Source organism: Neolamprologus brichardi, chromosome 13 (assembly GCF_056152115.1).
Source record: "Neolamprologus brichardi isolate AB-2024 chromosome 13, ASM5615211v1, whole genome shotgun sequence".
In the NCBI taxonomy this organism is placed as follows: Eukaryota; Metazoa; Chordata; class Actinopteri; order Cichliformes; family Cichlidae; genus Neolamprologus; species Neolamprologus brichardi.
The window spans coordinates 20662792-20733479 of record NC_142116.1 but is presented as its reverse complement, the minus strand read 5'-3'; the positions used below and the strand labels follow the sequence as shown (position 1 = coordinate 20733479).

At 42.0% G+C, this 70688-nt stretch overlaps 5 protein-coding genes across 5 annotated transcripts; 3 read left to right on the top strand and 2 right to left on the bottom strand.

Moving 5' to 3' along the window:
- Positions 1-7841: 7841 nt before the first annotated feature.
- On the bottom strand, positions 7842-10090 carry LOC148099971 (uncharacterized). Its single transcript, XM_087850510.1, has 3 exons — positions 8774-10090; positions 8038-8464; positions 7842-7942 (listed from the first exon to the last, which is right to left on the bottom strand). The coding sequence occupies exons 1-3, from the start codon at positions 10079-10081 to the stop codon at positions 7842-7844; spliced, it is 1836 nt and encodes a 611-aa protein (XP_087706636.1). The 5' UTR covers positions 10082-10090.
- Positions 10091-16155: 6065 nt separating this feature from the next.
- Positions 16156-17029, bottom strand: LOC148099970 (filamin-A-like). The gene is made up of 4 exons (XM_087849750.1): positions 16858-17029; positions 16656-16758; positions 16526-16621; positions 16156-16325 (listed from the first exon to the last, which is right to left on the bottom strand). Exons 1-4 carry the CDS (start codon positions 16900-16902, stop codon positions 16156-16158), a joined length of 414 nt encoding a protein of 137 aa, XP_087705876.1. The 5' UTR covers positions 16903-17029.
- Positions 17030-33981: 16952 nt separating this feature from the next.
- On the top strand, positions 33982-35682 carry LOC148099969 (collagen alpha-1(XX) chain-like). Its single transcript, XM_087849837.1, has 3 exons — positions 33982-34090; positions 35209-35354; positions 35500-35682. The coding sequence occupies exons 1-3, from the start codon at positions 33982-33984 to the stop codon at positions 35680-35682; spliced, it is 438 nt and encodes a 145-aa protein (XP_087705963.1).
- A 16333-nt stretch (positions 35683-52015) lies between these two features.
- Positions 52016-55531, top strand: LOC148099968 (tenascin-R-like). Its single transcript, XM_087849749.1, has 5 exons — positions 52016-52124; positions 53266-53411; positions 53557-53686; positions 54110-54233; positions 55276-55531. The coding sequence occupies exons 1-5, from the start codon at positions 52016-52018 to the stop codon at positions 55529-55531; spliced, it is 765 nt and encodes a 254-aa protein (XP_087705875.1).
- Positions 55532-67144: 11613 nt separating this feature from the next.
- LOC148099967 (collagen alpha-1(XII) chain-like) lies at positions 67145-68878 on the top strand. The gene is made up of 3 exons (XM_087850292.1): positions 67145-67253; positions 68405-68550; positions 68696-68878. The coding sequence occupies exons 1-3, from the start codon at positions 67145-67147 to the stop codon at positions 68876-68878; spliced, it is 438 nt and encodes a 145-aa protein (XP_087706418.1).
- The last annotated feature ends 1810 nt before the right edge of the window (positions 68879-70688 follow it).

The window sequence follows — 70688 nt, the reverse complement described above, 5'->3', positions numbered from 1 at the left end:
GAGCACTGGAAGGAGAGAGGCCCTAGATTGGAAGAGGAACGCATGAAGGCCAGGTGGAAAAGAGGGAGCCGCTGCGTGATCGTGGGGGGTGCGACGCCTCGTCTGGAGACCGGTCAGCGTGATGTGGTGACCCAGTCCCGACAGCAGGAACGGCGACAGTAGGAGACAACGTGTGTGATTGACATCAGGGCAGATGTATACCACTGCCTGCATTTGTCAGCAGCGTCTCACTGTTGTTCACTGGGTGCAGCCGTGTTGGGAGAGGGTCGCCATGGCTATAAGCCAGGGCAGCTTCCGGGATGATGGTTCTGGCTCCTATTTGTTTTTACTTACAGGTGATGACGTGAGGGGAGCCGCGGTGGAATCGAGTGACGGACTCCAATGCAGAATGCGAACTGGGCTGGGATGTGATGGGCCCAGTGGACGGACGAGACTGGGACAGGAGGCTCCTCCACCCCGCTCAGCAAGAGGAATTTCTGTCCAGCTCAAGAACACACAAGGAATATTCGTCCTGGGTTGTGGGACTGGGTGGGATTTCTGTGCATGAAGAGAATTGTATTTTGACCAGTTTTAGAATAATCTTATCCAGTCTCAGTGGGAATTTTAGCATATCGAGAAAGTTTCATTGTATACTTTATTTCTTAGTATCTGGTTTGTTTTATTCCTGCTGTCCACCTTGTGGAATAAACATGAATGAAACAATACTTTCCTGTCAAAAACAATATTTTAGTCAAGGCTAGCAGAAAGTTTCATATATATCATGAACATCTTTCCTCTTTGTCTTCCTATAGTTTAGTTTCATTTTCTTACCCCAACCGGTGGAGGCAGATGGCCCCTCCCTGATTCTGGTTCTGCCGAAAATGGAGTTTTTCCTTCCCACTGTTGCCAAGTTCTTACTCATAGGGGGTCATTTGATTGTTGGGGCTTTCTCTGTATTATTGCACAGCCTTTATCTTTGAAAGGAGAAAAACCTCTGGAAAGCAAAGAATCACGGGCCCAGAGTTAATTCATGTACATGGGCGAATCCTATGCAGGAAAGCGCGCCAGGCATTCACTCAGAGTTTATTATATACTGCCCTCTCACGTAACACTCATGGGTGGAGTACAAGTTAGGAAAAAACAACTTCTTATCTGCTGCTTGCATACGAGGCTGCACAGGATGCAAGCTTGCAAGACGAAGAGGAACAAGTTGATTAACGATCTTGTAGTGGGTTAGAACAATACATGTGGGTGTTTGTCTAAACTTGAGCAGACACTTTGTTTTTGCTGACACGCTATATACAGGCATTACTGTGCAATTCAAATATAGCTGAACATAAAGGTAATAAGGTAAAATCTTTTCACATTCCAGCCTGTGTTTAGCAATTTGAATTGTACGGCAAAACGCATATCATTTATCAGGACATAAATTCTTACAACATGTATTTTCAGTTAGTTTATCATAAAATGCATTTGCTGGTTTTTATGGGCAACTTAGACACTTGTATCATAGTCTACATCATAGTCATCAGTAAGTAACTACTTGTCTTTCACATTTTCAGTTACTACATAATTAGTTGCACTTCATCTTCATTTAACAAATAGGGAAAGAAGTCTTCATAATCTTCATCAGTTTGTGGTACATCTGTGTATGTTGTGAGTGATAAACTTATCATCTGTGAAATTACAGCCTTTAAACAAGGTATAACACAAGTAAAGAAAAGCAAAATAAAATAAAATATAATAAAGTAAAATAAAACCAGGAAAACTCCAACGCCGATCAACAGTCTCTTTAGAATCTGAAGCCATGTTTAAAGAATGTACATTATCTGGTATGTAGGTGCAGCACATGGTGTTGAATAAGACACACAATCCTCCTTTCTCAGCCAGGATCATGTCCAGTGCTACACGATATTGCATTACAGCAATTCAGAGAGCGTCCATTTCTTGGTTATGTCCCTCGTTGACCTTGCAGGATGCATTGAGGAACAAGCCGAATCTATAGTCCAGTGTCTCACTTCCGAGAGCATGTTTTCCAGTCCCTATCCATGGGGAAAGGGCGTGGAGAACTTTCTGTCCTGTGATAGGAATACTTATGACTCTTCTACTGCAGAAAAAACCCCTCTGTGGAAAGGGTGGTGGGTCCAGTTATCTTACTGCTGTTATGATCCCAGCAGTCTTCAGAGTGTCATCGTATGCACAGTACAGTGACACAGCATTAGGTGATGTTCATAGGAAACTGCTGTCATCACCACCATAGCTTCTGGTTCCTGTGCTTTTCACAGAATCATGATGTCATCCTCGGACTCCCCCTGCGCTGTCGATGGAGCTTGGCACGCTCCCCTCATCCTTCAGGTGCCCGTCTGTTGTCCAAAATCTCCTCTGTTGGCCTCTGGAAATCCCCCTTGGCACAGTTCTCATTCCAACGCAGCTTCGTGGTCCTTGCTGCGGCTCCAAAGTCCAATCTCATGATGGGCCCCAATCAGCTCGACCTTTGACCTCAACCACTGCCTGGGCTGTCAGCTATGCCTGGAATGGTTCTTGCTTCTCACCAGGCCTCTGAAGATTTCTCAGGAGATGACTGCTACACCTATATTTCCTTGCTAAGAGGAAAAACTTCTATTTGGAGAGCATGTCAGCAATCATCAAACCACATTCTTTAGTTCAGTGAACTTCACTTATAGGCCATCAAAGCCTCATCTGAACATGGATGCACCACTTGCATAGGTTTGATGCCCGTTGAATGAACTGTTAATCACACAAATCGCTGCAAAAATCATATAAAATATAGTTTAATGTTAATTCATTGTTTCATGTTAATCCTGGGCCCCTCCTCTTGACGCATGGACACTCCCATGAGTCAACTCATCAAAACCAGATTCCTGTCTTAAAGAAAAAGGTTAGCTAGATCATGTCCCAGGCAACATCAGGGCATCTCCCCCTCTGGAGCAGCACCACTTCGGACCTATAATCCTGCAATAAAAGATGTTAGTGTGTTTGCATATTAAGTTTGCTTAAAAACTGGCTCCGCCAGGAGCCTGCATACACACCATCATGGCCTGAAAAACAAGATCTGGAAGTGAAATCAAAATAACCTTCACATTTTCCCCAAAACACAGTGTAACAGCATCACCACTCATAACCTATAAACACAGTTTCTTCACACATAAACCCAGAAATCTTGTAGTAGAAAAACATTAACTAGTTGTTCTGGTATAAATCACATGATCAAATCACAAGAAGAATTGTAATGCTGTAGAAAAGAAATATAAATGTTAGCGCTGCGCAGGTGTATACACTCTTTCTCACAGTAATCTCTGTGAACAACACAAACCCATGAATAACACACCCCTGGTAGATTCACAAACACAGAAAGTGGCATTTAAAAGTTAAATCGGTATGCAACCTCGGATCTTTCTGCTCCTGTAAAAAGAAACACATAAATTCATCCACCCTTTTGGCCTGTCTAGGTGGAGGTTAACTTTGAGTCGTGGTCAAGTCTTGTCAGCTTTTATCAGTCAGTCAGTTTGTTTTTATTTCCATTTATTCATTCATTCATCCATTCTTTCTTTGCTGATAGTGGAAACTATCGCCGCATTTGATTTCCACCCTCAGCAAAATGACGTCATTTCAAAAGAAAAAAGAAGAATTTTAGATCGGATTACCTCGCTGAATCCTTTTTAGGCAGGGACTCTCATTTTCTAATCGTCCCAAATAAGTGGCTTTCTCCTGAGCCCATTTTAATGTGGAGAAACTCACTTGTAACAATTTTCTTGACGACGTATCGTATAGCGCTTCTAATCGTGCAGATCTGCTGAGAGAGATTATCGAACAAAACTTTCAGTGCACTGTAAAAGTATCAAAATAAAAAGGCCTTGTTACGTCATGACACAAGCTCCTCATCTCAGGAGGGTAAATCATACCATTAGCATGGTTTATCATACTATCATACTAATTGGCAGGCTCAACTTCACAACAAAAGAAAAATCATCAGCTAGATTCACTCCGAACCAACCATCAGCTGCACAACACACAACATAAGCCTAATATGTTATTAGCTATGAGTTTAATCCCCAGATCTGTGCTTCTCACTCATTTAGGCCACACACACCCATTTTATTCAGTTTTCCTTTTTTCCTGTCATCATAAAACATGTGACATGTTGTCATGCACTTCACAAAAGAAGTTTATTCTGACGTATTCAGAGTTGTGTATCTAAGTACAGGATACACTCACACATCAAAACAGGAAACTCAGTGTTTTAGAGTCTCCACTCTAACAAACTCCAACACATCTCATTCACTCGTGCTAAGAATTCAGTCACCTTTCCTCAATCTAAGAACGATCAACTAATTTGCATATCAGCTATTAACCCACTAAGATGACAGGACAACAGAAATGCATGTTCAAAATGTAATCACAAAAATAGAATTTCCCTCATACAGTAAATTACTTGTGCTGCATCAAACAAGCAGAAAACATCTCCCAATTTACTGTATTAACAACTAAATTTATTGTCTGATTACTGGTTGGTCAAACCAGAATCTTTTTTCCCACAAAAGTTAAACTGTTGTCCTGCAACCTAGAGAGTCAATTTTTTTTATTTTTGGATAAATTCAGCATTTGATAACAAGTGTCTGTTAAATTTATCCTATTTTAACACTGATGAGAGATAACAAGCTAATTTTCATTGCATGGGTGTTTGTGTTATTAGGCAGGTTTAATGCATGTCTGTGGAGCTGCATATCCAGCAGAACATGTTCTTAAAGCTGCCTGTCCTACACATTTCTCTGCTATTATTTAATCATTTTGTAACTAATGTGCTATGAGTCCATTGATCTTTGCATCACACTAAGTGACTTGGACAAGATAGTAAACAGACTCACATGCTTAAGATGTTGTCTAATCTTCATGAGCTCTCTTGTGTTTGGAAGTGTTAGTAGGGTTAATGCATGTTCTGCTTGTGTGTGTGTGATTTTGTATGTTTCTTTTTGCAATGTTTCAGACTCCTTCACAATTTTCCAACTTAAGCAGTCAGTTTTCTTTTCCCAGGTTTGCTAACCCAAATTTTGATTTCCCAGATTAAACAACAAAATTCCTATGTGTTCTCACCACTCCTCTCACTCTGTTGTCCTCTCCCACTTCAACAGTCCAATAGCAGGCAGTTCTCCTTCAGCTTCGTCCTGTGTTTCACTGTCTCTTCTTGCCATTTTCTCCAAAGGTGGCAAATGTCAAACTCCAACAGTCTCCTCAGTTCTCCTCAAACGTTCTTTTCACATGCACAGTGAATTTGCAGCTTGTTGGGAACACAGTGCCATTCATCCAATCAGGCAGGATGATGGGTTTGCTCTTCTTCTCTGATGCTGTTTGTCCACACTGCTGCTGCTTGCTGGGACTCTTTGCCCAGGACTTTGCTGCTGTCTCTTTATCTGCCATGTCATTGCTCTTTGGAGCTGCATTCCTTGTCTTCAGGGAGGAGTGAGAGCTCACTTGTGAGTTTGAGAGACACATGGTGCTGTAAATAAGTTAGCCAGAAACTTGGCCTGAATGTTTCTAATGATGTTAAACTATAACTTTCTTCCGACCGCTGCATGTGGAAAATTGATTCAGGTCTGCTTGTCACCTGAAAGTGACAAACTAAAACATTTTCATTATTATTATCACTGCTTAACCAACACACACAACTCTCTCTCTCTCTATTTTTGTGAATTGTCCTTTCTTAAAAGCAGAGATTGTAGTTGCTCTTGGCTGATCAACACAAAACCTTTTTCCTATGATTATTTTTCATCTACAATGTAAACTTTGTCTCTTTTTTACTGTCAGTATTTTACTGACTCACTAACTGACACTGGCACTATCGGGGGTTTAGAGGCGGCGTATGTACACAGATTGAGGAGGATCTAAGTATGACGTGGATGACAGAGGAAATCGGGCGTGGCCCTCCTGTCAAAGTTCCATAAAGCCTTTGAATGAAAACAAACGTCGTTGTGACAGTGATGTACACTGTCTTGTTGGTACATATGTATCAATCTAATAAACTTAAACCTACACCATCCTCCCTATTCTGCTATTCTAAACAGTACTTAGCCGAAACCCAAAGACTGGTTGAGTTAACTTCCTGAACGATCTACAACATATGGTGGAAACCTGAAATTAAGACAGAGAAGACTAGAGGTGAGACATGACCATTACTGAATATTAAAAATAATAAATGACAGATTTAGTGATATTTTCATAAACTATTTATTTACCACATCAATAAACAGCATGGCAGGGCAAAATATTTTTTCTAACATGGCAACCTTTGCCACCGTGGCAGCACGGTGGTTAGCACTGTTGCCGCACAGCAAGAAGCTCCTGACTTCAATTCCAACATCAGGCCGGGGTCTTTCTGTGTGGAGTTTGCATGTTCTCCCCGTGTTTGCGTGGGTTCTCTCCGGGTACTCCGGCTTCCTCCCACCGTCCAAAGACATGCAGCTTGTGGGGATAGGTTAATTGCATAATCCAAATTGTCACTAGGTGTGAGTGCGAATGGTTGTTTGTTCCTGTGTGTTGGCCCTGCGACAGACTGGCGACCTGTTCAGGGTGTACCCTGCCTCTCGCCCTATCATAGCTGGGATAGGCTCCAGCGCCCCCCGCGACCCTGGAAAGGATAAGCGGAAGTGAATGAATGGATGGCAACCTTTTAAAAGTGAAAGGAGACAGAAAGACAGGTGAGAAAGAATAAAACTTAACTGACTTTTTGATGGCATTTTACACAAAGTACTAGTACAGTATCTAGAAAATGTGGGAAAATACTGTCACGGTTTGGCGTGGCAAACCGTGGGGGGGTGTGGGGAAGGAGGACCCACACAAAGAAGCAAATGGGGTAAGAAATGACAAAGTGTCCTTATTACTCACCACAGCCGGCTCTTGAGATGTCCGGGAAGTCGGCTGCGGTGAGGAACGCCGGCGGCGCGCACGTCGTTTCCGGGTAGACGTCGGGGCCGGCGTGTCAGGCTGTGCATCCACCAGCTGACCGGGCTGGCGAGCAGCCTGAGTAGGAGAGTGAAGGTGGAGAGTTGAGAGCAGGAAGTCCAGGACTACTGAATTGAGGGAGTCCACCAGCCAGGGGAATTTGAACAGCGTCTCTTGCAGCCGCCTCTCCACGGCGTGACGCAAACCTTCCGCGGGCTTCTCCCCCCACAACTCGCATAGGCGGTAAACCTTGTCCATCACCTCCCTCCTGAGCCTCTCCTCAGAGACCGCTGGGTCCATGCCTGGCGGGATCATTCTGTCACGGTTTGGCGTGGCAAACCGTGGGGGGGTGTGGGGAAGGAGGACCCAGGCGCGGTGCTCTATGTACAAGCAGTGCGTTTATTTACAGTGAAAACTGTACACACAACAATACATCCCCGTGTGCTCCCGACTTCCACTCCGTGTCTTCTCCCAGTGTTTGTGCTCGTGTGTCCGCTCCCTCGTGCCAGTGCACTCTGTGTCTGCTGCCCTCTCGTCCAGCAATCCTTCCTGGGAAAATAGAGGCAGTAGTTAGTACCCTCAGTACCCTAGGTAAGCTCACACTCACAAACAGACCAACTGGAGAACTGACGGGAAGTCTCACGAAATGATCCCGCGTCGGTGGGAGCTCCAAGACTCTCTTAAGTAGCTCCCCCGACGAGGCCTGATCAGGAGCAGGTGTGTGGCTTCGGGTGTGGCCAGTCCACCAGCAGGGCCACACCCACCCGGCCTGAAGTGGAAACACACACATCCGCCAACAGGAAGAAGAGAGACAGCAACACCAAATATACATATAATACAACCAGTCCATAACTGCTCAGGGATCCTGGGTTGCTCAGACCCAGAACCCTGACAGTACCCCCCCTCTAAGGGTCGGCACCCGACGACCCCAAAACAAAAACAAAACCACAGCCCAACCAACCCAGGGCGGGTGGCGGGGGGTCCAGGACGGAGGGCCCCAAAACCTCTCCGCCAAATAGCCACCACAAAGCAACAAAAGAAAAACACAGTTCAGTCCAATCCCCCGGTCCAGTGGCAGCAAACATAGTTCTGGCGGCCGACCCGCAGGACGGCAAAACAAGTGGGACCTGCTGTGGGTTAGGCAGTGGCGGCAAAACAGTTCAGGTGGCCTACCTCTAACCCCTTGATGGAAACGCAGCAGCTCCGGCGGCCTGCCACGGGTCCGGTGGCGGCGGCGAAACGGTTCTGGTGGCCTGCCACGGATCTGGCGGCGGCGGCGCTGCAACTCCGGCGGGCGGCCACGGGTCCGGCGGTGGTGTTGCTGCTGCGGCGGGCGGCTATGCGTCCGGCAGCCGCTGTGACACGGTCTCGGCAGGCGGCCATGGGTCCGTTGACGACAGCGTGGCAGCTGCGGTGGGCTTCCACGGGTCCGGTAACGGCGGCGTGGCAGCAGCGACGGGCGGCCACGGGTCCGGTAACGGCAGCGTGGCAGCTGTGGCGGGCGGCCACAGGTCCGGTAACGGCGGCGGCGTGGTTCCGACGAGCAACCGCGATGTGTGGCACCTGATCTACGACGTGCTGGTTGCGGTCGTGCGGGTCGCGGACGTGCTGACCCCCCCGGCTCTCCAAGGTCTTGCGTGGGCAGCACGGGTTCCTCCTGCCCGCTGAGCTCCTCCGGTGGCGGCGCGGGCTCCACAGGCTTACTGAGCTCCAGCTCAGGCTGCGGCGCGGGTTGCTCCGGCTCATCCCACTCCGTCCGCTCGCTGAGCTCCAGCTCGGCCCCCTCCGGCTTGCCGCGCTCCTCAGCTAGCGGCGCTGGCACCACCGGCTCGCTGAGCTGCTCCTCCGGCGGCTTGCCCCGGGTCCGGCGGTGCTGCTCCGGTGAGCAACAGCGAGATGTGGTACATGGCTGATGACGCGCTGGTCGCTGACGTGGACGCGCTGGATGTGGACGGCGGGGAGGGCGCGCTAGACGTGGAGGTCCCTCCGGCAGCGGCGCTGGCTCCACCGGCTCGCTGAGCTGCACCTCGGCTGGGAGCGGCGCTGGCTCCACCGGCTCGCTGAGCTCCTCCGGCTCCTGCCCGCTGAGCTGCACCTCGGCTGGGAGCGGCGCTGGCTCCACCGGCTCGCTGAGCTCCTCCGGCTCCTGCCCGCTGAGCTGCTCCTCGGCTGGCAGCACGAGCTCCTCCGGCTCCTGCCCGCTGAGCTGCTCCTCGGCTGGCAGCACGAGCTCCTCCGGCTCCTGCCCGCTGAGCTGCTCCTCGGCTGGCAGCACGAGCTCCTCCGGCTCCTGCCCGCTGAGCTGCTCCTCGGCTGGCAGCGGCGCTGGCTCCACCGGCTCGCTGAGCTCCTCCGGCTCCTGCCCGCTGAGCTGCTCCTCGGCTGGCAGCGGCGCTGGCTCCACCGGCTCGCTGAGCTCCACCGGCTCGCTGAGCTCCACCGGCTCGCTGAGCTCCACCGGCTCGCTGAGCTCCACCGGCTCGCTGAGCTCCACCGGCTCGCTGAGCTCCACCGGCTCGCTGAGCTCCACCGGCTCGCTGAGCTCCACCGGCTGCGGCGCGGGCTCCTCCCGCTCGCTGAGCTCCACCGGCTGCGGCGTCGTAGCAGGTGGCACTGTTACAGATGGTGAAGAGCTGAGCGGTGTGGAGATCGCTGAACGAGGAGACGCTAGCTGCACTGTTGGCTGGCTTACAGCAGCGTCGGCGGTGTCACCATCCACTAAAAACAAAGAAGCAAATGGGGTAAGAAATGACAAAGTGTCCTTATTACTCACCACAGCCGGCTCTTGAGATGTCCGGGAAGTCGGCTGCGGTGAGGAACGCCGGCGGCGCGCACGTCGTTTCCGGGTAGACGTCGGGGCCGGCGTGTCAGGCTGTGCATCCACCAGCTGACCGGGCTGGCGAGCAGCCTGAGTAGGAGAGTGAAGGTGGAGAGTTGAGAGCAGGAAGTCCAGGACTACTGAATTGAGGGAGTCCACCAGCCAGGGGAATTTGAACAGCGTCTCTTGCAGCCGCCTCTCCACGGCGTGACGCAAACCTTCCGCGGGCTTCTCCCCCCACAACTCGCATAGGCGGTAAACCTTGTCCATCACCTCCCTCCTGAGCCTCTCCTCAGAGACCGCTGGGTCCATGCCTGGCGGGATCATTCTGTCACGGTTTGGCGTGGCAAACCGTGGGGGGGTGTGGGGAAGGAGGACCCAGGCGCGGTGCTCTATGTACAAGCAGTGCGTTTATTTACAGTGAAAACTGTACACACAACAATACATCCCCGTGTGCTCCCGACTTCCACTCCGTGTCTTCTCCCAGTGTTTGTGCTCGTGTGTCCGCTCCCTCGTGCCAGTGCACTCTGTGTCTGCTGCCCTCTCGTCCAGCAATCCTTCCTGGGAAAATAGAGGCAGTAGTTAGTACCCTCAGTACCCTAGGTAAGCTCACACTCACAAACAGACCAACTGGAGAACTGACGGGAAGTCTCACGAAATGATCCCGCGTCGGTGGGAGCTCCAAGACTCTCTTAAGTAGCTCCCCCGACGAGGCCTGATCAGGAGCAGGTGTGTGGCTTCGGGTGTGGCCAGTCCACCAGCAGGGCCACACCCACCCGGCCTGAAGTGGAAACACACACATCCGCAAACAGGAAGAAGAGAGACAGCAACACCAAATATACATATAATACAACCAGTCCATAACTGCTCAGGGATCCTGGGTTGCTCAGACCCAGAACCCTGACAAATACTGGCATCATGTACAGTACTTTCTTCTAAAGAAATTATGTTGGGACCCTGAAAAAACTTACTATGTACAATAATGGATTTCTATACATTTGACATCAGATGAAAACTTTGGTTGTAAGATTTGGATAATTATTTATTAAAAGCTAGAAATTTTAAATGAGAATAAGAAAGAAAAGTATTTCTTTGTGCCCCCCTTTCCCTGTTAATGCTCTACCTGGCCTTTTTATGTTTCCCTCTCACCAGATAACCAGCAGCTTTTATGGCTCCAACAAACACCAGCTGATACTAGAAAGTAATATTAAATCAATTCTAACAACAGCTTATCAAGTTTAAAGGCGCTTCTGCTGTTTAACACGACCTCCGCTAGTTTCCTCTTTCTGGCGCAAAGCGGGAGATAAACAAGCAAGAAAGACGGGACTTGCGGCAGAAACGCTGATCAGCTGATCATTGATCAGTTTCATGATTGAAGTAGCAGCAGGAGAGGGAGGGGGAGAATGAGAGAAGAAGAGGCAGCTGACAGCGTAAAGACACAGAATAACTCCAGCTTTTTGTCTTTTTTTAATTGTAGCTGAAGTATGGGACAAATCCGTGTATTTTCAGCTCAATACGAAACATGTAATATTAACTCTGAATACCAGAGGATTCCGTTTTTTACAGGATGGTAGGCAACTCTACTAACTAACCATATGAATAAAATAAAGTTCACCAGTAACATATAGCACCCACCCAACTGTATAGAAACTCCATCATGCTAGCTAGTACACAGTACGAGTTATTGTAACTGACTGTAAAAAGTTAGCACAACGAAAATAAACTACACCTAAACTTGGTTTGACCCAGATAGACTGCAGGTCATAACTTCTTACCTGAAGCTCATTTCACCTGACAGTCGGACCCGCGGCCGCCTTGGGTCTCTCCACCTCCGCCTCCCCTTTCCCCCATCCACCTGCTGGCTTCCACCACTTGCTAATTTTACTGAAGCTGTGAAAGCTCCACCACAGCCACTACCAAACAATTGAGTTATTTTTACACGTTTGCCAGCATCTGTCCAATCCGCCACCTTTCACTGTTTACACGGTTAAGAAAAAAAGACAACAACAACAAAACATCGGCCCATTTAAAACGAAAAATTACCATCGGCCCACCCGGCAAATACCCAGTATGCCCGATGGCCAGTCCAGCTATGCCCCACAGACAGACTGAGGCCCCGCAGCTATTTTTCGGTAAGTTAAATGTGTTTGTGGCCACTGTCCTTAGCTAGGTCCTGAAATCTAGGCAGCTAAGATGAGAAGTGGGCTCTTCGGGGAAACTTGTTTTGTAAAGTTGGTTTAGCTAATCCGTAGAGGCGAATGACTTGAGCGTGACTAAAGAAATGATGAGAAAAGCACTGTGTTGCTCTTTTGTCCAGTCATTGATGCTAGCTAAGAGGATGTAATAAATATGTAATAAAGGCAAGATAAGAGAGATGAAAAAGGAGTGGTTGTTGAGAAATAAGTGGTGTGCAGACAAAAAAACCAGGTGTGAGTGTGTAAAATTTGGTGAGTATTTGAGTGCAAAAATGTGTGGTCTCCAACTAATGGAAAAGGCTGGTCACGCGATGTGCACGTAGTGTTCTTTAAATAGAAGAATTTTCCCCGTTCTCATAGCCCGTCATGTGGTGACATGTGGCGGGCTAGCAGGTTAGTAACATACAGGCCCGGGTTCGAGCCCTCGGTTCACCTGGCTCTGTATGTTCACCTGCTAGGGAATTTTCACTCCAAGATCACCTGCCTGGTGATCTTGGAGTGAAAATTCTAAGGGATGAACCTTGTTCAGCCTGGGCTTCCCCTGACTTTTTTCTTTTCTTTCTTTTTTTTCTTTTACCTGCCAGCAACAAACAGACCTCCTTGTTGTCATGGCTACCAAGGACCACTCTTCTTGTGCCAACAAGTCATTGCCTCACAAAACATTATTTCCTATGTTTCCCTGTGTTTTTTTTTTTTTTATCTCTTGTGTTTTAGACAACAAAAATAAAAGAAAAAGATCTACAGATTCAGGCTTTTCTTTACCTGTGGTAGTCGCGTAGAATGACGTCACTGACACTGGTTTAATATGAAAACAAACTTTCTCAAACAAAAAAAAAAAAAAAGAAGAAGTGGGTCGGCGTGTCATCTTTACCGAGCACCATACATGTTTTGCCTCACATTAAAATGATTATTTTTCCTTTTCAAAAGTAATTCAGAGAGAAAAAAACAGAGAAGTCAAATATATCAAATTTGCACTAATTCGACAGCCCGGCAGGTGGCGCAGAGCACTTGCCGGCCCCTGGCAGGTTGAAGCACAGACAGGCGCCAGTTCGGTTCTTACTCAATCACTCCAAATTCTCTCTGTAGCTTCGGTCTGCTAGGGGGATTCCTGGTCTGCGCAGGGAATCTCGATGTTTTTTTTCTTTTTTGGGGTGTTGGGGCCTTTATTTATAAAGCTGGGACTATCTCCGTTGTCATGGCTACCAAGAACAACGCCAGCTTGGGGGAGAGCGGAGAGCGATAAGCACAGACTCATTCATCCTTTCTCCACTTTCTTTTCACAGCTGCTGCGGTGGGAAACGCTGGGACTTGTGTGGCTATGCAGTTTTTGCGTTGTTGGGAGCTTTTAAGGACCAGCCTTGAATTTTACACATTTGATAAGTGAAGACTGGATGTTTAGTGACGAGAGCTGGGATAATCTGGACAGAATCTGCAGGCTGCATCTCCAAATCAGAAATGGCTTTAGATCTGATGCTAGCAGACAGGCATGCATGTCTCAGGGTGATTACACACTAACACATTGTGATTAATCACACACATTTGTATACATTTTATTCACAAGATAAAAAAAAAAAAAACACTATACAAAATGTGTTTTTGTGACAGGCTGCTAGTAACAAAGTGCTTAAAGATTTAAAGTTGGTTCTTTCCCAAGTTTTCTGTTATGTGCACACACATTCCTCGACTTAGGTGCTTTTTAGTTCTCCAATAATGGTCAGTGCAAAGTGTTTACACAAACAAAAAACAAACAAACAAAAACATTACTCAGAAAATGGTCAGGTACAAGAACTGGACTAAAAAGGAGTGGAAAAACCAGATAATGTCCAAAGAAATAGTTCAGCGTGTGGCTCACGACTTTTGCACAGTACTGTAAATGTTATTAATAATGAAAGATGTCAAAATGTAGCTTTGTCATTTTGAAAAAATTCCCGTACACATTATTCTTTTCTTCTAGTGAAGGTGCCTCCTCCTTCTGACCTTAGGGTAACTAATTTCTCAGACAGTCAATGCTAATGTGCTAAGTCACATTAGCAGCAGTGTTCAGCCTAAAAAATACACAAGTTAAAAGTCATGCATTTGAGTCATGCATCCATATTATTTGTTTATTTATGAAATTATTTTTGAGACACTGTTAGTTGTTAGAAGCCAGTGTTTTAATGATAGGACATATATGACAGTAATGAGACAACCTAAGATATCCAAGATTACCACAAAAACACAAATAGAATCACAGAAAGCTTGTTTGTCTCCCGTTAGTCTTTAGGCCCAGTTAGCTTTTACTTTTCTGTGGTCAGTAGCCCTTCATGTCATATTCTGTCTCTATGTACAATATAGCATTACTAATACAATAACCTGTACGTAAATGAACTTCATTGTGTAATTGATGGCAGTTGTCAAAGTACTAGTCACTTAAAGGTTAAATTTCACATCTAAATTCTCATCTTTGAATAACTAGAACTCTGAGCTATGAAATAAATGTAGTGAGGTTAAAGTATCAAATCAAAGTATCAAATTCTCTGTTATACTTTACATTTATTTTCTAAAAAAACACTTTGCTCTGCTGCCAAAATAATTTCCTCCTTTAAAGGAACAAAGTGAGGGTTAAGTGTCATTAGCTGTGGTACTTTATCTCTTCTATGATGTTGCTGCAGTGTCTGGTGGAGGCCCAACCAGCCTCACGGTTTCTGATGAGACTGCCGTCAGCATGGTGATCAGCTGGGTACCTCCCAATGCTCATGTCCTCCAGTATCACATGTCCTACATGGCTTTAACTGGAGCTGATAGCCAGGATCACACTGTGAGTGGGTCGTAGTCATTCCATCTTCACCTCTTCTGGCCTTCAGCCGGCTGTCATGTGTCAGAATTCCAGAAATTCCATAAGTCCCAAAACTTTAAATGAGTTCTGACTGTGTTGGGATGATAGTGTTGTTTATTGTCTGCAGGTGCTGGTCCCTGGTGGAGAGAAGCAGGTGATGCTGGAGTCATTGCAGCCAGATACACGTTACAACATGTTAGTCACCGCTGAGTACCACAACAGAGAAGGAGGCAGCGATTCAGCTCAGGGCAAAACTGGTGAGTCAAACAAGGGAAGATGCCAAGACAGCTCAAGTGCAACTTCCAGTTAAGACCAACAGGCTTACATGCAAAAAGTGCAAATGTCCCATTACTTTAACCTTACAGGAGGACATGCATACTTGAAGGTTTCCACATATAGAAACATCAAGGTTTTTGGGCAGTATTGTTTCTACAGCACTACACGTACAGTCATTTTGGTCCAGAGACACAGATTCCTTTCTCTGCATAATGATGGGCTCTCTGAACAATGAGACAGCAGCCAGTACCGGTACAATGACAGTACTGCTCTTGATACTTGGTTGGAAGTTCAAAAATTACTGGGTGCACTGTGTCTGCGTTTATTGTCCATGCTAGTGTGCAGATGACATTCTTAGGCTTTGTGTTTTTTGTTTGTTTTCTGGCTTTTTTCTGTCTCTCTAGACACTTTGTGGGTAAGCAGTGCGAGTGTGGTCAGGTCAGACCACTCCAGTATCTGTGTGTCATGGAGACCAGTATCTGCCGTTGATGGATATCCTATTGTAATCCAGGATGTAAAAGGTATTCTGTAATCACGTCTACAGTGATGTGAAAAGGTGTTTGCCCCCTTCCTGATTTCCTAGTGGTTTGCATATTTATCACACTTACATGTTTCAGATGATCAAACTCATTTTAATATTAGACACAGATAAGACAAGTTAATACAAAATGCAGTTTTTAAATGATGATTTCATAGATTAGGGAGAAAGATGATCCAAACCTCCCTGGTCCTGTGTAAAAACAAATTGCCCCTCTTGTTAAATCACGAGTTAACTGTGATTAACCAATTTTGGAAACCTCAGTTCAGTGTTACTAAACACACTCAGGCCTGATTAATTGCAGACTTGTGAATCAAGAAATCAGTTAAATAGAAGCTGTCTGACAAAGTGAAACAGGCTAAAAGACCTCAAAAAGCAACACATTGTGTCACCAGCCATCCTCCTGGTCCTCAGTGTTAATGCCCACTTAACTGGGTCCTTCAGTGGAAAGGCTCAAGCAGATGAAGCCTAATATAACAAGATGAGACTGACAAATATTCTATTTGAATGTTTAAAAAGAAAAATATCACAGTATCTAAGCTTTCACTGAGCATATACCTGCATCAATGATGAACTCTCAAGGCTGAAAAGTCCTGGCCTCGGTCAGCCACGGTCCACTCACACGGCTCACATCACCAATCCCTGACTGCTTGATCATAACAGCAATTGGGCTGCTGGGAACATGACGGCCGTTCTTCTTGATGTTAACAAGGTTCTCACCAATCTCTCTGGGAACAAACAAGATTCCTAAGACAGACAAAACAGATGTTAACAACGCTTATTCTTGTGTGTGCATGCAGCCCATTTCAGTTGCTCCTGCTTCTTTCTCCACGCTTGAACTTTTATTACTTTCCCCCTCTGTCTTTTACTTAGGGGTTAATAAAGTATTTGGATTCTGATGAGTCTCACTGTTTAGCAAGCTTCTCACTTATCAGACGGACGCTCACCAATGTGAGCGTTACGCAGCATCTTCAGCAGGCAGGGCTCCTCTGAGCCTGAGGGTGTTGTAAGAGGGGCTGTCAGCTGGCTGAGGTCAAGCTCTCCTATGTCCAGTGGAAGATCTGCAGCAGAGCCCACCTTCAGTGAAGTATGTTGGCTGGAAGGCTTTGAGGCCCGTCTTTGCCACTGCAGGGTCAGAGACCTTCACCTTGTTTGGATGACAGCCTGCTCCGATATTCATCTGTGGGCACACCAAAACTCAAGAGACTTTTCAGTGAGAAGAAAAGGCAAACCTTGCATGCCAGAGTGAAAGTGAGAGAGTGTGTGAGTGCATACTCACCCTGAATGGACTCTCAGGGATGTTAACGTCTCCCCTGGAGACCATCACAATGTGCTTCACAGGCTTACGTGGGGTGTGGGTGCAGGTGTATGTGCTGTTGCTATTATCCTTAACCTGGACATCCACAGAATTGACTTCACCATCCTGTGCAGAAGACGAGGGATTATAGTTCAATCAGATTTAACACAGCGTATTTTTCGGACCATAAGGCGCACTGTTGATGAACAGGTCTGGTTTCATACACCAGGCGCACTGGACTATAAAACGCATTAAGCGAAAGAAAACAGCCAGATAAGATAAGTCAAACTTTACTCAACTCTTTCTTCAGCTTCCTCCACTTCCGTACCATTGATTCATTGATGTTGAAATCTCTCGCAGCTGCTCTATTCTCATGTTCTACTGCGTGACCGACAGCCTTGACTTTGAAATCCGCTTCGTCAGCATGTCTCTTAACAGGTGGCATTTTGGGGTCATTATCCACACACAATACAGTAATATTATGTTGAAGCACAGTACGTATCCGCGAGGCTCCTGACTACGTAGCCGTAATGCTCCGACAAGCCATCAAGCGGTGCGACTTCGTGGCTTACCAAAGTCGTACTAAAACATTTTTTGACAGATTTTTGAGCGCCGTGTATTACATAAAATCGGTTCATGGTCAGTAAGCACAACCAGAATTCATACATAAGGCGCACTGTCGATTTTTGAGATAATTAAAGGATTTTGTAATCTCGTAATCTGGAGAGGAAATGGCGTGTCACAAATTTAGAGGATCATCATTTAGCCTGGAGAAATAGTTTGTTGCTTTATAAGAAAGCCCTCCGCAAAGCCAGAACAGCTTACTACTCATCACTGATTGAAGAAAAGAAGAACAACCCCAGGTTTCTCTTCAGCACTGTAGCCAGGCTGACAAAAAGTCAGAGTGCTTTTGAGCCAACCATCCCTTTAACGTTAACTAGTGATGACTTCATGAACTTCTTCACAAATAAAATTTTTATCATTAGAGAAAAAATTACCAATAATCATCCCACAGATGTAATATTATCTACAGCTACTCTTAGTACCATTGATGTTAAGTTAGACTCTTTTTCTCCAATCGATCTTTCTGAGTTAACTTCAATAATTACTTCCTCCAAACCATCAACGTGTCTTTTAGACCCCATTCCTACAAAACTGCTCAAAGAAGTCCTGCCATTGATTAATTCTTCGATCTTATATATGATCAACCTATCTCTAATAATCGGCTATGTACCACAGTCCTTCAAGGTGGCTGCAGTTAAACCTTTACTCAAAAAGCCATCTCTAGACCCAGCAGTCTTAGCTAATTATAGGCCAATCTCCAACCTTCCTTTCATATCAAAAATCCTTGAAAGAGTAGTTGTCAAACAGCTAACAGATCATCTGCAGAGGAATGGTTCATTTGAAGAGTTTCAGTCAGGTTTCAGAGTTCATCACAGCACAGAAACAGCTTTAGTGAAGGTTACAAATGATCTTCTTATGGCCTCTGACAGTGGACTCATCTCTGTGCTTGTCCTTCTTGACCTTAGTGCAGCATTCGATACTGTTGACCATAATATCCTATTAGAGCGATTAGAACATGCTGTAGGTATTACAGGTATTGCACTGCAGTGGTTTGTATCATATCTATCTAATAGACTCCAATTTGTGCATGTAAATGGAGAGTCCTCTTCACACACTGAGGTTAATTATGGAGTTCCACAGGGTTCAGTGCTAGGACCAATTCTGTTTACATTATACATGCTTCCCTTAGGCAGCATCATTAGAAGACATAGCATACATTTTCACTGCTATGCAGATGACACCCAGCTCTATCTGTCCATGAAGCCAGATAACACACACCAATTAGTTAAACTGCAGGAATGTCTTAAAGACATAAAGACTTGGATGGCCGCTAACTTTTTGCTTCTTAACTCAGATAAAACTGAGGTCATTGTACTCGGCGCTGAAAAGCTTAGAAATATGGTATCTAAGCAGATTCTTACTCTGGATGGCATTACCTTGGCTTCCAGTAACACTGTGAGGAACCTTGGAGTCATTTTTGACCAGGATATGTCCTTCAACGCACATATTAAACAAATATGTAAGACTGCATTCTTCCATTTGCACAACATCTCTAAAATTAGAAATATCCTGTCTCAGAGTGACGCTGAAAAACTAGTTCATGCATTTATTACTTCCAGGCTGGACTACTGCAATTCATTATTATCAGGATGTCCAAAAAACTCACTGAAAAGCCTTCAGCTAATCCAAAATGCTGCAGCAAGAGTACTGACAGGGACTAGAAAGAGAGAGCATATTTCTCCTGTTTTGGCTTCCCTTCATTGGCTTCCTGTTAAATCCAGAATTGAATTCAAAATCCTGCTCCTCACATACAAGGTCGTAAATAATCAGGCCCCATCTTATCTTAATGACCTTGTAGTACCATATCACCCTATTAGAGCACTTCGCTCTCGCTCTGCAGGCCTACTTGTTGTTCCTAGAGTATTTAAAAGTGGAATGGGAGGGAGAGCCTTCAGTTTTCAGGCCCCTCTTCTGTGGAACCAGCTTCCAGTTTGGATTCGGGAGACAGACACTATCTCTACTTTTAAGATTAGGCTTAAAACTTTCCTTTTTGCTAAAGCATATAGTTAGGGCTGGACCAGGTGACCCTGAATCCTCCCTTAGTTATGCTGCAATAGATGTAGGCTGCCGGGGGATTCCCATGATGCATTGAGTTTTTCCTTTCCAGTCACCTTTCTCGCTCACTATGTATTAACAGACCTCTCTGTGTTGAATCATATCTGTTATTAACCTCTGTCTCTCTTCCACAGCATGTCTTTTATCCTGTCTTCCTTCTCTCACCCCAACCGGTCGCAGCAGATGGCCGCCCCTCCCTGAGCCTGGTTCTGCCGGAGGTTTCTTCCTGTTAAAAGGGAGTTTTTCCTTCCCACTGTCGCCAAAGTGCTTGCTCATAGGGGGTCATATGATTGTTGGGTTTTTCTCTGTATCTATGAAGCGCCTTGAGGCGACTTTTGTTGTGATTTGGCGCTATATAAATAAAATTGAATTGAATTGAATTGAATTGAATTTTAAGTGCGACTCATAATCCGAAAAATACGGTACATACAATATATTTAACATATTTGTGATCATATACAAAGCCAGATATACCTGGGCTATAATTTTCAGAGGAGCTTTTCCTCCTTGCTTGGCATCAACTGTGAATTCAGTGGGTTTTCCAACGGCCAGACCACTGCTCTGAAGGCCTGGACCGTACGCCTTAACCTAGAGAAAACTATTTTAAACAAACAATTAAAAAAGGAACAAGTCAAAGATCTACTATAGCCAAAAGATCATTTACAGACTATAGCGCTGTGAAAAAATATTTGCCTCCTTTCTGATTTCGTATCTTATTCCATATTTGTCACACTTACACGTTTCAGATCAATCCATTTTTAATATTAGACAAGAATGTCTAATATTAAACGGCAGTTTTCAAGGGGAAAAAGCTATCCAAACATACTTGGTCCTATATGAAAAAGTAATTGCACCGAAAACCCGATACCTTGTGTGTCACCTCTGACACCAAGAACTGCAGCAAGCGTTTGGTGCTAGGGGTCACATTTTGAGTTTGTGAAGATATTTAAGGTAGACACGCGTAATAAGCGGCAGGTGTGTTTTTGATCGGGAGGAAGCAAACAGTTTGTGACCGCTGTGCTGCTATGTTCAATCCTGGAAATAAAGAATCTGAAGGACAAGATGAGTAAGGCTGGAGTTATTGGACTGTATCAAGTTTAATAAGTTCATGCATACCAGTGACATCGCGTCACCCCGCCAACGAACACCCCAGTGGCTTCAAGCCTAGGCTTAGCCTCTACAGGAGAGCTTTCAGCCATGAAAAGTGTGTCCATCACAAGCCCACCACCATGATCTTGAGGCAACAATCGTGAAAACTGATCTTAACTGAGAGTGTTGGATGTCCTCATTGTTGCAGAGCACATGGACAGCATACTCACCTGGTTCTGTGGGCCAGCAGCACATGTCACACCATCCATCACCCTTGTCATCACATTCAATCTTGGTCTGAGAGAAACCTGAAGAGAAATAGAGCAACTTCAGAGAAGAAACTCATGACATATATATGTATGTGGATATATAAATATATGTACAACTCTGTGTATATATGTTTATGGACAGGCATGCAATGTAGTGACAAGGATTGACAAGAACTAATTTTGCATAATAGTGCACATAAAAGCTACTACTAATATGGTGTATTGTAGGCTGCAGGTACTTTGTTGTGAGTCTGACAACGATTGGAAGGACAGACCTTCTCCTGGTTCTCTCTTGTCTCCTGAATCTCTCCTGGTTGGGGGTTGGGGAAGGGTATATTTGCACAACAAAAGCAGGAGAACAATGGAGCTGAAGGCCTCTCAGCGGGGTGCTAGGAGGTGTTAGGTTCAGGGGAATTTACGCAAATTTGCGCAGGGTCAGTAAATCTAGTCTATCAGACACAGGCTTTAAGCAACCATGAGCCACTGATAAGCGTGATAGATTAATAAGCATGTATAAAGTGGGCTTGTTAAACAGTCTGATAGGAGAAAGTCAATGAGCACGCAATAAAGTGGACTTGTTAGGGACAGTTTACCATCAGCCTTGATAAAGTTTAACTTCATTTGTATTGAAAGACAGACTTTAAAGAAGATTCTTATTTGAAACTGGTGATAAAATCCAGGTCAGATACAGTTACATACAAGCATACAGTACACACTACTGCTCAAAGGTCAGAGGTCAGTTAGAAAAGTCCCTGATTTTAATAGAAAATTGGCTTTAATGTAACATCACATGAAGTTTATCAGTAATGTTTCACAGCTTTAATCAAATCCTTCATCATCCATAAGTTGTGATGGAAAAATGTCTGCAAGCGTGCAGGAGCCCATTTTTAGAGACAATCACTCCTGTGTTATAATGTTCATTGAAGTTTATCAGGTCAGACGACCAACAGATGATAAGAAATATAATCTTACTAATTATTAGAGTTGAAAAGTACTTTGCTAAGCAAAATTCAATGAGGTCAGGCTGGAGATTGAGACGTTAACATAAAAGGTTCAGTTGGTGATGCATGAAAGAAAATAATTTTCTTCTACAAATCTATTGGAGAATTCTGATTGTAAGAAATGAAAAATATTCAAAGACTGAAAGAGTTGCACACAGTAGAAATTTTGTATTCATCGTTTATCTTGGTTTTCTTCTGATTTTAGTATCTATTTGTGAGTGTAGTTTTTATTTGCATGATTTTATTCTGTTTGTATCGCATGTTTTTAGTGTGTCATTCTACGTTGTTTTAATCCACTGTGGATTAGCTGGGCATTGGAAAAATTAGCTGATAGTGATCACATGTTGAGGCATGGGTGTGTCCAGAGGTGTCCTTTCAGCTGTTTTATAGGTCGTATTAAAAGGAAGCAAGCTGAGCACTGGAAGGAGAGAGGCCCTAGATTGGAAGAGCAACGCATGAAGGCCAGGTGGAAAAGAGGGAGCCGCTGCGTGATCGTGGGGGGTGCGACGCCTCGTCTGGAGACCGGTCAGCGTGATGTGGTGACCCAGTCCCGACAGCAGGAACGGCGACAGTAGGAGACAACGTGTGTGATTGACATCAGGGCAGATGTATACCACTGCCTGCATTTGTCAGCAGCGTCTCACTGTTGTTCACTGGGTGCAGCCGTGCTGGGAGAGGGTCGCCATGGCTATAAGCCAGGGCAGCTTCCGGGATGATGGTTCTGGCTCCTATTTGTTTTTACTTACAGGTGATGACGTGAGGGGAGCCGCGCTGGAATCGAGTGACGGACTCCAATGCAGAATGCGAACTGGGCTGGGATGTGATGGGCCCAGTGGACGGACGAGACTGGGACAGGAGGCTCCTCGTCTGCCTGACACGAGGCTGGCGTGGACCCCGCTCAGCAAGAGGAATTTCTGTCCAGCTCAAGAACACACAAGGAATATTCGTCCTGGGTTGTGGGACTGGGTGGGATTTCTGTGCATGAAGAGAATTGTATTTTGACCAGTTTTTGAATAATCTTATCCAGTCTCAGTGGGAATTTTAGCATATCGAGAAAGTTTCATTGTATACTTTATTTCTTAGTATCTGGTTTGTTTTATTCCTGCTGTCCACCTCGTGGAATAAACATGAATGAAACAATACTTTCCTGTCAAAAACAATATTTTAGTCAAGGCTAGCAGAAAGTTTCATATATATCATGAACATCTTTCCTCTTTGTCTTCCTATAGTTTAGTTTCATTTTCTTACCCCAACCGGTGGAGGCAGATGGCCCCTCCCTGATTCTGGTTCTGCCGAAAATGGAGTTTTTCCTTCCCACTGTTGCCAAGTTCTTACTCATAGGGGGTCATTTGATTGTTGGGGCTTTCTCTGTATTATTGCACAGCCTTTATCTTTGAAAGGAGAAAAACCTCTGGAAAGCAAAGAATCACGGGCCCAGAGTTAATTCATGTACATGGGCGAATCCTATGCAGGAAAGCGCGCCAGGCATTCACTCAGAGTTTATTATATACTGCCCTCTCACGTAACACTCATGGGTGGAGTACAAGTTAGGAAAAAACAACTTCTTATCTGCTGCTTGCATACGAGGCTGCACAGGATGCAAGCTTGCAAGACGAAGAGGAACAAGTTGATTAACGATCTTGTAGTGGGTTAGAACAATACATGTGGGTGTTTGTCTAAACTTGAGCAGACACTTTGTTTTTGCTGACACGCTATATACAGGCATTACTGTGCAATTCAAATAAAGCTGAACATAAAGGTAATAAGGTAAAATCTTTTAACATTCCAGCCTGTGTTTAGCAATTTGAATTGTACGGCAAAACGCATATCATTTATCAGGACATAAATTCTTACAACATGTATTTTCAGTTAGTTTATCATAAAATGCATTTGCTGGTTTTTATGGGCAACTTAGACACTTGTATCAGAGTCTACATCATAGTCATCAGTAAGTAACTACTTGTCTTTCACATTTTCAGTTACTACACAATTAGTTGCACTTCATCTTCATTTAACAAATAGGGAAAGAAGTCTTCATAATCTTCATCAGTTTGTGGTACATCTGCGTATGTTGTGAGTGATAAACTTATCATCTGTGAAATTACAGCCTTTAAACAAGGTATAACACAAGTAAAGAAAAGCAAAATAAAATAAAATATAATAAAGTAAAATAAAACCAGGAAAACTCCAACGCCGATCAACAGTCTCTTTAGAATCTGAAGCCATGTTTAAAGAATGTACATTATCTGGTATGTAGGTGCAGCACATGGTGTTGAATAAGACACACAATCCTCCTTTCTCAGCCAGGATCATGTCCAGTGCTACACGATATTGCATTACAGCAATTCAGAGAGCGTCCATTTCTTGGTTATGTCCCTCGTTGACCTTGCAGGATGCATTGAGGAACAAGCCGAATCTATAGTCCAGTGTCTCACTTCCGAGAGCATGTTTTCCAGTCCCTATCCATGGGAAAAGGGCGTGGAGAACTTTCTGTCCTGTGATAGGAATACTTATGACTCTTCTACTGCAGAAAAAAACCCTCTGTGGAAAGGGTGGTGGGTCCAGTTATCTTACTGCTGTTATGATCCCAGCAGTCTTCAGAGTGTCATCGTATGCACAGTACAGTGACACAGCATTAGGTGATGTTCATAGGAAACTGCTGTCATCACCACCATAGCTTCTGGTTCCTGTGCTTTTCACAGAATCATGATGTCATCCTCGGACTCCCCCTGCGCTGTCGATGGAGCTTGGCACGCTCCCCTCATCCTTCAGGTGCCCGTCTGTTGTCCAAAATCTCCTCTGTTGGCCTCTGGAAATCCCCCTTGGCACAGTTCTCATTCCAACGCAGCTTCGTGGTCCTTGCTGTGGCTCCAAAGTCCAATCTCATGATGGGCCCCAATCAGCTCGACCTTTGACCTCAACCACTGCCTGGGCTATCAGCTATGCCTGGAATGGTTCTTGCTTCTCACCAGGCCTCTGAAGATTTCTCAGGAGATGACTGCTGCACCTATATTTCCTTGCTAAGAGGAAAAACTTCTATTTGGAGAGCATGTCAGCAATCATCAAACCACATTCTTTAGTTCAGTGAACTTCACTTATAGGCCATCAAAGCCTCATCTGAACATGGTTGCACCACTTGCATAGGTTTGATGCCCGTTGAATGAACTGTTAATCACACAAATCGCTGCAAAAATCATATAAAATATAGTTTAATGTTAATTCATTGTTTCATGTTAATCCTGGGCCCCTCCTCTTGACGCATGGACACTCCCATGAGTCAACTCATCAAAACCAGATTCCTGTCTTAAAGAAAAAGGTTAGCTAGATCATGTCCCAGGCAACATCAGGGCATCTCCCCCTCTGGAGCAGCACCACTTCGGACCTATAATCCTGCAGTAAAAGATGTTAGTGTGTTTGCATATTAAGTTTGCTTAAAAACTGGCTCCGCCAGGAGCCTGCATACACACCATCATGGCCTGAAAAACAAGATCTGGAAGTGAAATCAAAATAACCTTCACATTTTCCCCAAAACACAGTGTAACAGCATCACCACTCATAACCTATAAACACAGTTTCTTCACACATAAACCCAGAAATCTTGTAGTAGAAAAACATTAACTAGTTGTTCTGGTATAAATCACATGATCAAATCACAAGAAGAATTGTAATGCTGTAGAAAAGAAATATAAATGTTAGCGCTGCGCAGGTGTATACACTCTTTCTCACAGTAATCTCTGTGAACAACACAAACCCATGAATAACACACCCCTGGTAGATTCACAAACACAGAAAGTGGCATTTAAAAGTTAAATCGGTATGCAACCTCGGATCTTTCTGCTCCTGTAAAAAGAAACACATAAATTCATCCACCCTTTTGGCCTGTCTAGGTGGAGGTTAACTTTGAGTCGTGGTCAAGTCTTGTCAGCTTTTATCAGTCAGTCAGTTTGTTTTTATTTCCATTTATTCATTCATTCATCCATTCTTTCTTTGCTGATAGTGGAAACTATCGCCGCATTTGATTTCCACCCTCAGCAAAATGACGTCATTTCAAAAGAAAAAAGAAGAATTTTAGATCGGATTACCTCGCTGAATCCTTTTTAGGCAGGGACTCTCATTTTCTAATCGTCCCAAATAAGTGGCTTTCTCCTGAGCCCATTTTAATGTGGAGAAACTCACTTGTAACAATTTTCTTGACGACGTATCGTATAGCGCTTCTAATCGTGCAGATCTGCTGAGAGAGATTATCGAACAAAACTTTCAGTGCACTGTAAAAGTATCAAAATAAAAGGGCCTTGTTACGTCATGACACAAGCTCCTCATCTCAGGAGGGTAAATCATACCATTAGCATGGTTTATCATACTATCATACTAATTGGCAGGCTCAACTTCACAACAAAAGAAAAATCATCAGCTAGATTCACTCCGAACCAACCATCAGCTGCACAACACACAACATAAGCCTAACGTCGTATTAGCTATGAGTTTAATCCCCAGATCTGTGCTTCTCACTCATTTAGGCCACACACACCCATTTTATTCAGTTTTCCTTTTTTCCTGTCATCATAAAACATGTGACATGTTGTCATGCACTTCACAAAAGAAGTTTATTCTGACGTATTCAGAGTTGTGTATCTAAGTACAGGATACACTCACACATCAAAACAGGAAACTCAGTGTTTTAGAGTCTCCACTCTAACAAACTCCAACACATCTCATTCACTCGTGCTAAGATTCAGTCACCTTTCCTCAATCTAAGAACGATCAACTAATTTGCATATCAGCTATTAACCCACTAAGATGACAGGACAACAGAAATGCATGTTCAAAATGTAATCACAAAAATAGAATTTCCCTCATACAGTAAATTACTTGTGCTGCATCAAACAAGCAGAAAACATCTCCCAATTTACTGTATTAACAACTAAATTTATTGTCTGATTACTGGTTGGTCAAACCAGAATCTTTTTTCCCACAAAAGTTAAACTGTTGTCCTGCAACCTAGAGAGTCAATTTTTTTTATTTTTGGATAAATTCAGCATTTGATAACAAGTGTCTGTTAAATTTATCCTATTTTAACACTGATGAGAAATAACAAGCTGATCTTCATTGCATGGGTGTTTGTGTTATTAGGCAGGTTTAATGCATGTCTGTGGAGCTGCATATCCAGCAGAACATGTTCTTAAAGCTGCCTGTCCTACACATTTCTCTGCTATTATTTAATCATTTTGTAACTAATGTGCTATGAGTCCATTGATCTTTGCATCACACTAAGTGACTTGGACAAGATGGTAAACAGACTCACATGCTTAAGATGTTGTCTAATCTTCATGAGTTCTCTTGTATTTGGAAGTGTTAGTAGGGTTAATGCATTTCTGCTTGTGTGTGTGTGATTTTGTATGTTTCTTTTTGCAGTGTTTCAGACTCCTTCACAATTTTCCAACTTAAGCAGTCAGTTTTCTTTTCCCAGGTTTGCTAACCCAAATTTTGATTTCCCAGATTAAACAACAAAATTCCTATGTGTTCTCACCACTCCTCTCACTCTGTTGTCCTCTCCCACTTCAACAGTCCAATAGCAGGCAGTTCTCCTTCAGCTTCGTCCTGTGTTTCACTGTCTCTTCTTGCCATTTTCTCCAAAGGTGGCAAATGTCAAACTCCAACAGTCTCCTCAGTTCTCCTCAAACGTTCTTTTCACATGCACAGTGAATTTGCAGCTTGTTGGGAACACAGTGCCATTCATCCAATCAGGCAGGATGATGGGTTTGCTCTTCTTCTCTGATGCTGTTTGTCCACACTGCTGCTGCTTGCTGGGACTCTTTGCCCAGGACTTTGCTGCTGTCTCTTTATCTGCCATGTCATTGCTCTTTGGAGCTGCATTCCTTGTCTTCAGGGAGGAGTGAGAGCTCACTTGTGAGTTTAAGAGACACATGGTGCTGTAAATAAGTTAGCCAGAAACTTGGCCTGAATGTTTCTAATGATGTTAAACTATAACTTTCTTCCGACCGCTGCATGTGGAAAATTGATTCAGGTCTGCTTGTCACCTGAAAGTGACAAACTAAAACATGTTCATTATTATTATCACTGCTTAACCAACACACACAACTCTCTCTCTCTCTGTTTTTGTGAACTGTCCTTTCTTAAAAGCAGAAAATGAGATTGTAGTTGTTCTTGGCTGATCAACACAAAACCTTTTTCCTATGATTATTTTTCATCTACAATGTAAACTTTGTCTCTTTTTTACTCTTTTTTTTTTTTTTTTTTTTTTAATAGCTGGTGACCTGCAGAATCACCGCTCTCACAATCAGAGGCAATTATTTTTACACAGCGCACAAAAACACTGTGACGTCAGACACATTAACACTCACTTTTTTCATCTGCGTAAATAAATCTTTTGGCCAATGGCATGTGCTATCGTGATCCATAAATATGATCACAAGTTTATTTAACTATTTTTCAACCCTCCAAAACAAATAAACAAAAACATGATGCTATGAACGCTCTACACACATGAGTCAAGATGCAGGAAAACTGCTCAGGAAACTCTGCACATTCCAGTTATCACAGTTATCATAGTTCTATTTCCCTCTCTTTGAAGAGTTCTCAGCCAGCTTCTGATCTAATAATGTGTAGCTTGCTCATCAGCTCAGAAAAAACCAAAACGTAACCTCACACAGTGGTTGCGTGCTTTGCCCCACAGTGGCAAAGACTTGCACTTTCATATTCAATTCAGCTTCTCCGTCATGTAGTTTTCAGCTGTTTCATACAGGGTTCAGCATATTAGTTGTTATTATAGGTCTGCTCTATATCTCAGCAAAGTCTCATCCAGGATGACAAGTTTTCAAGCAGGTCAAGTGCCTCTATGCACTTAATTAGTTCAAATATTTACCTATTTTACTTCATATGTCATTGTACTGAATTTGAGCAACCCTAAGCTTAATGCAGATTACTTTCAACAATTATCTACCTCGCATCATGACTGACTGAGGTACCTCTTCATATTAATATTATTTCATCATTAACACCAGTTTACAGGTTATTATCCTTGCTATTATTAGTATGAATACATTAAAGATAAGTTGTAATTTAATTTTGCCGTTCGTTTATTTTTCATTATTCAGTCGGGTCTGTTTCCAACCCTTTTTAAACTTCTTTAAACTACTTTGATCTCCATGTATAAACACTAATTTGTCCGGCGCCTGGACATTTTTTCTCTAGCCACTGCTCATCAGCAGTGAGTTTGGTGGGCTGATTAAATAAAAAGACAGTAACAAAGGAAGTAGTTCAGCAACTTAATGTGCTGTCAAAAAAGTTAACTTACTTCCGACACACAAACATTTATACACAGTCGCGCAGATCCTTACGGCGGATCACTCCTAAACCCTTACGGCGGGTGAGACCTTTAACGTGTTTTACTTTACAATCCTTTCAGCGGATTAGTCCTATGAGCTCCTTATTACACGTATTTTTAGAAATCCGTACAGTGGATTAGACTGTCAACCCTTTCATTTTACGCGAGTGTGATTGAGTGGATTCTTTACCTTCCAAGATCTCTCCGTCTATGCTTGAGGTCTTTCACTGGATCCCAGCGTCATGGACCACTGATAAGAACACCGGCCACTCCTTCCATAGAGGAGGGTGTCAAAAAAACCTCAGTGCGGGGTCCCAATGACGACAGGATACAGCGTAGATCTCTGGTTTGGAGTCACAACAATCGAGTTGCTTTTTCCAACTCCGACTCGGAGGACCAAGAAATGAAAGGAGAAAAACCTCTGGAAAGCAAAGAATCACGGGCCCAGAGTTAATTCATGTACATGGGCGAATCCTATGCAGGAAAGCGCGCCAGGCATTCACTCAGAGTTTATTATATACTGCCCTCTCACGTAACACTCATGGGTGGAGTACAAGTTAGGAAAAAACAACTTCTTATCTGCTGTTTGCATATGAGGCTGCACAGGATGTAAGCTTGCAAGACGAAGAGGAACAAGTTGATTAACGATCTTGTAGTGGGTTAAAACAATACATGTGGGTGTTTGTCTAAACTTGAGCAGACACTTTGTTTTTGCTGACACGCTATATGCAGGCATTACTGTGCAATTCAAATAAAGCTGAACATAAAGGTAATAAGGTAAAATCTTTTCACAATCTTACCATATATTTCAAGTTTATATGTTGTGAATTGGCTTGATTTAAATCAAATTGAACTCATTCAATTAAAACCAAATATAACTTGTAATCCAGTCTATTCAAATGTAAAGTCATCTCACTCAATTTGGACTAGCACTGAAAAATACACTGACATCCTCTGTTTCCCAATTAGCAGATCAGAGGTTGATGTTTTATTCATGACTCAATACTTGAATGGTTTTATCTTGTTTATAAATAAACATTTAAAAAGGACATTGCTTCATTGTCTGATTCATTCTTTGTCTGTGTCAGTCCTTAATACACACACATGTATACAATAATTCTAGTTGCCACAGTCTCCGGAGATCCTATGCTCTGTTTTCTTATACTTTTCTTCACTGTTTACCTCATTTTGCCCAATAAAATGTACATTTTTGTAAACAATGACTTGTTTTGGCCTATTAAAAAAACTGTCTCCATATGAGGACGTACTTGAAGAGAAAAAGTCACCACTTTGCATTTTACAAATCAAGTAAACAAACACGGGGCTGTTTATCATATAACTAACTTTTAGGTCTGTGGGATGGAAGGATGGGAGCTTTAAATGTTGTGCCTCCATAATTATTCTAGAGTCTTTACAATGTTCAGCCCCTGCTGTGATTTGGTGCTACATACATAAACTTGGAATGAATTAATCCACCTGTTCACAGGAGATCACAGGAAGATGACACCAAACATCAGAAGATCTTATTGTGCGCCACAGTAAAAGGGTGGTTTCTTGGGGCTAAAAGCACATAATAAACTACAGCAGAAGCTCACATAAAGTAGGAAATAAGCAGGCAGCACTTGATCTGCTAATGCACGTTTCCCACTTTTATTGTTGCCTCATTCACTAACAGTTCAATGGTGCAAGATTACCATACACAGAATTATAATTTGCATGTTCTCCCCGTGTTTGCGTGGGTTCCCTCCGGGTACTCCGGCTTCCTCCCACCGTCCAAAGACATGCAGCTAGTGGGGATAGGTTAATTGGATAATCCAAATTGTCACTAGGTGTGAGTGCGAATGGTTGTTTGTTCCTGTGTGTTGGCCCTGCGACAGACTGGCGACCTGTCCAGGGTGTACCCTGCCTCTCGCCCTATGATAGCTGGGATAGGCTCCAGCGCCCCTGGAAAGGATAAGCGGAAGTGAATGAATGGATGGCAACCTTTTAAAAGTGAAAGGAGACAGAAAGACAGGTGAGAAAGAATAAAACTTAACTGACTTTTTGATGGCATTTTACACAAAGTACTAGTACAGTATCTAGAAAATGTGGGAAAATACTGGCATCATGTACAGTACTTTCTTCTGAAGAAATTATGTTGGGACCCTGAAAAAAACTTACTATGTACAATAATGGATTTCTATACATTTGACATCAGATGAAAACTTTGGTTGTAAGATTTGGATAATTATTTATTAAAAGCTAGAAATTTTAAATGAGAATAAGAAAGAAAAGTATTTCTTTGTGCCCCCCTTTCCCTGTTAATGCTCTACCTGGCCTTTTTATGTTTCCCTCTCACCAGATAACCAGCAGCTTTTATGGCTCCAACAAACATCAGCTGATACTAGAAAGTAATATTAAATCAATTCTAACAACAGCTTATCAAGTTTAAAGGCGCTTCTGCTGTTTAACACGACCTCCGCTAGTTTCCTCTTTCTGGCGCAAAGCGGGAGATAAACAAGCAAGAAAGACGGGACTTGCGGCAGAAACGCTGATCAGCTGATCATTGATCAGTTTCATGATTGAAGTAGCAGCAGGAGAGGGAGGGAGGAGAATGAGAGAAGAAGAGGCAGCTGACAGCGTAAAGACACAGAATAACTCCAGCTTTTTGTCTTTTCTTAAATTGTAGCTGAAGTATGGGACAAATCCGTGTATTTTCAGCTCAATACGAAACATGTAATATTAACTCTGAATACCAGAGGATTCCGTTTTTTACAGGATGGTAGGCAACTCTACTAACTAACCATATGAATAAAATAAAGTTCACCAGTAACATATAGCACCCACCCAACTGTATAGAAACTCCATCATGCTAGCTAGTACACAGTACGAGTTATTGTAACTGACTGTAAAAAGTTAGCACAACGAAAATAAACTACACCTAAACTTGGTTTGACCCAGATAGACTGCAGGTCATAACTTCTTACCTGAAGCTCATTTCACCTGACAGTCGGACCCGCGGCCGCCTTGGGTCTCTCCACCTCCGCCTCCCCTTTCCCCCATCCACCTGCTGGCTTCCACCACTTGCTAATTTTACTGAAGCTGTGAAAGCTCCACCACAGCCACTACCAAACAATTGAGTTATTTTTACACGTCTGCCAGCATCTGTCCAATCCGCCACCTTTCACTGTTTACACGGTTAAGAAAAAAAGACAACAACAACAACAAAACATCGGCCCATTTAAAACGAAAAATTACCATCGGCCCACCCGGCAAATACCCAGTATGCCCGATGGCCAGTCCAGCTATGCCCCACAGACAGACTGAGGCCCCGCAGCTATTTTTCGGTAAGTTAAATGTGTTTGTGGCCACTGTCCTTAGCTAGGTCCTGAAATCTAGGCAGCTAAGATGAGAAGTGGGCTCTTCGGGGAAACATGTTTTGTAAAGTTGGTTTAGCTAATCCGTAGAGGCGAATGACTTGAGCGTGACTAAAGAAATGATGAGAAAAGCACTGTGTTGCTCTTTTGTCCAGTCATTGATGCTAGCTAAGAGGATGTAATAAATATGTAATAAAGGCAAGATAACAGAGATGAAAAAGGAGTGGTTGTTGAGAAATAAGTGGTGTGCAGGCAAAAAAAAACAGGTGTGAGTGTGTAAAATTTGGTGAGTATTTGAGTGCAAAAATGTGTGGTCTCCAACTAATGGAAAAGGCTGGTCACGCGATGTGCACGTAGTGTTCTTTAAATAGAAGAATTTTCCCCATTCTCATAGCCCGTCATGTGGCGACATGTGGCGGGCTAGCAGGTTAGTAACATACAGGCCCGGGTTCGAGCCCTCGGTTCACCTGGCTCTGTATGTTCACCTGCTAGGGGGAGGTCCAGGCAGGTGATCTTGGAGTGAAAACTCTAAGGGATGAACCTTGTTCAGCCTGGGCTTCCCCTGACTTTTTTCTTTTCTTTCTTTTTTTTCTTTTACCTGCCACAAACAAACAGACCTCCTTGTTGTCATGGCTACCAAGGACCACTCTTCTTGTGCCAACAAGTCATTGCCTCACAAAACATTATTTCCTATGTTTCCCTGTGTTTTTTTTTTTTTTATCTCTTGTGTTTTAGACAACAAAAAGAAAAGAAAAAGATCTACAGATTCAGGCTTTTCTTTACCTGTGGTAGTCGCGTAGAATGACGTCACTGACACTGGTTTAATATGAAAACAAACTTTCTCAAACAAAAAAAAAAAAAGAAGAAGTGGGTCGGCGTGTCATCTTTACCGAGCACCATACATGTTTTGCCTCACATTAAAATGATTATTTTTCCTTTTCAAAAGTAATTCAGAGAGAAAAAAACAGAGAAGTCAAATATATCAAATTTGCACTAATTCTACAGCCCGGCAGGTGGCGCAGAGCACTTGCCGGCCCCTGGCAGGTTGAAGCACAGACAGGCGCCAGTTCGATACTCACTCAATCACTCACACACTCCAAATCCTCCCTGTAGCTTCGGTCTGCTAGGGGGATTCCTGGTCTGCGCAGGGAATCCCGATGTTTTTTTCTTTTTTGGGGTGTTGGGGCCTTTATTTATAAAGCTGGGACTATCTCCGTTGTCATGGCTACCAAGAACAACGCCAGCTTGGGGGAGAGCGGAGAGCGATAAGCACAGACTCATTCATCCTTTTTCCACTTTCTTTTTGCGTTGTTGGGAGCTTTTAAGGACCAGCCTTGAATTTTACACATTTGATAAGTGAAGACTGGATGTTTAGTGACGAGAGCTGGGATAATCTGGACAGAATCTGCAGGCTGCATCTCCAAATCAGAAATGGCTTTAGATCTGATGCTAGCAGACAGGCATGCATGTCTCAGGGTGATTACACACTAACACATTGTGATTAATCACACACATTTGTATACATTTTATTCACAAGATAAAAAAAAACCACTATACAAAATGTGTTTTTGTGACAGGCTGCTAGTAACAAACTCTTAAAGATTTAAAATTGGTTCTTTCCCAAGTTTTCTGTTATGTGCACACACATTCCTCGACTTAGGTGCTTTTTAGTTCTCCAATAATGGTCAGTGCAAAGTGTTTACACAAACAAAAAACAAAGAAACAAAAACATTACTCAGAAAATGGTCAGGTACAAGAACTGGACTAAAAAGGAGTGGAAAAACCAGATAATGTCCAAAGAAATACTTCATCGTGTGGCTCACGAATTTTGCACAGTACTGTAAATGTTATTAATAATGAAAGATGTCAAAATATAGCTTTGTCATTTTGAAAAAATTCCCGTACACATTATTCTTTTCTTCTAGTGAAGGTGCCTCCTCCTCCAGTCAATGCTAATGTGCTAAGTCACATTAGCAGCAGTGTTCAGCCTAAAAAATACACAAGTTAAAAGTCATGCATTTGAGTCATGCATCCATATTATTTGTTTATTTATTAAATTATTTTTGAGACACTGTTAGTTGTTAGAAGCCAGTGTTTTAATGATAGGACATATATGACAGTAATGAGACAACCTAAGATATCCAAGATTACCACAAAAACACAAATAGAATCACAGAAAGCTTGTTTGTCTCCTGTTAGTCTTTAGGCCCAGTTAGCTTTTACTTTTCTGTGGTCAGTAGCCCTTCATGTCATATTCTGTCTCTATGTACAATATAGCATTACTAATACAATAACCTGTACGTAAATGAACTTCATTGTGTAATTGATGGCAGTTGTCAAAGTACTAGTCACTTAAAGGTTAAATTTCACATCTAAATTCTCATCTTTGAATAACTAGAACTCTGAGCTATGAAATAAATGTAGTGAGGTTAAAGTATCAAATCAAAGTATCAAATTCTCTGTTATACTTTACATTTATTTTCTATAAAAACACTTTGCTCTGCTGCCAAAATAATTTCCTCCTTTAAAGGAACAAAGTGAGGGTTAAGTGTCATTAGCTGTGGTACTTTATCTCTTCTATGATGTTGCTGCAGTGTCTGGTGGAGGCCCAACCAGCCTCACGGTTTCTGATGAGACTGCCGTCAGCATGGTGATCAGCTGGGTACCTCCCAATGCTCATGTCCTCCAGTATCACATGTCCTACATGGCTTTAACTGGAGCTGATAGCCAGGATCACACTGTGAGTGGGTCGTAGTCATTACATCTTCACCTCTTCTGGGCTTCAGCCGGCTGTCATGTGTCAGAATTCCAGAAATTCCATAAGTCCCAAAACTTTAAATGAGTTCTGACTGTGTTGGGATGATAGTGTTGTTTGTTGTCTGCAGGTGCTGGTCCCTGGTGGAGAGAAGCAGGTGATGCTGGAGTCATTGCAGCCAGATACACGTTACAACATGTTAGTCACCGCTGAGTACCACAACAGAGAAGGAGGCAGCGATTCAGCTCAGGGCAAAACTGGTGAGTCAAAGAAGGAAAGATGCCAAGACAGCTCAAGTGCAACTTCCAGTTAAGACCAACAGGCTTACATGCAAAAAGTGCAAATGTCCCATTACTTTACCCTTACAGGAGGACATGCATACTTGAAGGTTTCCACATATAGAAACATCAAGGTTTTTGGGCAGTATTGTTTCTACAGCACTACACGTACAGTCATTTTGGTCCAGAGACACAGATTCCTTTCTCTGCATAATGATGGGCTCTCTGAACAATGAGACAGCAGCCAGTACCGGTACAATGACAGTACTGCTCTTGATACTTGGTTGGAAGTTCAAAAATTACTGGGTGCACTGTGTCTGCGTTTATTGTCCATGCTAGTGTGCAGATGACATTCTTTGGCTTTGTGTTTTTTGTTTGTTTTCTGGCTTTTTTCTGTCTCTCTAGACACTTTGTGGGTAAGCAGTGCGAGTGTGGTCAGGTCAGACCACTCCAGTATCTGTGTGTCATGGAGACCAGTATCTGCCGTTGATGGATATCCTATTGTAATCCAGGATGTAAAAGGTATTCTGTAATCACTAAAAGGTATTCTGTAATCACGTCTACAGTGATGTGAAAAGGTGTTTGCCCCCTTCCTGATTTCCTAGTGGTTTGCATATTTATCACACTTACATGTTTCAGATGATCAAACTCATTTTAATATTAGACACAGATAAGACAAGTTAATACAAAATGCAGTTTTTAAATGATGATTTCATAGATTAGGGAGAAAGATGATCCAAACCTCCCTGGTCCTGTGTAAAAACAAATTGCCCCTCTTGTTAAATCACGAGTTAACTGTGATTAACCAATTTTGGAAACCTCAGTTCAGTGTTACTAAACACACTCAGGCCTGATTAATTGCAGACTTGTGAATCAAGAAATCAGTTAAATAGAAGCTGTCTGACAAAGTGAAACAGGCTAAAAGACCTCAAAAAGCAACACATTGTGTCACCAGCCATCCTCCTGGTCCTCAGTTTTAATGCCCACTTAACTGGGTCCTTCAGTGGAAAGGCTCAAGCAGATGAAGCCTAATATAACAAGATGAGACTGACAAATATTCTATTTGAATGTTTAAAAAGAAAAATATCACAGTATCTAAGCTTTCACTGAGCATATACCTGCATCAATGATGAACTCTCAAGGCTGAAAAGTCCTGGCCTCGGTCAGCCACGGTCCACTCACACGGCTCACATCACCAATCCCTGACTGCTTGATCATAACAGCAATTGGGCTGCTGGGAACTTGACGGCCGTTCTTCTTGATGTTGGTCGGTGGCGCTGTCACTTGGTGTTCGCTCGCTCTGTGGTATAGTATCACTTCCTGTTCCTGCTCAAACACAGTGGTGTTTCTGAGTAGCTTATTTGCTTAGCAGTTTAATTAACAACTTTTAAATACATTCTTTTTTTTCATAGTATAATCTTCACGTGCTTCATCCGAAGCACACTTTCTGTGTACTCACTACCTAATTTATAGCCAAAGTATTCACTCACTGTCTCTTTACTGTTTCGTTAGCTTAGCTCGTAGCCGACTCGTTAGCACCATGGCTACTTCACCTGTCCCTTCTGCACTTTCTTGCTCATTGTGTCAGATGTTTAGTTACTCCTCGGCCTCCTTTAGCAGTAATGATATCTGTAACAAATGTAGCATATTTGCAGCTCTGGAGGCCAGGATTACTGATCTGGAGACTCGGCTTCGCACCCTTCACTCACCCTTAGCTAGCCAGGCCCCTGTAGCTGGTGCAGCCGAAGATAGCGTAGGCCCCGCTAGCTGTTCCCCGGCAGATCCCAAGCAGCTGCGGAAAGAGGGCGGCTGGGTAACGGTGAGGAGGAAGCATAGTCCTAAACAGAAGCCCCAGGTACACCACCAACCCGTTCATTTGTCTAACCGTTTTTCCCCACTCGATGACACACCCGCTGGGGGTCAAACTCTGGTAATTGGTGATTCTGTTCTCAGACATGTGAAGCTAGAGACACCGGCAACCATAGTCAATTGTCTTCCAGGGGCCAGAGCAGGCGTCATTGAAGGAAATTTAAAACTGCTGGCTAAGGGTAAACATAAATTCAGTAAAATCATAATTCACGTCGGCAGTAATGACACCCGGTTACGCCAATCGGAGGTCACTAAAATCAATATTGAATCGGTGTGCAACTTTGCCAAAACAATGTCGGACTCTGTAGTTTTCTCTGGTCCCCTCCCCAATCAGACCAGGAGTGACATGTTTAGCCGCATGTTCTCCTTAAATTGCTGGCTGTCTGAGTGGTGTCCCAGAAATGATGTGGGCTTCATAGATAATTGGCAAACCTTCTGGAGGAAACCTGGTCTTGTTAGGAGAGATGGCATCCATCCCACTTTGGATGGAGCAGCTCTCATTTCTAGAAATATGGACAAATTTATTAAACCCCTCAAAATATGACTATCCAGAGTTGGGACCAGGAAGCAGAGTTGCAGTCTTACACGCCTCTCTGCAGCTTCCCTCCTCCTGCTACCCCCCCAAAAACCCATCTCCATAGAGACTGTGTCTGCTTCCAAAAAGACAAAAAACAAACTAAAAACCAGCAACAAACAACTTAAACATTTACAAAGAAAGAACAATACAGTATCCACATCTGAACCAAAGAGTAAAACAGTGAAATGTGGATTATTAAATATTAGGTCTCTCTCCTCCAAGTCTCTGTTAGTACATGACTTAATAATTGATCAACAAATTGATTTACTCTGTCTTACAGAAACCTGGTTGCAGCAGGATGATTATGTTAGTTTAAATGAATCAACACCCCCGAGTCATTCTAACTACCAGAAATCTCGAAGCACAGGTTGAGGGGGCGGTGTGGCAGCAATTTTTCACACCAGTCTATTAATTAATGAAAGACCAAGACAGACTGTTAATTCATTTGAAAGCCTGATGCTTAGCATTGTCCACCCCAGCTGTGAAACTCAGAAACCAGTCTTACTTGTTATCATCTATCGTCCACCTGGGCCTTACACAGAGTTTCTGTCTGATTTCTCAGACTTTATATCTAATTTAGTTCTGAGCTCAGATAAAATAATTATTGTGGGTGATTTTAACATCCATGTTGATGCTAAAAATGACAGCCTCAACATGGCATTTAATCTGTTGTTAGACTCAATTGGTTTCTCTCAAAATGTAAAAGAACCCACCCACCACTTTAATCACACTCTAGATCTTGTTTTAACATATGGCATAGAAACTGATCATTTAACAGTGTTTCCTGAAAACCCTCTCCTGTCTGATCATTTCTTGATAACATTTACATTTACAATAATTGATTACGCAGCAGTGGAGAGTGGACTTTATCAAAGTAGATGTCTTTCTGAAAGCGCTGTAACTAAGTTTAAGAATATAATCCAGCCACTGTTATCATCGTCAATGCCCTGTACCAACACAGAGCAGAGCAGCTATCTAAACGCTACCCCAACAGAGGTCGATTATCTTGTTAATAATTTCACCTCCTCACTACGTACGACTCTGGATACTGTAGCTCCAGTGAAAACTAAGGTCTCTAATCAGAAGTACCTGACTCCGTGGTATAATTCTCAAACACGTACCCTAAAGCAGATGACTCGTAATCTGGAGAGGAAATGGCGTGTCACAAATTTAGAGGATCATCATTTAGCCTGGAGAAATAGTTTGTTGCTTTATAAGAAAGCCCTCCGCAAAGCCAGAACAGCTTACTACTCATCACTGATTGAAGAAAATAAGAACAACCCCAGGTTTCTCTTCAGCACTGTAGCCAGGCTAACAAAAAGTCAGAGCTCTTTTGAGCCAACCATCCCTTTAACGTTAACTAGTGATGACTTCATGAACTTCTTCACAAATAAAATTTTTATCATTAGAGAAAAAATTACAAATAATCATCCCACAGATGTAATATTATCTACAGCTACTCTTAGTACCATTGATGTTAAGTTGGACTCTTTTTCTCCAATTGATCTTTCTGAGTTAACTTCAATAATTACTTCCTCCAAACCATCAATGTGTCTTTTAGACCCCATTCCTACAAAACTGCTCAAAGAAGTCCTGCCATTGATTAATTCTTCGATCTTATATATGATCAACCTATCTCTAATAATCGGCTATGTACCACAGGCTTTCAAGGTGGCTGCAGTTAAACCTTTACTCAAAAAGCCATCTCTAGACCCAGCAGTCTTAGCTAATTATAGGCCAATCTCCAACCTTCCTTTCATATCAAAAATCCTTGAAAGAGTAGTTGTCAAACAGCTAACAGATCATCTGCAGAGGAATGGTTTATTTGAAGAGTTTCAGTCAGGTTTCAGAGTTCATCACAGCACAGAAACAGCTTTAGTGAAGGTTACAAATGATCTTCTTATGGCCTCTGACAGTGGACTCATCTCTGTGCTTGTCCTTCTTGACCTTAGTGCAGCATTCGATACTGTTGACCATAATATCCTATTAGAGCGATTAGAACATGCTGTAGGTATTACAGGTACTGCACTGCAGTGGTTTGTATCATATCTATCTAATAGACTCCAATTTGTGCATGTAAATGGAGAGTCCTCTTCACACACTGAGGTTAATTATGGAGTTCCACAGGGTTCAGTGCTAGGACCAATTCTGTTTACATTATACATGCTTCCCCTAGGCAGCATCATTAGAAGACATAGCATACATTTTCACTGCTATGCAGATGACACCCAGCTCTATCTGTCCATGAAGCCAGATAACACACACCAATTAGTTAAACTGCAGGAATGTCTTAAAGACATAAAGACTTGGATGGACACTAACTTTCTGCTTCTTAATTCAGATAAAACTGAGGTCATTGTACTCGGCGCTGAAAAGCTTAGAAATATGGTATCTAACCAGATTCTTACTCTGGATGGCATTACCTTGGCCTCCAGTAACACTGTGAGGAACCTTGGAGTCATTTTTGACCAGGATATGTCCTTCAACGCACATATTAAACAAATATGTAAGACTGCGTTCTTCCATTTGCGCAACATCTCTAAAATTAGAAATATCCTGTCTCAGAGTGACGCTGAAAAACTAGTTCATGCATTTATTACTTCCAGGCTGGACTACTGCAATTCATTATTATCAGGATGTCCAAAAAACTCACTGAAAAGCCTTCAGCTAATCCAAAATGCTGCAGCAAGAGTACTGACAGGGACTAGAAAGAGAGAGCATATTTCTCCTGTTTTGGCTTCCCTTCATTGGCTTCCTGTTAAATCCAGAATTGAATTCAAAATCCTGCTCCTCACATACAAGGTCTTAAATAATCAGGCCCCATCTTATCTTAATGACCTTGTAGTACCATATCACCCTATTAGAGCACTTCGCTCCCGCTCTGCAGGCCTACTTGTTGTTCCTAGAGTATTTAAAAGTAGAATGGGAGGGAGAGCCTTCAGTTTTCAGGCCCCTCTTCTGTGGAACCAGCTTCCAGTTTGGATTCGGGAGACAGACACTATCTCTACTTTTAAGATTAGGCTTAAAACTTTCCTTTTTGCTAAAGCATATAGTTAGGGCTGGACCAGGTGACCCTGAATCCTCCCTTAGTTATGCTGCAATAGATGTAGGCTGCCGGGGGATTCCCATGATGCATTGAGTTTTTCCTTTCCAGTCACCTTTCTCGCTCTCTATGTATTTACAGACCTCTCTGTGTTGAATCATATCTGTTATTAACCTCTGTCTCTCTTCCACAGCATGTCTTTTATCCTGTCTTCCTTCTCTCACCCCAACCGGTCGCAGCAGATGGCAGCCCCTCCCTGAGCCTGGTTCTGCCGGAGGTTTCTTCCTGTTAAAAGGGAGTTTTTCCTTCCCACTGTCGCCAAAGTGCTTGCTCATAGGGGGTCATATGATTGTTGGGTTTTTCTCTGTATCTATGAAGCGCCTTGAGGCGACTTTTGTTGTGATTTGGCGCTATATAAATAAAATTGAATTGAATTGAATTGAATATATTTAACATATTTGTGATCATATACAAAGCCAGATATACCTGGGCTATAATTTTCAGAGGAGCTTTTCCTCCTTGCTTGGCATCAACTGTGAATTCAGTGGGTTTTCCAACGGCCAGACCACTGCTCTGAAGGCCTGGACCGTACGCCTTAACCTAGAGAAAACTATTTTAAACAAACAATTAAAAAAGGAACAAGTCAAAGATCTACTATAGCCAAAAGATCATTTACAGACTATAGCGCTGTGAAAAAATATTTGCCTCCTTTCTGATTTCGTATCTTATTCCATATTTGTCACACTTACACGTTTCAGATCAATCCATTTTTAATATTAGACAAGAATGTCTAATATTAAACGGCAGTTTTCAAGGGGAAAAAGCTATCCAAACATACTTGGTCCTATATGAAAAAGTAATTGCACCGAAAACCCGATACCTTGTGTGTCACCTCTGACACCAAGAACTGCAGCAAGCGTTTGGTGCTAGGGGTCACATTTTGAGTTTGTGAAGATATTTAAGGTAGACACGCGTAATTAGCGGCAGGTGTGTTGTTGATCGGGAGGAAGCAAACAGTTTGTGACCGCTGTGCTGCTATGTTCAATCCTGGAAATAAAGAATCTGAAGGACAAGATGAGTAAGGCTGGAGTTATTGGACTGTATCAAGTTTAATAAGTTCATGCATACCAGTGACATCGCGTCACCCCCGCCAACGAACACCCCAGTGACTTCAAGCCTAGGCTTAGCCTCTACAGGAGAGCTTTCAGCCATGAAAAGTGTGTCCATCACAAGCCCACCACCATGATCTTGAGGCAACAATCGTGAAAACTGATCTTAACTGAGAGTGTTGGATGTCCTCATTGTTGCAGAGCACATGGACAGCATACTCACCTGGTTCTGTGGGCCAGCAGCACATGTCACACCATCCATCACCCTTGTCATCACATTCAATCTTGGTCTGAGAGAAACCTGAAGAGAAATAGAGCAACTTCAGAGAAGAAACTCATGACATATATACATATATATATATATATATATATATATGTATAAAACTATATACAGTGGGGCAAAAAAGTATTTAGTCAGCCACCGATTGTGCAAGTTCCCCCACTTAAAATGATGACAGAGGTCAGTAATTTGCACCAGAGGTACACTTCAACTGTGAGAGACAGAATGTGAAAAAAAAATCCATGAATTCACATGGTAGGATTTGTAAAGAATTTATTCGTAAATCAGGGTGGAAAATAAGTATTTGGTCACCTCAAACAAGGAAAATCCCTGGCTCTCACAGACCTGAAACGTCTTCTGTAAGAAGCTTTTCTGTCCCCCACTCGTTACCTGTATGAATGGCACCTGTTTGACCTCATCATCTGTATAAAAGACACCTGTCCACAGCCTCAACCAGTCAGACTCCAAACTCCGCCATGGCCAAGACCAAAGAGCTTTCGAAGGACACCAGGAAAAGAATTGTAGACCTGCACCAGACTGGGAAGAGTGAATCTACAATAGGCAAGCAGCTTGGTGTGAAAAAATCAACTGTGGGAGCAATCATCAGAAAATGGAAGACATACAAGACCACTGATAATCTCCCTCGATCTGGGGCTCCACGCAAGATCTCATCCCGTGGGGTCAAAATGATCATGAGAACGGTGAGCAAAGATCCCAGAACCACACGGGGGGACCTGGTGAATGACCTGCAGAGAGCTGGGACCAAAGTAACAAAGGTCACCATCAGTAACACACTACAACGGCAGGGAATCAAATCCCGCAGTGCCAGACGTGTTCCGCTGCTGAAGCCAGTGCATGTCCAGGCCCGTCTGAAGTTTGCCAGAGAGCACATGGATGATACAGCAGAGGATTGGGAGAATGTCATGTGGTCAGATGAAACCAAAGTAGAACTTTTTGGTATAAACTCAACTCGTCGTGTTTGGAGGAAGAAGAATACTGAGTTGCATCCCAAGAACACCATACCTACTGTGAAGCATGGGGGTGGAAACATCATGCTATGGGGCTGTTTTTCTGCCAAGGGGACAGGACGACTGATCCGTGTTAAGGACAGAATGAATGGGGCCAAGTATCGTGAGATTTTGAGCCAAAACCTCCTTCCATCAGTGAGAACTTTGAAGATGAAACGAGGCTGGGTCTTCCAACATGACAATGATCCAAAACACACCGCCCGGGCAACAAAGGAGTGGCTCCGTAAGAAGCATTTGAAAGTCCTGGAGTGGCCTAGCCAGTCTCCAGACCTCAACCCCATAGAAAATCTGTGGCGGGAGTTGAAAGTCCGTGTTGCTCGGCGACAGCCCCAAAACATCACTGCTCTTGAGAAGATCTGCATGGAGGAATGGGCCAAAATACCAGCTACTGTGTGTGCAAACCTGGTAAAGACCTATAGTAAACGTTTGACCTCTGTTATTGCCAACAAAGGTTATGTTACAAAGTATTGAGTTGTATTTTTGTTATTGACCAAATACTTATTTTCCACCCTGATTTACGAATAAATTCTTTACAAATCCTACCATGTGAATTCATGGATTTTTTTTCACATTCTGTCTCTCACAGTTGAAGTGTACCTCTGGTGCAAATTACTGACCTCTGTCATCATTTTAAGTGGGGGAACTTGCACAATCGGTGGCTGACTAAATACTTTTTTGCCCCACTGTATATATGAAACTAGACTTTATGTATATTATATAAGGTGTGGATATATAAATATATGTACAACTCTGTGTATATATGTTTATGGACAGGCATGCAATGTAGTGACAAGGATTGACAAGAAGTAATATTGCATAATAGTGCACATAAAAGCTACTACTAATATGGTGTATTGTAGGCTGCAGGTACTTTGTTGTGAGTCTGACAACGATTGGAAGGACAGACCTTCTCCTGGTTCTCTCTTGTCTCCTGAATCTCTCCTGGTTGGGGGTTGGGGAAGGGTATATTTGCACAACAAAAGCAGGAGAACAATGGAGCTGAAGGCCTCTCAGCGGGGTGCTAGGAGGTGTTAGGTTCAGGGGAATTTACGCAAATTTGCGCAGGGTCAGTAAATCTAGTAGTAGGGACTTGCACCAGGAAAAAAAGGGGTCAGTAATTCTAGTGTTAATATTAAGCATTTATATGATTATTTTGATAAATTGCTGTGATTCAATCTGAAACCAAATTTGAGTCTATTCTAAAAACAAGACATTTCTAATTCACCTCAGACTTTTGAGCTGTAGTCTACATTGTAATGATAGTGTATGGTTATTGATTAGAGCAGATGATATGAGACTATCAGGAGAGACTGTTAAAAAGTTATGAGCTGTCTTGATGCAGAGAAAGTGGAGTTTGTCATCCTGGAGCTGCTGCCAAGATTGAATGATGCTCTGCCTCTGTGGTCAAGTTCAGACATAGGCTTTAAGCAACCATGAGCCACTGATAAGCATGATAGATTAATAAGCATGTATAAAGTGGGCTTGTTAAACAGTCTGATAGGAGAAAGTCAATGAGCACGCAATAAAGTGGACTTGTTAGGGACAGTTTACCATCAAACTTGATAAAGTTTAACTTCATTTGTATTGAAAGACAGACTTTAAAGAAGATTCTTATTTGAAACTGGTGATAAAATCCAGGTCAGATACAGTTACATACAAGCATACAGTACAGACTACTGCTCAAAGGTCAGAGGTCAGTTAGAAAAGTCCCTGATTTTAATAGAAAATTGGCTTTAATGTAACATCACATGAAGTTTATCAATAATGTTTCACAGCTTTAATCAAATCCTTCATCATCCATAAGTTGTGATGGAAAAATGTCTGCAAGCGTGCAGGAGCCCATTTTTAAAAACAATCACTCCTGTGTTATAATGTTCATTGAAGTTTATCAGGTCAGACGACCAACAGATGATAAGAAATATAATCTTACTAATTATTAGAGTTGAAAAGTACTTTGCTAAGCAAAATTCAACGAGGTTAGGCTGGAGCTTGAGACGTTAACATAAAAGGTTCAGTTGGTGATGCATGAAAGAAAATAATTTTCTTCTACAAATCTATTGGAGAATTCTGATTGTAAGAAATGAAAAATATTCAAAGACTGAAAGAGTTGCACACAGTAGAAATTTTGTATTCATCGTTTATCTTGGTTTTCTTCTGATTTTAGTATCTATTTGTGAGTGTAGTTTTTATTTGCATGATTTTATTCTGTTTGTATCGCATGTTTTTAGTGTGTCATTCTACGTTGTTTTAATCCACTGTGGATTAGCTGGGCATTGGAAAAATTAGCTGATAGTGATCACATGTTGAGGTATGGGTGTGTCCAGAGGTGTCCTTTCAGCTGTTTTATAGGTCGTATTAAAAGGAAGCAAGCTGAGCACTGGAAGGAGAGAGGCCCTAGATTGGAAGAGGAACGCATGAAGTCCAGGTGGAAAAGAGGGAGCCGCTGCGTGATCGTGGGGGGTGCGACGCCTCGTCTGGAGACCGGTCAGCGTGATGTGGTGACCCAGTCCCGACAGCAGGAACGGCGACAGTAGGAGTGTGTGATTGACATCAGGGCAGATGTATACCACTGCCTGCATTTGTCAGCAGCGTCTCACTGTTGTTCACTGGGTGACTGGGTGGAATTTCTGTGCATGAAGAGAATTGTATTTTGACCAGTTTTAGAATAATCTTATCCAGTCTCAGTGGGAATTTTAGCATATCGAGAAAGTTTCATTGTATACTTTATTTCTTAGTATCTGGTTTGTTTTATTCCTGCTGTCCACCTCGTGGAATAAACATGAATGAAACAATACTTTCCTGTCAAAAACAATATTTTAGTCAAGGCTAGCGGAAAGTTTCATATATATCATGAACATCTTTCCTCTTTGTCTTCCTATAGTTTAGTTTCATTTTCTTACCCCAACCGGTGGAGGCAGATGGCCCCTCCCTGATTCTGGTTCTGCCGAAAATGGAGTTTTTCCTTCCCACTGTTGCCAAGTTCTTGCTCATAGGGGGTCATTTGATTGTTGGGGCTTTCTCTGTATTATTGCACAACCTTTATCTTACCATATATTTCAAGTTTATATGTTGTGAATTGGCTTGATTTAAATCAAATTGAACTCATTCAATTAAAACCAAATATAACTTGTAATCCAATCTATTCAAATGTAAAGTCATCTCACTCAATGTGGACTAGCACTGAAAAATACACTGACATCTTCTGTTTCCCAATTAGCAGATCAGAGGTTGATGTTTTATTCATGACTCAATACTTGAATGGTTTTATCCTGTTTATAAATAAACATTTAAAAAGGACATTGCTTCATTGTCTGATTCATTCTTTGTCTGTGTCAGTCCTTAATACACACACATGTATACAATAATTCTAGTTGCCACAGTCTCCGGAGATCCTATGCTCTGTTTTCTTATACTTTTCTTCACTGTTTACCTCATTTTGCCCAATAAAATGTACATTTTTGTAAACAATGACTTGTTTTGGCCTATTAAAAAAACTGTCTCCATATGAGGACGTACTTGAAGAGAAAAAGTCACCACTTTGTATTTTACAAATCAAGTAAACAAACACGGGGCTGTTTATCATATAACTAACTTTTAGGTCTGTGGGATGGAAGGATGGGAGCTTTAAATGTTGTGCCTCCATAATTATTCTAGAGTCTTTACAATGTTCAGCGACTGCTGTGATTTGGTGCTACATACATAAACTTGAAATGAATTAATCCACCTGTTCACAGGAGATCACAGGAAGATGACACCAAACATCAGACGATCTTATTGTGCGCCACAGTAAAAGGGTGGTTTCTTGGGGCTAAAAGCACATAATAAACTACAGCAGAAGCTCAAATAAAGCAGGAAATAAGCAGGCAGCACTTGATCTGCTAATGCACGTTTCCCACTTTTATTGTTGCCTCATTCACTAACAGTTCAATGGTGCAAGATTACCATACACAGAATTAGGATATCTGCATGACACATCTATGCTGTACAGCGAATGGATTATAATTATTACAAATACAGTAAACATATTTACATTTTAGTTCAAGCTCCATACAACATAGATATTTACAAAGTATGAAAATGAAACCGGTCTGACAAATAATAAACAGCGTTAATGACGTTTTTTTTTTTCTTTTCTTTTGGTGAACAAATCTGAAAGGGGGCGGGGTTAACTGATATTAATTGTCTGAGGTGGAAAATATCATGGCTAGTTTTGTTTGAAAGGCATCAACAGAAAAACACACACAGATGTATATGAGGTAGATTTGAGACTTGATCTGTGCATAGGTGCATCTTTGATGTGCAGCTCAGAGATCCACAATCCAGCACGTTTCTGTTTCTCTGACCGTCAGGCTGGCTGACCCGAGGTCACGTCAGAGCTTTATTTTTCATCTATATGTAACAGACAGTTGGTACCTCTCCTACCACGCATTTCATACGACACAGCAGACAGACTGCTGGTTGGTTGACCAGAGTTTTTCAATACCTTTCTGCATTAACACATCTCGAGAGGCGTAGGCGCCAAAAAGTGAATCCGAAGCCAAATGTAGCAGCTGCAGCACGGCACACAGAGCAAATTTTTTCATGGGGTAGTATCAGAAATAAGACCTTTGAATATGTAGTCCCTTTAACTTCTTTCCTTCTATTAAACCATTCATTCATTCTTTTTCCTTACGTCCTTCTAACCTTTTCACTGTGTTTTCTTTGCGTCTTTACAACAAGAGTGTAAAGTTAATAGCAGTAAATGTCAAGGCTTTCTGATTCTCAGTGAGATAGAGCGAGCTAGAGGAGCAGAGAGGGATGTGTTAAATGAGGGTTAACTACCACACTCATCCCAGAACAGACTAACCCTGTGAGTGAGTCAGTATTTTACTGACTCACTAACTGACACTGGCACTATCGGGGGTTTAGAGGCGGCGTATGTACACAGATTGAGGAGGATCTAAGTATGACGTGGATGACAGAGGAAATCGGGCGTGGCCCTCCTGTCAAAGTTCCATAAAGCCTTTGAATGAAAACAAACGTCGTTGTGACAGTGATGTACACTGTCTTGTTGGTACATATGTATCAATCTAATAAACTTAAACCTACACCATCCTCCCTATTCTGCTATTCTAAACAGTACTTAGCCGAAACCCAAAGACTGCTTGAGTTAACTTCCTGAACGATCTACAACATATGGTGGAAACCTGAAATTAAGACAGAGAAGACTAGAGGTGAGACATGACCATTACTGAATATTAAAAATAATAAATGACAGATTTAGTGATATTTTCATAAACTATTTATTTACCACATCAATAAACAGCATGGCAGGGCAAAATATGTTTTTCTAACATGGCAACCTTTGGCACCGTGGCAGCACGGTGGTTAGCACTGTTGCCGCACAGCAAGAAGCTCCTGAGTTCAATTCCAACATCAGGCCGGGGTCTTTCTGTGTGGAGTTTGCATGTTCTCCCCGTGTTTGCGTGGGTTCCCTCCGGGTACTCCGGCTTCCTCCCACCGTCCAAAGACATGCAGCTTGTGGGGATAGGTTAATTGGATAATCCAAATTGTCACTAGGTGTGAGTGCGAATGATTGTTTGTTCCTGTGTGTTGGCCCTGCGACAGACTGGCGACCTGTCCAGGGTGTACCCTGCCTCTCGCCCTATGATAGCTGGGATAGGCTCCAGCGACCCTGGAAAGGATAAGCGGAAGTGAATGAATGGATGGCAACCTTTTAAAAGTGAAAGGAGACAGAAAGACAGGTGAGAAAGAATAAAACTTAACTGACTTTTTGATGGCATTTTACACAAAGTACTAGTACAGTATCTAGAAAATGTGGGAAAATACTGGCATCATGTACAGTACTTTCTTCTGAAGAAATTATGTTGGGACCCTGAAAAAAACTTACTATGTACAATAATGGATTTCTATACATTTGACATCAGATGAAAACTTTGGTTGTAAGATTTGGATAATTATTTATTAAAAGCTAGAAATTTTAAATGAGAATAAGAAAGAAAAGTATTTCTTTGTGCCCCCCTTTCCCTGTTAATGCTCTACCTGGCCTTTTTATGTTTCCCTCTCACCAGATAACCAGCAGCTTTTATGGCTCCAACAAACATCAGCTGATACTAGAAAGTAATATTAAATCAATTCTAACAACAGCTTATCAAGTTTAAAGGCGCTTCTGCTGTTTAACACGACCTCTGCTAGTTTCCTCTTTCTGGCGCAAAGCGGGAGATAAACAAGCAAGAAAGACGGGACTTGCGGCAGAAACGCTGATCAGCTGATCATTGATCAGTTTCATGATTGAAGTAGCAGCAGGAGAGGGAGGGGGGAGAATGAGAGCAGAAGAGGCAGCTGACAGCGTAAAGACACAGAATAACTCCAGCTTTTTGTCTTTTTTTTAATTGTAGCTGAAGTATGGGACAAATCCGTGTATTTTCAGCTCAATACGAAACATGTAATATTAACTCTGAATACCAGAGGATTCCGTTTTTTACAGGATGGTAGGCAACTCTACTAACTAACCATATGAATAAAATAAAGTTCACCAGTAACATATAGCACCCACCCAACTGTATAGAAACTCCATCATGCTAGCTAGTACACAGTACGAGTTATTGTAACTGACTGTAAAAAGTTAGCACAACGAAAATAAACTACACCTAAACTTGGTTTGACCCAGATAGACTGCAGGTCATAACTTCTTACCTGAAGCTCATTTCACCTGACAGTCGGACCCGCGGCCGCCTTGGGTCTCTCCACCTCCGCCTCCCCTTTCCCCCATCCACCTGCTGGCTTCCACCACTTGCTAATTTTACTGAAGCTGTGAAAGCTCCACCACAGCCACTACCAAACAATTGAGTTATTTTTACACGTCTGCCAGCATCTGTCCAATCCGCCACCTTTCACTGTTTACACGGTTAAGAAAAAAAGACAACAACAACAAAACATCGGCCCATTTAAAACGAAAAATTACCATCGGCCCACCCGGCAAATACCCAGTATGCCCGATGGCCAGTCCAGCTATGCCCCACAGACAGACTGAGGCCCCGCAGCTATTTTTCGGTAAGTTAAATGTGTTTGTGGCCACTGTCCTTAGCTAGGTCCTGAAATCTAGGCAGCTAAGATGAGAAGTGGGCTCTTCGGGGAAACTTGTTTTGAAAAGTTGGTTTCGCTAATCCGTAGAGGCGAATGACTTGAGCGTGACTAAAGAAATGATGAGAAAAGCACTGTGTTGCTCTTTTGTCCAGTCATTGATGCTAGCTAAGAGGATGTAATAAATATGTAATAAAGGCAAGATAACAGAGATGAAAAAGGAGTGGTTGTTGAGAAATAAGTGGTGTGCAGGCAAAAAAAAAACCAGGTGTGAGTGTGTAAAATTTGGTGAGTATTTGAGTGCAAAAATGTGTGGTCTCCAACTAATGGAAAAGGCTGGTCACGCGATGTGCACGTAGTGTTCTTTAAATAGAAGAATTTTCCCCATTCTCATAGCCCGTCATGTGGCGACATGTGGCGGGCTAGCAGGTTAGCAACATACAGGCCCGGGTTCGAGCCCTCGGTTCACCTGGCTCTGTATGTTCACCTGCTAGGGGGAGGTCCAGGCAGGTGATCTTGGAGTGAAAACTCTAAGGGATGAACCTTGTTCAGCCTGGGCTTCCCCTGACTTTTTTCTTTTCTTTCTTTTTTTTCTTTTACCTGCCACAAACAAACAGACCTCCTTGTTGTCATGGCTACCAAGGACCACTCTTCTTGTGCCAACAAGTCATTGCCTCACAAAACATTATTTCCTATGTTTCCCTGTGGTTTTTTTTTATCTCTTGTGTTTTAGACAATAAAAATAAAAGAAAAAGATCTACAGATTCAGGCTTTTCTTTACCTGTGGTAGTCGTTTAGAATGACGTCACTGACACTGGTTTAATATGAAAACAAACTTTCTCAAACAAAAAAAAAAAAAGAAGAAGTGGGTCGGCGTGTCATCTTTACCGAGCACCATACATGTTTTGCCTTACATTAAAATTATTATTTTTCCTTTTCAAAAGTAATTCAGAGAGAAAAAAACAGAGAAGTCAAATATATCAAATTTGCACTAATTCTACAGCCCGGCAGGTGGCGCAGAGCACTTGTCGGCCCCTGGCAGGTTGAAGCACAGACAGGCGCCAGTTCGATTCTCACTCAATCAGCTAGGGGGATTCCTGGTCTGCGCAGGGAATCCCGATGTGTTTTTCTTTTTTGGGGTGTTGGGGCCTTTATTTATAAAGCTGGGACTATCTCCGTTGTCATGGCTACCAAGAACAACGCCAGCTTGGGGGAGAGCGGAGAGCGATAAGCACAGACTCATTCATCCTTTCTCCACTTTCTTTTCACAGCTGCTGCGGTGGGAAACGCTGGGACTTGTGTGGCTTTGCAGTTTTTGCGTTGTTGGGAGCTTTTAAGGACCAGCCTTGAATTTTACACATTTGATAAGTGAAGACTGGATGTTTAGTGACGAGAGCTGGGATAATCTGGACAGAATCTGCAGGCTGCATCTCCAAATCAGAAATGGCTTTAGATCTGATGCTAGCAGACAGGCATGCATGTCTCAGGGTGATTACACACTAACACATTGTGATTAATCACACACATTTGTATACATTTTATTCACAAGATAAAAAAAAAAACACTGTACAAAATGTGTTTTTGCTGCTAGTAACAAAGTGCTTAAAGATTTAAAATTGGTTCTTTCCCAAGTTTTCTGTTATGTGCACACACATTCCTCGACTTAGGTGCTTTTTAGTTGTCCAATAATGGTCAGTGCAAAGTGTTTACACAAACAAAAAACAAACAAACAAAAACATTACTCAGAAAATGGTCAGGTACAAGAACTGGACTAAAAAGGAGTGGAAAAACCAGATAATGTCCAAAGAAATACTTTAGCGTGTGGCTCACGACTTTTGCACAGTACTGTAAATGTTATTAATAATGAAAGATGTCAAAATGTAGCTTTGTCATTTTTAAAAAATTCCCGTACACATTATTCTTTTCTTCTAGTGAAGGTGCCTCCTCCTTCTGACCTTAGGGTAAGTAATTTCTCAGACAGTCAATGCTAATGTGCTAAGTCACATTAGCAGCAGTGTTCAGCCTAAAAAATACACAAGTTAAAAGTCATGCATTTGAGTCATGCATCCATATTATTTGTTTATTTATTAAATTATTTTTGAGACACTGTTAGTTGTTAGAAGCCAGTGTTTTAATGATAGGACATATATGACAGTAATGAGACAACCTAAGATATCCAAGATTACCACAAAAACACAAATAGAATCACAGAAAGCTTGTTTGTCTCCTGTTAGTCTTTAGGCCCAGTTAGCTTTTACTTTTCTGTGGTCAGTAGCCCTTCATGTCATATTCTGTCTCTATGTACAATATAGCATTACTAATACAATAACCTGTACATAAATGAACTTGATTGCGTAATTGATGGCAGTTGTCAAAGTACTAGTCACTTAAAGGTTAAATTTCACATCTAAATTCTCATCTTTGAATAACTAGAACTCTGAGCTATGAAATAAATGTAGTGAGGTTAAAGTATCAAATCAAAGTATCAAATTCTCTGTTATACTTTACATTTATTTTCTATAAAAACACTTTGCTCTGCTGCCAAAATAATTTCCTTCTTTAAAGGAACAAAGTGAGGGTTAAGTGTCATTAGCTGTGGTACTTTATCTCTTCTATGATGTTGCTGCAGTGTCTGGTGGAGGCCCAACCAGCCTCACGGTTTCTGATGAGACTGCCGTCAGCATGGTGATCAGCTGGGTACCTCCCAATGCTCATGTCCTCCAGTATCACATGTCCTACATGGCTTTAACTGGAGCTGATAGCCAGGATCACACTGTGAGTGGGTCGTAGTCATTACATCTTCACCTCTTCTGGCCTTCAGCCGGCTGTCATGTGTCAGAATTCCAGAAATTCCATAAGTCCCAAAACTTTAAATGAGTTCTGACTGTGTTGGGATGATAGTGTTGTTTGTTGTCTGCAGGTGCTGGTCCCTGGTGGAGAGAAGCAGGTGATGCTGGAGTCATTGCAGCCAGATACACGTTACAACATGTTGGTCACCGCTGAGTACCACAACAGAGAAGGAGGCAGCGATTCAGCTCAGGGCAAAACTGGTGAGTCAAACAAGGAAAGATGCCAAGACAGCTCAAGTGCAACTTCCAGTTAAGACCAACAGGCTTACATGCAAAAAGTGCAAATGTCCCATTACTTTACCCTTACAGGAGGACATGCATACTTGAAGGTTTCCACATATAGAAACATCAAGGTTTTTGGGCAGTATTGTTTCTACAGCACTACACGTACAGTCATTTTGGTCCAGAGACACAGATTCCTTTCTCTGCATAATGATGGGCTCTCTGAACAATGAGACAGCAGCCAGTACCGGTACAATGACAGTACTGCTCTTGATACTTGGTTGGAAGTTCAAAAATTACTGGGTGCACTGTGTCTGCGTTTATTGTCCATGCTAGTGTGCAGATGACATTCTTTGGCTTTGTGTTTTTTGTTTGTTTTCTGGCTTTTTTCTGTCTCTCTAGACACTTTGTGGGTAAGCAGTGCGAGTGTGGTCAGGTCAGACCACTCCAGTATCTGTGTGTCATGGAGACCAGTATCTGCCGTTGATGGATATCCTATTGTAATCCAGGATGTAAAAGGTATTCTGTAATCACGTCTACAGTGATGTGAAAAGGTGTTTGCCCCCTTCCTGATTTCCTAGTGGTTTGCATATTTATCACACTTACATGTTTCAGATGATCAAACTCATTTTAATATTAGACACAGATAAGACAAGTTAATACAAAATGCAGTTTTTAAATGATGATTTCATAGATTAGGGAGAAAGATGATCCAAACCTCCCTGGTCCTGTGTAAAAACAAATTGCCCCTCTTGTTAAATCACGAGTTAACTGTGATTAACCAATTTTGGAAACCTCAGTTCAGTGTTACTAAACACACTCAGGCCTGATTAATTGCAGACTTGTGAATCAAGAAATCAGTTAAATAGAAGCTGTCTGACAAAGTGAAACAGGCTAAAAGACCTCAAAAAGCAACACATTGTGTCACCAGCCATCCTCCTGGTCCTCAGTGTTAATGCCCACTTAACTGGGTCCTTCAGTGGAAAGGCTCAAGCAGATGAAGCCTAATATAACAAGATGAGACTGACAAATATTCTATTTGAATGTTTAAAAAGAAAAATATGACAGTATCTAAGCTTTCACTGAGCATATACCTGCATCAATGATGAACTCTCAAGGCTGAAAAGTCCTGGCCTCGGTCAGCCACGGTCCACTCACACGGCTCACATCACCAATCCCTGACTGCTTGATCATAACAGCAATTGGGCTGCTGGGAACATGACGGCCGTTCTTCTTGATGTTAACAAGGTTCTCACCAATCTCTCTGGGAACAAACAAGATTCCTAAGACAGACAAAACAGATGTTAACAACGCTTATTCTTGTGTGTGCATGCAGCCCATTTCAGTTGCTCCTGCTTCTTTCTCCACGCTTGAACTTTTATTACTTTCCCCCTCTGTCTTTTACTTAGGGGTTAATAAAGTATTTGGATTCTGATGAGTCTCACTGTTTAGCAAGCTTCTCACTTATCAGACGGACGCTCACCAATGTGAGCGTTACGCAGCATCTTCAGCAGGCAGGGCTCCTCTGAGCCTGAGGGTGTTGTAAGAGGGGCTGTCAGCTGGCTGAGGTCAAGCTGTCCTATGTCCAGTGGAAGATCTGCAGCAGAGCCCACCTTCAGTGAAGTATGTTGGCTGGAAGGCTTTGAGGCCCGTCTTTGCCACTGCAGGGTCAGAGACCTTCACCTTGTTTGGATGACAGCCTGCTCCGATATTCATCTGTGGGCACAAACACCAAAACTCAAGAGACTTTTCAGTGAGAAGAAAAGGCAAACCTTGCATGCCAGAGTGAAAGTGAGAGAGTGTGTGAGTGCATACTCACCCTGAATGGACTCTCAGGGATGTTTGATTGGTAATTGATTTGATTGGTAATTTATTTCAACATGTGAACAATATACAAGTACATTTAGAAAAGAAAATAAGAAAAAAAAATACTGTACAAATTACATACAAAAAAAATTATTAATTTACATGTTGAAAGGGAGTTGGAAGAAGTAAACACTTATTTAATCCCACCCCTTTGCCATAAATTATCAGTTAATATTTAGTCAGCTTCCTTACTGATATAATTTGTAATAAAAACAGTGAACAGATTTATGATATACTATATACTATAATATCACATCATGAGTTGTTTTGTTGTTTTTTTTTGTTTTTTTTAAATAGAGACATTCACTTAATTTCAATATTTTCCTTTTCTTTATAGTTTGAGAAGATCATATTTTTATAACTCTTTTTGAACAGTTTTATGTTTGGACATTGCTTTAATTCCATATTCAGACTGTTCCATAGTTTCACTCCATGAACAGAAACACAAAAGCCTTTTCTTGTGGTACATACCTTCATTGTTTTGAAAGTTACAAAAACCCCTTAAATTATAACTTCCTTCTTTCAAAAAAAACATACTCTGAATATTACCTGGCAGTTCTTTATTTTTTGCTTTGAATAGAATTTGTGCTGTTTGGAATTTCACTAGATCGTCAATTTTCAATATTTCAGACTGCAAAAATAGTGAGTTTGTATGTTCCCTATAACCTGCATTGTGGATGATTCGAATTGCTTTTTTTTGAAGAGTAAAAAGTGAATGTAATGTGGTTTTATAGTTATTGCCCCAGACCTCTGCACAATAGCTTAAGTATGGTGAAACCAGTGAACAGTATAGAATATGAAGTGATGTTCTGTCGAATACCTGTTTTGCCTTGTTTAGTATTGCAATGCTACGTGATACTTTGGAATGAATATATCTTAAGTGAGCTCTCCAGTTAAGTTTTTCATCTATTATTACCCCCAGAAATTTATTTTCACTGACTCTTTCAATATCAACACCATTTATTTGAATATTTGCATTTGTATTTAAACTACTATTTCCAAATAACATAAGTTTAGATTTATTCAAATTTAATTATAATTTATTTTTATCAAGCCAGAACTTCACTTTACTTATTTCATTAGTCATATCCTCCAATAAATTCTGCAGATCATCACCAGAGCAAAAAATGTTTGTATCGTCAGCAAAGAGAACCATTTTTAATACTTTGGACACTTTACAGATGTCGTTAATGTACAAGTTGAAGAATTTTGGACCCAAAACTGACCCTTGGGGTACACCACAAGCAATGTCCATACATAAGGAACAACCACCATTTATTTTCATAAACTGCTTTCTGTCACTTAAATAACTCCGGACCCAATCTAAAACTACCCCTCTGACACCATAACGTTCCAGTTTTCTTATTAATATATCATGATCTATAGTGTCAAATGCCTTTGTCAAGTCTATGAATAACCCAGCCACATATTGCTTTTTGTCTATGGAATTTGTGATGTATTCTATTGAATCTAATAGTGCCAATGATGTTGATCTGCTTGATCTGAATCCGTACTGACTCTCAGTGAGTAGTTTATGTTTATCTGTAAATTTTTCCAGTCGGTTTTTAAACAGTTTTTCAAGAACTTTTGAGAATTGAGGTAGTAAAGAGACGGGCCTGTAGTTTGTGAAATGGTGTTTGTTTCCAGATTTGTATAGAGGTATAACTTTTGCTATTTTCATTCTGTCTGGAAATCGACCAGTTTGAAATGATAAATTACAGATGTATGTAAATGGTTTTATAATAGCCTCAATGACTCTTTTAACCACTATCATATCAATATCATTACAATCCAAAGATTTCTGATTTTTACATTTTTTGACAATTTCAAAAACTTCACTTTCATCAACGGCTGTGAGAAACATAGAATATGGATTTCTGTCTATCAGTGTATCCGGTTTTTCCTGTGCTTTCCCAGGATGAGTGATTGTTCTTGCTAAATTTGGTCCAGCAGTTACAAAGAATTCATTGAGACTATTTGCCACAACATCCATATTGTATTCTTCATGGTCATTACAAATGAAATACTTGGGATAGTTCTTTTGTCCAGTCCCACGTTTTATAACACTGTTCAGGATTTCCCATAATCTTTTATTATTATTTCTATTTATATCTAATTGCTTCATATAGTATTCCTTTTTACTAAATCTAAGTATATTAGTTAACCTATTTTTATATCTTTTGTATCTGATTTCAGCATCTTTAGTTCTCGTTCTTAAGAACTCTCTATATAGAGCATTTTTCTTTATACATGCATTTTGCAGACCTTTTGTTATCCATGGACAGTCTATATATTTATGTTTCCTACTATATTGCTTTATTGGACAGTTGGTATTGTACAGTAATGTAAATATTCTAAGGAATTCATTATAAGCACAATTAACGTCCTGTTCCTGATATACTTCACCCCAGTTCTCTTTCAATAAATCTTTTTTAAATGCATTCATTCTTTCTTCTGTTCTTACTCGTCTGTACTCTTTTTTACTGTCCATTTTATTGATCTTGTACTTCCTATCATTGATTGTAAAAATTGGAAGATGGTCACTTATATCGTTAATCAGGAGTCCACTTACAGTCTTATTTTCAATGTCATTTGTAAAAATGTCGTCTATGAGAGTTGCACAATGTGATGTAATCCTGGTAGGTTTAGTAATTTTAGGGAATAGATTCATACAGTGCATTGTGTTTATAAATTCCTCAGTGGTTATATGTTTATTTGGGTTTAGCAAATCAATATTGAAGTCTCCACAAATGAAAACCTTTTTGTGAGCTAGTTCAATAAATGTTTCTTCTATCCAGTCTTTAAATGTCTCAATACTACTACCTGGAGCTCTGTATATACAGCTAATGATTACATTTTTACTTTTTTCTTTACAAATTTCAACTGTAATACATTCTAGTACATTATCAATCACCATCGTCATCTTTTCCACCACATTAAATTTCAAGAATTTGTCCACATACAAGGCCACTCCTCCTCCTCGGCAGGTGTGTTGTTGATCGGGAGGAAGCAAACAGTTTGTGACCGCTGTGCTGCTATGTTCAATCCTGGAAATAAAGAATCTGAAGGACAAGATGAGTAAGGCTGGAGTTATTGGACTGTATCAAGTTTAATAAGTTCATGCATACCAGTGACATCGCGTCACCCCCGCCAACGAACACCCCAGTGGCTTCAAGCCTAGGCTTAGCCTCTACAGGAGAGCTTTCAGCCATGAAAAGTGTGTCCATCACAAGCCCACCACCATGATCTTGAGGCAACAATCGTGAAAACTGATCTTAACTGAGAGTGTTGGATGTCCTCATTGTTGCAGAGCACATGGACAGCATACTCACCTGGTTCTGTGGGCCAGCAGCACATGTCACACCATCCATCACCCTTGTCATCACATTCAATCTTGGTCTGAGAGAAACCTGAAGAGAAATAGAGCAACTTCAGAGAAGAAACTCATGACATATATATGTATAAATATAAATATAAATATATATATATATATAAAACTAGACTTTATGTATATTATGTAAGGTGTGGATATATAAATATATGTACAACTCTGTGTATATATGTTTATGGACAGGCATGCAATGTAGTGACAAGGATTGACAAGAACTAATATTGCATAATAGTGCACATAAAAGCTACTACTAATATGGTGTATTGTAGGCTGCAGGTACTTTGTTGTGAGTCTGACAACGATTGGAAGGACAGACCTTCTCCTGGTTCTCTCTTGTCTCCTGAATCTCTCCTGGTTGGGGGTTGGGGAAGGGTATATTTGCACAACAAAAGCAGGAGAACAATGGAGCTGAAGGCCTCTCAGCGGGGTGCTAGGAGGTGTTAGGTTCAGGGGAATTTACGCAAATTTGCGCAGGGTCAGTAAATCTAGTCTATCAGACACAGGCTTTAAGCAACCATGAGCCACTGATAAGCGTGATAGATTAATAAGCATGTATAAAGTGGGCTTGTTAAACAGCTCTGATAGGAGAAAGTCAATGAGCACGCAATAAAGTGGACTTGTTAGGGACAGTTTACCATCAGCCTTGATAAAGTTGAACTTATTTTGTATTGAAAGACAGACTTTAAAGAAGATTCTTATTTGAAACTGGTGATAAAATCCAGGTCAGATACAGTTACATTCAAGCATACAGTACACACTACTGCTCAAAGGTCAGAGGTCAGTTAGAAAAGTCCCTGATTTTAATAGAAAATTGGCTTTAATGTAACATCACATGAAGTTTATCAGTAATGTTTCACAGCTTTAATCAAATCCTTCATCATCCATAAGTTGTGATGGAAAAATGTCTGCAAGCGTGCAGGAGCCCATTTTTAGAGACAATCACTCCTGTGTTATAATGTTCATTGAAGTTTATCAGGTCAGACGACCAACAGATGATAAGAAATATAATCTTACTAATTATTAGAGTTGAAAAGTACTTTGCTAAGCAAAATTCAATGAGGTTAGGCTGGAGATTGAGACGTTAACATAAAAGGTTCAGTTGGTGATGCATGAAAGAAAATAATTTTCTTCTACAAATCTATTGGAGAATTCTGATTGTAAGAAATGAAAAAATATTCAAAGACTGAAAGAGTTGCACACAGTAGAAATTTTGTATTCATCGTTTATCTTGGTTTTCTTCTGATTTTAGTATCTATTTGTGAGTGTAGTTTTTATTTGCATGATTTTATTCTTTTTGTATCGCATGTTTTTAGTGTGTCATTCTACGTTGTTTTAATCCACTGTGGATTAGCTGGGCAAAATTAGCTGATAGTGATCACATGTTGAGGCATAGGTGTGTCCAGAGGTGTCCTTTCAGCTGTTTTATAGGTCGTATTAAAAGGAAGCAAGCTGAGCACTGGAAGGAGAGAGGCCCTAGATTGGAAGAGGAACGCATGAAGGCCAGGTGGAAAAGAGGGAGCCGCTGCGTGATCGTGGGGGGTGCGACGCCTCGTCTGGAGACCGGTCAGCGTGATGTGGTGACCCAGTCCCGACAGCAGGAACGGCGACAGTAGGAGGCAACGTGTGTGATTGACATCAGGGCAGATGTATACCACTGCCTGCATTTGTCAGCAGCGTCTCACTGTTGTTCACTGGGTGCAGCCGTGTTGGGAGAGGGTCGCCATGGCTATAAGCCAGGGCAGCTTCCGGGATGATGGTTCTGGCTCCTATTTGTTTTTACTTACAGGTGATGACGTGAGGGGAGCCGCGGTGGTATCGAGTGACGGACTCCAATGCAGAATGCGAACTGGGCTGGGATGTGATGGGCCCAGTGGACGGACGAGACTGGGAAAGGAGGCTCCTCGTCTGCCTGACACGAGGCTGGCGTGGACCCCGCTCAGCAAGAGGAATTTCTGTCCAGCTCAAGAACACACAAGGAATATTCGTCCTGGGTTGTGGGACTGGGTGGAATTTCTGTGCATGAAGAGAATTGTATTTTGACCAGTTTTAGAATAATCTTATCCAGTCTCAGTGGGAATTTTAGCATATCGAGAAAGTTTCATTGTATACTTTATTTCTTAGTATCTGGTTTGTTTTATTCCTGCTGTCCACCTCGTGGAATAAACATGAATGAAACAATACTTTCCTGTCAAAAACAATATTTTAGTCAAGGCTAGCGGAAAGTTTCATATATATCATGAACATCTTTCCTCTTTGTCTTCCTATAGTTTAGTTTCATTTTCTTACCCCAACCGGTGGAGGCAGATGGCCCCTCCCTGATTCTGGTTCTGCCGAAAATGGAGTTTTTCCTTCCCACTGTTGCCAAGTTCTTGCTCATAGGGGGTCATTTGATTGTTGGGGCTTTCTCTGTATTATTGCACAACCTTTATCTTACCATATATTTCAAGTTTATATGTTGTGAATTGGCTTGATTTAAATCAAATTGAACTCATTCAATTAAAACCAAATATAACTTGTAATCCAGTCTATTCAAATGTAAAGTCATCTCACTCAATTTGGACTAGCACTGAAAAATACACTGACATCCTCTGTTTCCCAATTAACAGATCAGAGGTTGATGTTTTATTCATGACTCAATACTTGAATGGTTTTATCCTGTTTATAAATAAACATTTAAAAAGGACATTGCTTCATTGTCTGATTCATTCTTTGTCTGTGTCAGTCCTTAATACACACACATGTATACAATAATTCTAGTTGCCACAGTCTCCGGAGATCCTATGCTCTGTTTTCTTATACTTTTCTTCACTGTTTACCTCATTTTGCCCAATAAAATGTACATTTTTGTAAACAATGACTTGTTTTGGCCTATTAAAAAAACTGTCTCCATATGAGGACGTACTTGAAGAGAAAAAGTCACCACTTTGCATTTTACAAATCAAGTAAACAAACACGGGGCTGTTTATCATATAACTAACTTTTAGGTCTGTGGGATGGAAGGATGGGAGCTTTAAATGTTGTGCCTCCATAATTATTCTAGAGTCTTTACAACGTTCAGCCCCTGCTGTGATTTGGTGCTACATACATAAACTTGGAATGAATTAATCCACCTGTTCACAGGAGATCACAGGAAGATGACACCAAACATCAGAAGATCTTATTGTGCGCCACAGTAAAAGGGTGGTTTCTTGGGGCTAAAAGCACATAATAAACTACAGCAGAAGCTCAAATAAAGTAGGAAATAAGCAGGCAGCACTTGATCTGCTAATGCACGTTTCCCACTTTTATTGTTGCCTCATTCACTAACAGTTCAATGGTGCAAGATTACCATACACAGAATTAGGATATCTGCTTGACACATCTATGCTGTACAGCGAATGGATTATAATTATTACAAATACAGTAAACATATTTACATTTTAGTTCAAGCTCCATACAACATCGATATTTACAAAGTATGAAAATGAAACCGGTCTGACAAATAATAAACAGCGTTAATGACGTTTTTTTTTTTCTTTTCTTTTGGTGAACAAATCTGAAAGGGGGCGTGGTTAACTGATATTAATTGTCTGAGGTGGAAAATATCATGGCTAGTTTTGTTTGAAAGGCATCAACAGAAAAACACACACAGATGTATATGAGGTAGATTTGAGACTTGATCTGTGCATAGGTGCATCTTTGATGTGCAGCTCAGAGATCCACAATCCAGCACGTTTCTGTTTCTCTGACCGTCAGGCTGGCTGACCCGAGGTCACGTCAGAGCTTTATTTTTCATCTATATGTAACAGACAGTTGGTACCTCTCCTTCCACGCATTTCATACGACACAGCAGACAGACTGCTGGTTGGTTGACCAGAGTTTTTCAATACCTTTCTGCATTAACACATCTCGAGAGGCGTAGGCGCCAAAAAGTGAATCCGAAGCCAAATGTAGCAGCTGCAGCACGGCACACAGAGCAAATATTTTCATGGGGTAGTATCAGAAATAAGACCTTTGAATATGTAGTCCCTTTAACTTCTTTCCTTCTATTAAACCATTCATTCATTCTTTTTCCTTACGTCCTTCTAACCTTTTCACTGTGTTTTCTTTGCGTCTTTACAACAAGAGTGTAAAGTTAATAGCAGTAAATGTCAAGGCTTTCTGATTCTCAGTGAGATAGAGTGAGCTAGAGGAGCAGAGAGGGATGTGTTAAATGAGGGTTAACTACCACACTCATCCCAGAACAGACTAACCCTGTGAGTGAGTCAGTATTTTACTGACTCACTAACTGACACTGGCACTATCGGGGGTTTAGAGGCGGCGTATGTACACAGATTGAGGAGGATCTAAGTATGACGTGGATGACAGAGGAAATCGGGCGTGGCCCTCCTGTCAAAGTTCCATAAAGCCTTTGAATGAAAACAAACGTCGTTGTGACAGTGATGTACACTGTCTTGTTGGTACATATGTATCAATCTAATAAACTTAAACCTACACCATCCTCCCTATTCTGCTATTCTAAACAGTACTTAGCCGAAACCCAAAGACTGCTTGGTTGAGTTAACTTCCTGAACGATTTACAACATATGGTGGAAACCTGAAATTAAGACAGAGAAGACTAGAGGTGAGACATGACCATTACTGAATATTAAAAATAATAAATGACAGATTTAGTGATATTTTCATAAACTATTTATTTACCACATCAATAAACAGCATGGCAGGGCAAAATATTTTTTCTAACATGGCAACCTTTGCCACCGTGGCAGCACGGTGGTTAGCACTGTTGCCACACAGCAAGAAGCTCCTGACTTCAATTCCAACATCAGGCCGGGGTCTTTCTGTGTGGAGTTTGCATGTTCTCCCCGTGTTTGCGTGGGTTCCCTCCGGGTACTCTGGCTTTCTCCCACCGTCCAAAGACATGCAGCTTGTGGGGATAGGTTAATTGGATAATCCAAATTGTCACTAGGTGTGAGTGCGAATGGTTGTTTGTTCCTGTGTGTTGGCCCTGCGACAGACTGGCGACCTGTCCAGGGTGTACCCTGCCTCTCGCCCTATGACAGCTGGGATAGGCTCCAGCGACCCTGGAAAGGATAAGCGGAAGTGAATGAATGGATTGCAACCTTTTAAAAGTGAAAGGAGACAGAAAGACAGGTGAGAAAGAATAAAACTTAACTGACTTTTTGATGGCATTTTACACAAAGTACTAGTACAGTATCTAGAAAATGTGGGAAAATACTGGCATCATGTACAGTACTTTCTTCTGAAGAAATTATGTTGGGACCCTGAAAAAAAATTACTATGTACAATAATGGATTTCTATTCATTTGACATCAGATGAAAACTTTGGTTGTAAGATTTGGATAATTATTTATTAAAAGCTAGAAATTTTAAATGAGAATAAGAAAGAAAAGTATTTCTTTGTGCCCCCCTTTCCCTGTTAATGCTCTACCTGGCCTTTTTATGTTTCCCTCTCACCAGATAACCAGCAGCTTTTATGGCTCCAACAAACATCAGCTGATACTAGAAAGTAATATTAAATCAATTCTAACAACAGCTTATCAAGTTTAAAGGCGCTTCTGCTGTTTAACACCACCTCCGCTAGTTTCCTCTTTCTGGCGCAAAGCGGGAGATAAACAAGCAAGAAAGACGGGACTTGCGGCAGAAACGCTGATCAGCTGATCATTGATCAGTTTCATGATTGAAGTAGCAGCAGGAGAGGGAGGGGGGAGAATGAGAGAAGAAGAGGCAGCTGACAGCGTAAAGACACAGAATAACTCCAGCTTTTTGTCTTTTTTTTAATTGTAGCTGAAGTATGGGACAAATCCGTGTATTTTCAGCTCAATACGAAACATGTAATATTAACTCTGAATACCAGAGGATTCCGTTTTTTACAGGATGGTAGGCAACTCTACTAACTAACCATATGAATAAAATAAAGTTCACCAGTAACATATAGCACCCACCCAACTGTATAGAAACTCCATCATGCTAGCTAGTACACAGTACGAGTTATTGTAACTGACTGTAAAAAGTTAGCACAACGAAAATAAACTACACCTAAACTTGGTTTGACCCAGATAGACTGCAGGTCATAACTTCTTACCTGAAGCTCATTTCACCTGACAGTCGGACCCGCGGCCGCCTTGGGTCTCTCCACCTCCGCCTCCCCTTTCCCCCATCCACCTGCTGGCTTCCACCACTTGCTAATTTTACTGAAGCTGTGAAAGCTCCACCACAGCCACTACCAAACAATTGAGTTATTTTTACACGTCTGCCAGCATCTGTCCAATCCGCCACCTTTCACTGTTTACACGGTTAAGAAAAAAAGACAACAACAACAAAACATCGGCCCATTTAAAACGAAAAATTACCATCGGCCCACCCGGCAAATACCCAGTATGCCCGATGGCCAGTCCAGCTATGCCCCACAGACAGACTGAGGCCCCGCAGCTATTTTTCGGTAAGTTAAATGTGTTTGTGGCCACTGTCCTTAGCTAGGTCCTGAAATCTAGGCAGCTAAGATGAGAAGTGGGCTCTTCGGGGAAACTTGTTTTGTAAAGTTGGTTTAGCTAATCCGTAGAGGCGAATGACTTGAGCGTGACTAAAGAAATGATGAGAAAAGCACTGTGTTGCTCTTTTGCAGTGTTGCCAACTCCTCAGTAAGGAAAATCGCTATTGGCTGTCCTAAAAGTCGCTAGAAGTCGCTAAATGACGTCATCACCTAATTTGCATAATTGGTCATGCTAATGTAATTGTAATCTATGTTGTTGGAGAGAGAAATAACATCGTGGAAGAGACATAAAGTGAGTAAAAAACATCCTAAATGCATTTAGAATTTATTTAGAACTACAAATTAAATTTATTTTAGCAATTATTGTTTTTTTAATGTCACAATTCCAACCTTGCTCCTTTACCCGGGCTTGGACCGGCAAAAGTGACCCGAAATAGGCACTCTGGTGGAGTTAGTTTGTGTGTGTGTGTTTATAAGTAGTTTTAAACCTTGTGATCCACAAAACAGCATAAGAGTAAAAGAGTAAAAGAAGAACTGACTGCGTTACAGCATCTGCTGCTTGTTGAGAGTAAAAGCGATATGAGCTTTCACGTCTTTTTTAGCAACTTTTTTTTAGAAAAAAAGTCGCTAGGGGGTCTGAAAACTCACTAAATATAGCGACAAAGTCGATAAGTTGGCAACACTGCTCTTTTGTCCAGTCATTGATGCTAGCTAAGAGGATGTAATAAATATGTAATAAAGGCAAGATAACAGAGATGAAAAAGGAGTGGTTGTTGAGAAATAAGTGGTGTGCAGGCAAAAAAAACCAGGTGTAAGTGTGTAAAATTTGGTTAGTATTTGAGTGCAAAAATGTGTGGTCTCCAACTAATGGAAAAGGCTGGTCACGCGATGTGCACGTAGTGTTCTTTAAATAGAAGAATTTTTCCCGTTCTCACAGCCAGTCATGTGGCGACATGTGGCGGGCTAGCAGGTTAGTAACATACAGGCCCGGGTTCGAGCCCTCAGCTCACCTGGCTCTGTATGTTCACCTGCTAGGGGGAGGTCCAGGCAGGTGATCTTGGAGTGAAAACTCTAAGGGATGAACCTTGTTCAGCCTGGGCTTCCCCTGACTTTTTGGTTTTGTTTCTTTTTTTTCTTTTACCTGCCACAAACAAACAGACCTCCTTGTTGTCATGGCTACCAAGGACCACTCTTCTTGTGCCAACAAGTCATTGCCTCACAAAACATTATTTCCTATGTTTCCCTGTGGTTTTTTTTCTTTTTATTTTTCACTAATTCTACGGCCCGGCAGGTGGCGCAGAGCACTTGCCGGCCCCTGGCAGGTTGAAGCACAGACAGGCACCAGTTCGATTCTCACTCAATCACTCCAAGTCCTCTCTGTAGCTTCGGTCTGCTAGTGGGATTCCTGGTCTGCGCAGGGAATCCCGATGTGTTTTTCTTTTTTGGGGTGTTGGGGCCTTTATTTATAAAGCTGGGACTATCTCCGTTGTCATGGCTACCAAGAACAACGCCAGCTTGGGGGAGAGCGGAGAGCGATAAGCACAGACTCATTCATCCTTTCTCCACTTTCTTTTCACAGCTGCTGCGGTGGGAAACGCTGGGACTTATGTGGCTTTGCAGTTTTTGCGTTGTTGGGAGCTTTTAAGGACCAGCCTTGAATTTTACACATTTGATAAGTGAAGACTGGATGTTTAGTGACGAGAGCTGGGATAATCTGGACAGAATCTGCAGGCTGCATCTCCAAATCAGAAATGGCTTTAGATCTGATGCTAGCAGACAGGCATGCATGTCTCAGGGTGATTACACACTAACACATTGTGATTAATCACACACATTTGTATACATTTTATTCACAAGATAAAAAAAAAAAAAACACTATACAAAATGTGTTTTTGTGACAGGCTGCTAGTAACAAAGTGCTTAAAGATTTAAAATTGGTTCTTTCCCAAGTTTTCTGTTATGTGCACACACATTCCTCGACTTAGGTGCTTTTTAGTTGTCCAATAATGGTCAGTGCAAAGTGTTTACACAAACAAAAAACAAACAAACAAAAACATTACTCAGAAAATGGTCAGGTACAAGAACTGGAGTAAAAAGGAGTGGAAAAACCAGATAATGTCCAAAGAAATACTTCAGCGTGTGGCTCACGACTTTTGCACAGTACTGTAAATGTTATTAATAATGAAAGATGTCAAAATGTAGCTTTGTCATTTTGAAAAAATTCCCGTACACATTATTCTTTTCTTCTAGTGAAGGTGCCTCCTCCTTCTGACCTTAGGGTAACTAATTTCTCAGACAGTCAATGCTAATGTGCTAAGTCACATTAGCAGCAGTGTTCAGCCTAAAAAATACACAAGTTAAAAGTCATGCATTTGAGTCATGCATCCATATTATTTGTTTATTTATGAAATTATTTTTGAGACACTGTTAGTTGTTAGAAGCCAGTGTTTTAATGATAGGACATATATGACAGTAATGAGACAACCTAAGATATCCAAGATTACCACAAAAACACAAATAGAATCACAGAAAGCTTGTTTGTCTCCCGTTAGTCTTTAGGCCCAGTTAGCTTTTACTTTTCTGTGGTCAGTAGCCCTTCATGTCATATTCTGTCTCTATGTACAATATAGCATTACTAATACAATAACCTGTACGTAAATGAACTTCATTGTGTAATTGATGGCAGTTGTCAAAGTACTAGTCACTTAAAGGTTAAATTTCACATCTAAATTCTCATCTTTGAATAACTAGAACTCTGAGCTATGAAATAAATGTAGTGAGGTTAAAGTATCAAATCAAAGTATCAAATTCTCTGTTATACTTTACATTTATTTTCTATAAAAACACTTTGCTCTGCTGCCAAAATAATTTCCTCCTTTAAAGGAACAAAGTGAGGGTTAAGTGTCATTAGCTGTGGTACTTTATCTCTTCTATGGTGTTGCTGCAGTGTCTGGTGGAGGCCCAACCAGCCTCACGGTTTCTGATGAGACTGCCGTCAGCATGGTGATCAGCTGGGTACCTCCCAATGCTCATGTCCTCCAGTATCACATGTCCTACATGGCTTTAACTGGAGCTGATAGCCAGGATCACACTGTGAGTGGGTCGTAGTCATTACATCTTCACCTCTTCTGGCCTTCAGCCGGCTGTCATGTGTCAGAATTCCAGAAATTCCATAAGTCCCAAAACTTTAAATGAGTTCTGACTGTGTTGGGATGATAGTGTTGTTTGTTGTCTGCAGGTGCTGGTCCCTGGTGGAGAGAAGCAGGTGATGCTGGAGTCATTGCAGCCAGATACACGTTACAGCATGTTAGTCACCGCTGAGTACCACAACAGAGAAGGAGGCAGCGATTCAGCTCAGGGCAAAACTGGTGAGTCAAAGAAGGAAAGATGCCAAGACAGCTCAAGTGCAACTTCCAGTTAAGACCAACAGGCTTACATGCAAAAAGTGCAAATGTCCCATTACTTTACCCTTACAGGAGGACATGCATATGTAACGGAGGGAAGGTGATGTTTTTCAGTGTTCGTTTAAAGGAGGGGAAACCTTCCTCCAAAACGGACAGAGCAGTGGAGCCGCCAAGGGAAAGCACACAACTTTAAAACTATAAGATTAAAATATAATTTATTATATTTAAATAGTTAAAAGTGTAAAATGAATTAAAACAACCCTGGCCAGGGGACAACACAATAAAAATCAATAAAACACAACATTAAAAATCCGGTGGCGTCCGCCACGATATAAGAGTCACTAAAAAGTTAAAAATCCAGCGGAGTGGTGCAGGAGGGGAACCCGGCGGCGTCCTCGCCTTCCTTCCCACGTTCTGCGCCCCGGTGCGCTAAAAGAGGGAGGCAGCAGCAGTTACTATTCTTCCAGGCAGCTTTCAATCGTTAAAAGGGGAAAGTCCAGAGACTTACCCCGGGTGGGCAGAGCTCTCAACTCCGCCCGCCGCTTCTTTGTAGCTGTCACTCGGCACCGGCCCATCTTGTCGCCTCCAATTCTCTACAGACGCGTACTCTGGCCTCGTGTTGCTGCAGCAATCGACCCGCTCGCTCTGCGTCTATCGTTGCCGGCGCTGGATCCTCCTCTCTCTTGACGCCAAGCTCCAGCCTTATGTGTCCCTGCGCACTCTGTAAATTACTACTGCCGTTCCTCTCAGGTGTGTCAAATTAATAAAAAGGGGGAAAAGGGCGGAGTCTCTCCAGGACGAGTTGACTGATGCAAGCAAAACATGCGGCATAAATAAAAACACTCCACAAGATACAAAACATGCAATATAAAAAAATAAATAAGCACACTTCACATTAAAACACAGCAAAGTAAAATAACATCCGTCTTCCCCTGGATGACATCCCCCCACACTGAAATATTAGCAGTCCCTGCTAATGCTCCATCTCCCTTTAACGCTCTGGTGGAATCCCACGCGTGGTCCTAGTGGACCGCCTAAAGGACATACCTGAGTCACGCTGGTGAGATGACACACAGTCAGTAGGGGGTAAAAACCCATAAAACACTGGCACTGGGAAATCCGAAGGGCCTGTGGTCGGCTCCTCCGTAGGAGGGGTAAAGTCTGGTTGAGGAGCAATGCACACTTTTAAGGCATTCCTATGTAAAGCTTGTATATTACCCCCCTTTTCTGGTTTAACCTTATACACTAAGCCCGTATCTCCCACCTGTTCCAGCACCACATATGGCTCAGGAGACCACCAGGAACACAGTTTTCCTCTGCCCTGTCTGTTTCGATCCCGTACCCAGACTCTCTCCCCGGGCAACAATGGGAGGGTACAACCTCTCTTCTCATACTGGTTTTTTTGTTGGGAGGCCGCACTATACATCCTCTGCCCAGCCAAACGGTAAGCTAGGGAGAGTTTCTGTTGATGAGAACACACCCACTCACTTACATCCTGCCTCGCCTGCTGGGGGGCCACGCCTAATGCCACGTCCACGGGAAGTCTCAGGTGTCGACCAAACATCAAATAGGCAGGCGCATAACCTGTGGAACTATGAATAGTATTGTTATAAGCATGGACGAGTTCTGGCAGATTTCCTACCCACTGACTCTGTCTTACTGATTCTAGTGAGCGAAGCATGTTCAATAGGGTCTGATTGAAACGTTCTACACTACCATTCCCTGCAGGGTGGTAAGGTGTCGTGCGGCTTTTAGTTATACCATAGGTATCACAGAGCTGTTTCATTAATGCAGATTCGAAATTAGACCCACGGTCAGAGTGGAGTC

What these genes read in the sequence shown, in the direction of transcription:
- LOC148099969 (XM_087849837.1), top strand. Translation starts at nt 33,982, where the DNA reads ATGTTTAGTGACGAGAGCTGGGATAATCTGGACAGAATCTGCAGGCTG. An exon ending in ACAGGCATGCATGTCTCAGG is followed by an intron (nt 34,091 to 35,208) that starts GTGATTACACAC and finishes ATGTTGCTGCAG; the next exon opens with TGTCTGGTGGAGGCCCAACC. An exon ending in CTGATAGCCAGGATCACACT is followed by an intron (nt 35,355 to 35,499) that starts GTGAGTGGGTCG and finishes TGTTGTCTGCAG; the next exon opens with GTGCTGGTCCCTGGTGGAGA.
- LOC148099968 (XM_087849749.1), top strand. Translation starts at nt 52,016, where the DNA reads ATGTTTAGTGACGAGAGCTGGGATAATCTGGACAGAATCTGCAGGCTG. An exon ending in ACAGGCATGCATGTCTCAGG is followed by an intron (nt 52,125 to 53,265) that starts GTGATTACACAC and finishes ATGTTGCTGCAG; the next exon opens with TGTCTGGTGGAGGCCCAACC. An exon ending in CTGATAGCCAGGATCACACT is followed by an intron (nt 53,412 to 53,556) that starts GTGAGTGGGTCG and finishes TGTTGTCTGCAG; the next exon opens with GTGCTGGTCCCTGGTGGAGA.
- LOC148099967 (XM_087850292.1), top strand. Translation starts at nt 67,145, where the DNA reads ATGTTTAGTGACGAGAGCTGGGATAATCTGGACAGAATCTGCAGGCTG. An exon ending in ACAGGCATGCATGTCTCAGG is followed by an intron (nt 67,254 to 68,404) that starts GTGATTACACAC and finishes GTGTTGCTGCAG; the next exon opens with TGTCTGGTGGAGGCCCAACC. An exon ending in CTGATAGCCAGGATCACACT is followed by an intron (nt 68,551 to 68,695) that starts GTGAGTGGGTCG and finishes TGTTGTCTGCAG; the next exon opens with GTGCTGGTCCCTGGTGGAGA.
- LOC148099971 (XM_087850510.1), bottom strand. Translation starts at nt 10,081, where the DNA reads ATGATCCCGCCAGGCATGGACCCAGCGGTCTCTGAGGAGAGGCTCAGG. An exon ending in GCAAGCCGCCGGAGGAGCAG is followed by an intron (nt 8,465 to 8,773) that starts CTCAGCGAGCCG and finishes TCGGAACCACGC; the next exon opens with CGCCGCCGTTACCGGACCTG. An exon ending in CTTGTTTTGCCGTCCTGCGG is followed by an intron (nt 7,943 to 8,037) that starts GTCGGCCGCCAG and finishes TATTTGGCGGAG; the next exon opens with AGGTTTTGGGGCCCTCCGTC.
- LOC148099970 (XM_087849750.1), bottom strand. Translation starts at nt 16,902, where the DNA reads ATGGTCTCCAGGGGAGACGTTAACATCCCTGAGAGTCCATTCAGG. An exon ending in TCCCTGAGAGTCCATTCAGG is followed by an intron (nt 16,759 to 16,857) that starts GTGAGTATGCAC and finishes GTGTGCCCACAG; the next exon opens with ATGAATATCGGAGCAGGCTG. An exon ending in GCCAACATACTTCACTGAAG is followed by an intron (nt 16,622 to 16,655) that starts GTGGGCTCTGCT and finishes CACTGGACATAG; the next exon opens with GAGAGCTTGACCTCAGCCAG.